The 72,089-nt window shown below is 42.6% G+C and overlaps 8 non-coding genes and 2 pseudogenes across 8 annotated transcripts; 2 read left to right on the top strand and 8 right to left on the bottom strand.

The window, feature by feature from the left end:
* Nucleotides 1-11,007: 11,007 nt before the first annotated feature.
* LOC140280789 (U5 spliceosomal RNA) lies at nucleotides 11,008-11,096 on the bottom strand (annotated as a pseudogene).
* Nucleotides 11,097-13,227: 2,131 nt separating this feature from the next.
* Nucleotides 13,228-13,411, bottom strand: LOC140280518 (U2 spliceosomal RNA). The gene has a single exon (XR_011909478.1). It is a non-coding gene; the product is annotated as a U2 spliceosomal RNA (small nuclear RNA).
* Nucleotides 13,412-13,719: 308 nt separating this feature from the next.
* On the bottom strand, nucleotides 13,720-13,833 carry LOC140280701 (U5 spliceosomal RNA). Its single transcript, XR_011909633.1, has one exon. It is a non-coding gene; the product is annotated as a U5 spliceosomal RNA (small nuclear RNA).
* Nucleotides 13,834-27,272: 13,439 nt separating this feature from the next.
* LOC140280626 (U5 spliceosomal RNA) lies at nucleotides 27,273-27,386 on the top strand. Its single transcript, XR_011909565.1, has one exon. It is a non-coding gene; the product is annotated as a U5 spliceosomal RNA (small nuclear RNA).
* A 308-nt stretch (nucleotides 27,387-27,694) lies between these two features.
* LOC140280517 (U2 spliceosomal RNA) lies at nucleotides 27,695-27,878 on the top strand. Its single transcript, XR_011909477.1, has one exon. It is a non-coding gene; the product is annotated as a U2 spliceosomal RNA (small nuclear RNA).
* A 3,243-nt stretch (nucleotides 27,879-31,121) lies between these two features.
* LOC140280657 (U5 spliceosomal RNA) lies at nucleotides 31,122-31,235 on the bottom strand. Its single transcript, XR_011909593.1, has one exon. It is a non-coding gene; the product is annotated as a U5 spliceosomal RNA (small nuclear RNA).
* An 8,014-nt stretch (nucleotides 31,236-39,249) lies between these two features.
* On the bottom strand, nucleotides 39,250-39,426 carry LOC140280566 (U2 spliceosomal RNA; annotated as a pseudogene).
* Nucleotides 39,427-53,004: 13,578 nt separating this feature from the next.
* Nucleotides 53,005-53,192, bottom strand: LOC140280814 (U2 spliceosomal RNA). The gene has a single exon (XR_011909732.1). It is a non-coding gene; the product is annotated as a U2 spliceosomal RNA (small nuclear RNA).
* A 275-nt stretch (nucleotides 53,193-53,467) lies between these two features.
* LOC140280764 (U5 spliceosomal RNA) lies at nucleotides 53,468-53,582 on the bottom strand. The gene has a single exon (XR_011909692.1). It is a non-coding gene; the product is annotated as a U5 spliceosomal RNA (small nuclear RNA).
* Nucleotides 53,583-53,970: 388 nt separating this feature from the next.
* On the bottom strand, nucleotides 53,971-54,161 carry LOC140280569 (U2 spliceosomal RNA). Its single transcript, XR_011909514.1, has one exon. It is a non-coding gene; the product is annotated as a U2 spliceosomal RNA (small nuclear RNA).
* Nucleotides 54,162-72,089: the final 17,928 nt, after the last annotated feature.

Genomic DNA, 72,089 nt, shown 5'->3' with positions numbered 1-72,089 from the left:
TCCATAAATAATTGCTTTAAAACATGAAAGAAAATTTTCGAATATCAAACCTTACATGATCATTAGCGGGAGAGGAGGTGTTCAGCTGCAAGAAGATGTGAATATCCACCCATAATTACTGAAAAATGGGTAGGAAAAGATGCGAATGTCCAACCATAAATCATCAAAAGCAGGAGTGGAGTTGTTCAGCTACAAGAAGGTATGAAAGTCCAACCATGGTTTGTAAAAAGCGGGTAAGAGAAGGTTCGAATACTCGAATATATACCATCAAAAGCGGAAGCGGGGGTGTTCGGCTGCAAGAAGGTGTGAACGTCCGACCAAAGTTTGTAAAAAGCAGTTAAGAAAAGGGTTGAATATCCAACCGAACATAATCAAAAGCGGGAGCAGAGCTGTTCGACTGCAAGTAGGTGTGAATGTCAGATCATAATTGCTGAAAAATGTGATAGAAAAGACTAGAATGCCGGACAATACATCATCAAAAGCGGGAGAGGTGGTTTTTCGGCTGCAAGTAGGTGTGAATGTCCAGCCATAATTACTCACAAACGGGGGAAGAAAAGGTAGTATTTCCAGACCACACATGATCAAAACAGGGAATGGAGGTGGTTCAGCTGCAAGGTGTGAATGTCTGACTAAAGTTAGTAAAAACCGTGTAAGACAAGGGGAAAATGCCCGACAATGTATGATCAAAAGAGGGAGCGGAGGTTTTCGGCTGCAAGGTCTGAATGTCCAACCATAATTTGTAAAAATCGGGGAAGAAAAGGCTCGAAAGCCCGACTATACACCATCAAAAGCGGGAGAAGATGTGTTCAGGTGCAAGAAGGTCTGAATGTCCGACCAAAGTTTGTAAAAAGCATTAAGAAAATGTTCGAATATCCAACCAAACATAATCAAAAGCGGGAGCAGAGCTGTTCGACTGCAAGTAGGTGTGAATATCAGATCATAATTTGCAAAAAGCTGATGAGAAAGGGTGAGAATGCCCGACTATACACTATCAAATGTGGGAGCGGAGTTGTTCGTCTGTGAGTAGGTGTGAATGTCCGACCATAATTGCTGAAAAATGTGTTAGAAAAGACTAGAATGCCGGACAATACATCATCAAAAGCGGGAGAGGTGGTTTTTCGGCTGCAAGTAGGTGTGAATGTCCAGCCATAATTACTCACAAACGGGGGAAGAAAAGGTAGTATTTCCAGACCACACATGATCAAAACAGGGAATGGAGGTGGTTCAGCTGCAAGGTGTGAATGTCTGACTAAAGTTTGTAAAAACCGTGTAAGACAAGGGGCGAATGCCCGACAATGTATGATCAAAAGAGGGAGCGGAGGTTTTCGGCTGCAAGGTCTGAATGTCCAACCATAATTTGTAAAAATCGGGGAAGAAAAGGCTCGAAAGCCCGACTATACACCATCAAAAGCGGGAGCAGAGGTGTTCAGGTGCAAGAAGGTCTGAATGTCCGACCAAAGTTTGTAAAAAGCATTAAGAAAATGTTCGAATATCCAACCAAACATAATCAAAAGCGGGAGCAGAGCTGTTCGACTGCAAGTAGGTGTGAATATCAGATCATAATTTGCAAAAAGCTGATGAGAAAGGGTGAGAATGCCCGACTATACACTATCAAATGTGGGAGCGGAGTTGTTCGTCTGTGAGTAGGTGTGAATGTCCGACCATAATTGCTGAAAAATGTGTTAGAAAAGGTAAGAATGCCGGACCATATATCATCAAAAGCGGGAGAGGTTGTGTTCGGCTGCAAGAAGGTGTGAATGTCCAGCCATAATTACTCACAAACGGGTAAGAAAAGGTACTATTGCCAGACCATATATGATCAAAACAGGGAGCGGAGGTGGTTCAGCTGCAAGAAGGTTTGAATGTCCGACTAAAGTTTGTAAAAAGCGGGTAAGACAAGGTGTGAATGCCCGACAATGTATGATCAAAAGAGGAGCGGAGGTTTTCGGCTGCAAGAAGGTCTGAATGTCCACCCATAATTACTGAAGATGGTGTACTGAAGTAAGAAAAGGTGCGAAAGCCCAACCGCACATGATCATAAGTTGATGAGAAGGTGTTCGACTGCAAGTAGGTGTGAATGTAAGATCATAATTTGTAAAAAGTTGGTAAGAAAAGTTAAGAATGCCCAACCATAAATTATCAAAAGCGGCAGCAGAGTTTCGGCTGGTATTTATCAATGTCTAGATAGATTTCAACAAAAAACAACGTTGTACTTTGCAGTAAAAGAAAGTGCAAATCAAAAGTTTTAGGAATCCGAGAATAAGCTTATTTTCATGAGTTCTGCACGATTTCGGATTTTATGTATAAAATGAATTTCTTCACGCAAACTAAGTTAACACTGCTTTGTCCTTCATATGTACCCATTTCTACATATATTTCAAGCATAAACTTCCTCATATTACCCTGAATGAGAAAGAGCCACACTTGTGATTAAGCCATACCTCCCTATTGAGGAGTTCTGCATGATTTGGGATTTTATCTATAAAATCAATTCCTTCACTCAAACTATGTTAAAACGGCTTTTACCTTCATATTTATCAATGTCTAGATCGACTTAAACAAAGAACAACATTGTATTTTGCAGTAGAAGAAAGAGCAAAACTGAAGGATCAGGAATCCGAGAATAAGCTTCTTTTCATACGTTCTGCATGATTTGGGATTTTATGTATAAAATAAATTCCTTCACTCAAACTAAGTTAACACTGCTTTGTCCTTCATATGTACCCATTTCTACATATATTTCAAGCATAAACTTCCTCATGCTACCCTGAATGAGAAAGAACCACACTTGTGATTAAGCCATACGCCCCTTTTGAGGAGTTCTGCATGTTTTGGGATTTTATCTATAAAATCAATTCCTTCACTCAAACTATGTTAAAATGGCTTTTACCTTCATATTTATCAATGTCTCGATAGATTTAAAGAAAAAAACAACGTTGTACTTTGCAGTAAAAGAAAGAGCCAATCAAAAGTTTTAGGAATCCGAGAATAAGCTTATTTTCATGAGTTCTGCACGATTTCGGATTTTATGTATAAAATGAATTCATTCACTCAAACCAAGTTAAAACTGCTTTTTCCTTCATATTTATCAATGTCTAGATCGACTTCAACAAAGAACAACATTGTATTTTGCAGTAGAAGAAAGAGCAACACTGAAGGATCAGGAATCCGAGAATAAGCTTATTTTCTTATGGGCAAGTGGGAACTGCTTTGTCCTTCATATTTATCAATGGATGGATTTCAACTTCTTCTACTGCAAAGTCCAATGTTTTTCTTTGTTGAAGTCGATCTAGACATTGATGAATATGGAAGGACAAAGCAGTTTTAACTTGGTTTGAGCAAAGCAATTAATTTTATAGCAAAATCCGAAATCGTGCAGAACTCATGAAAGCAGGCTTATACTCGGATTCCTGAAACTTTAGATTTGCTCTTTCTTTTACTGCAAAGTACAACGTTGTTTTTTTGTTTAAATATTTCTAGACATGGTAAATATGAAGGACAAATCAGTTTTAACATAGTTTGAGTGAAGTAATGCATTTTATAAGCAAAATCCCAAATCATGCAGAACTCACGAAATGCTTTTTCTCGCTTTTCACTGCTTTTTACAAACTTTGGTCGGACGTTCACACCTTCTTGCATCCGAACACCTCCGCTTCCGCTTTTGATGATGTATATTCGGGCATTCGAACCTTTTTTTACCCGCTTTTTACAAACCATTGTCGGACTTTCACACCTTCTTGCAGCCGAACACCACCTCTCCCGCTTTTGATGATGTATGGTCCAGTATTCTTACCTTTTCTAACACATTTTTCAGCAATTATGGTCGGACATTCACACCTACTCACAGCTGGACACCTCCGCTCCCGCTTTTGATCATACAATGTCGGGACATCGCTCCTTGTCTTACCAGCTTTTTACAAACTTTAGTCGAACATTCACACCTTCTTGCAGCTGAACACCTCCGCTCCCGCTTTTGATGATGTATAGTCGGGCTTTCGAGCCTTTTCTTACCCGGTTTTTACAAATTATGGTTGGACATTCAGACCTTGCAGCTTAACACCTCCGCTCTCTCTTTTGATCATGTATGGTCTGGCAATACTACCTTTTCTTCCCCCATTTGTGAGTAATTATGGCTGGACATTCACACCTACTTGCAGTCAAACAGCTCTGCTCCCGCTTTTGATTATGTTTGGTTGGATATTCGAACCTTTTCTTAACTGCTTTTTACAAACCATGGTCGGACTTTCACACCTTCTTGTAGCCGAACAACTCCGCTCCCGCTATTGATTGTGTACAGTCGGGTATTTTAACCTTTTCTTACCCGCTTTTTACCATCTATGGTCGGACATTCACACCGTCTTACAGCGGAACACCTCCGCTCCCGCTTTTTATGGTGTATAGTCGGGCATTTGAACCTTTTCTTACCCGCTATTTACAAACTATGGTAGGACATTCAAACCTTCGTTTATCCGAAAACCTCCGCTCTCTCTTTTGATCATACATTGTCGGACATTCGCACCTTTTCTTACCCGCTTTTTACAAACCATGGTCGGACTGTCACACCTTCTTGTAGCCGAACACACCCGCTCCCGCAATTGATTGTGTACAGTCGGGTATTTTAACCTTTTCTTACCCGCTTTTTACCAAGTATGGTCGGACATTCACACCTTCGTACAGCGGAACACCTCCGCTCCCTCTTTTGATGGTGTATGTTCGGGCATTCAAACCTTTTCTTACCCGCTTTTTCCAAACTATGGTCGGCTATTCACAGCTTCCTCTCCACCATACTTGTATGGTGGGATATTCACACCCACTTGCATTCGAAAACCTCCGCCCCCACTTTTGTTGATATTTAGTCGGACATTCGCACCATACCCGCTTTTGGCAAACTATGGCCTTCTTGCAGCCTAACAACTCTGATCTTGCTTTTGATGATGTAAGGTTGGGCATTCAGACCTTGCTTCACCTGCTTTTCACCAAATATAGTCGGACATTCACACCTTCTTGCAGCCGAACACTTCCGCTTCACCTTTTAGTGTTCTATCACACCTTTTTTTTCACCGCATTTTATACATTATGGTTGGAAATTTTCAACCACTTTCATCCGAAGACCTCTCCTCCCGCTTTTGTTAATATATTTGAACTTTAGTTTGACATTCAAACCTTCTTGCAGCTGAACCACCTCCGCTCCCTGTTTTGATCATATATGGTCTGGCAATACTACCTTTTCTTACCCGTTTGTAATTATGGCTGGACATTCACACCTACTTGCAGCCGAACACAACCTCTCTCGCTTTTGATGATGTATGGACCGGCATTTTTACCTTTTCTAACACATTTTTCAGCAATTATGGTCGGAGATTCACACCTACTCACAGCCGAACAACTCCGCTCCCGCATTTGATGATGTATAGTCGGGCATTCTCACCCTTTCTCATCAGCTTTTTGCAAATTATGATCTGACATTCACACCTACTTGCAGTCGAACAGCTCTGCTCCCGCTTTTGATTATGTTTGGTTGGATATTCGAACCTTTTCTTCACTTCTTTTTACATATTTTTGTTGGACGTTCACACCTTCTTGTAGCCGAACACTTCCACTCCTGCTTTTGATGATGTATGGTTGGGCATTCACACCTTTTTTTTGCCCATTTTTCAGTAATTATGGGTGGACATTCACACCTTGCAGCTGAACACCTCCTATCCCACTTATGATCATATGCGGTTTGATTTTCGAAAAGTTTCTTTCATGTTTTCTAGCAATTATTGATGGACATGTAGACCTTCTTGCAGCTGAACACCTCCGCTCCCGCTTTTGATCATACATTGTCAGGCATTCGCACCTTGTCTTACCCACTTTTTACAAACTTTAGTCGAACAGTCACACCTTTTTGCAGCCGAACACCACCTCTACCGCTTTTGATGATGTATTGTCCAGCATTCTTACCTTTTCTAACACATTCTTCAGCAATTATGGTCGGACATTCACACCTACTCAGAGCCGAACACCTCCGCTCCCGCATTTAATGGTCTATAGTCGGGCATTCTACAGCGGAAAAGACTCATTCTTATGTTTGGTTAGATATTCGAACCTTTTCTTAACTGCTTTTTACAAACTTTGGTCAGACGTTCACAATATCTTGCAGCCGAACACCTCCGCTTCCGCTTTTGATGGTGTATATTCGGGCATACGAACCTTTTCTTACCCGCTTTTTACAAACCAAGGTCGGACTTTCACACCTTCTCTTAGCTGAACAACTCCGCTCCCTCTTTTGATTGTGTACAGTCGGGTAATTTAACCTTTTCTTACCCGCTTTTTACCATTATTGGTCGGACATTCACACCGTCTTACAGCGGAACACCTCCGCTCCCTCTTTTGAAGATGTATGGTTAGGCATTCGCACCTTTTCTTACCCATTTTTCAGTAATTATGGGTAGACATTCACACCTTCTTGCAGCTGAACACCTCCTCTCCTGCTTATGATCATGTGCAGTTTGATATTCAAAAATTTTCTTTCATGTTTTCTAGCAATTATTGATGGACATTCAGACCGTCTTGAAGCTGAACACCTCCGCTCCCACTTTTGATGTTGTATAGTCGGGCTTTCGAGCCTTTTCTTCCCCGGTTTTTACAAATTATGGTTGGACATTCAGACCTTCTTGCAGCCGAAAACCTCCACTCCCTCTTTTGATCATACATTGTCGGGCATTCGCACCTTTTCTTACCCGCTTTTTACAAACCATGGTCGGACTTTCACACCTTCTTGTAGCCGAACAACTCCGCTCCCGCTATTGATTGTGTACAGTCGGGTATTTTAACCTTTTCTTACCCGCTTTTTACCAACTATTGTTGGACATTCACACCGTCTTACAGCGGAACACCTCTGCTCCCTCTTTTGATGGTGTATGTTCGGGCACTCGAACCTTTTCTTACCCGCTTTTTACAAACTATGGTCAGACATTCAAACCTTCTTGTAGCCGAACACATCCACTCCTGCTTTTGATGATGGGTATTCAAACCTACTTGTTGCCCGCTTTTCATGAATTATGGATGGACATACACACCTTGTCGCAGCCAAACACCTCCGCTCCCTGTTTTGATCATGTATGATTGGACATTTGCACCTTTTCTCACCCGCTTTTTACTATGGTCGGCCATTCACAGCTTCCTCTCCACCATACTTGTATGGTGGGATATTCACACCCACTTGCATCCGAAGACCTCCGCCCCCACTTTTGTTGATATTTAGTCGGTCATTCGCAGCTTACCCGCTTTTGGCAAACTATGGCCTTCTTGCAGCCAAACACCTCTGATCTCGTTTTTGATGATGTAAGGTTGGGCATTCAGACCTTGCTTCACCTGCTTTTCACCAAATATAGTCGAACAGTCACACCTTCTTGCAGCCGAACACTTCTGCTCCACCTTTTAGTGTTCTATGGGGTATTCACACCTTTTTTTTCACCGCATTTTATTGATTATGGTTGGAAATTCTCACCCACTCTTATCCGAAGACCTCTCCTCCTGCTTTTGTTAATATATAGTCGGGCATTCAAACCTTTTCTTACCCGCTTTTTACAAATTATGGTCGAACATTCACACCTACTTGCAGCCGAACACCTCCGCTCCCGCTTTTGATAGTGTATAGTCGGGCTTTCGAGCCTTTTCTTCCCCGGTTTTTACAAATTATGGTTGTACATTCAGACCTTGCAGCCGAAAACCTCCCCTCCCTCATTTGATCATACATTGTCAGGCATTCGCACCTTGTCTTACCCGCTTTTTATAAACTTTAGTCAGACATTCACACCTTGCAGCTGAACCACCTCCGCTCCCTGTTTTGATAATGTATGGTCTGGCAATACTACCTTTTCTTACCGGTTTGATAGTAATTATGGCTGGACATTCACACCTACTTGCAGCCGAACACCACTTTTCCCGCTTTTGATGATGTATGGTCCGGCATTCTAGTCTTTTCTAACACATTTTTCAGCAATTATGGTTTGACATTCACACCTACTCACAGCCGAACACTTCCGCTCCCGCATTTGATGGTGTATAGTCGGGCATTCTCACCCTTTCTCATCAGCTTTTTGCAAATTATGATCTGACATTCACACCTACTTGCAGTCGAACAGCTCTGCTCCCGCTTTTGATTATGTTTGGTTGGATATTCGAAACTTTTCTTCACTGCTTTTTACAAACTTTGGTCGGACGTTCTCACCTTCTTGCAGCCGAACACCTCCGCTTCCGCTTTTGATGGTATATATTCGGGCATTCGAACCTTTTCTTACCCGCTTTTTACAAACCATGGTCGGACTTTCACACCTTCTTGTAGCCGAACAACTCCGCTCCCGCTATTGATTGTGTACAGTCGGGTATTTTAACATTTTCTTACCCGCTTTTTACCAACTATTGTTGGACATTCACACCGTCTTACAGCGGAACACCTCCGCTCCCTCTTTTGATGGTGTATGTTCGGGCATTCGAACCTTTTCTTACCCACATTTTACGAACTATGGTCGGATATTCAAACCTTCTTTTAGCCGAACACATCCACTCCTGCTTTTGATGATGTATGGTTGAGCATTCGCACCTTTTCTTAACCATTTTTTACAAACTATGGTCGGACATTCACACCTTCTTGCAGCTGAACACCTCCTCTCCCGCTTATGATGATTTGTGGTTTGATATTCGAAAATTTTCTTTCATGTTTTCTAGCAATTATTGATGGACATTCAGACCTTCTTGCAGCTGAACACCTCCGCTCCCGCTTTTGATGATGTATAGTCGGGCTTTCGAGCCTTTTCTTCCCCGGTTTTTACAAAATTATTGATGGACATTCAGACCTTCTTGCAGCAGAAAACCTCCGCTCCCTCTTTTGATCATACATTGTCGGGCATTCGCACCTTCTCTTACCCGCTTTTTACAAACCAGGGTCGGACTTTCACACCTTTTAGTAGCCGAACAACTCCGCTCCCGCTATTGATTGTGTACAGTCGGGTATTTTCACCTTTTCTTACCCGCTTTTTACCAACTATGGTCAGACAATCACACCTTCTTACAGTGGAACACCTCCGCTCCCTCTTTTGATGGTGTATGTTCGGGCATTCGAACCTTTTCTTACCCGCTTTTTACAAACTATGGTCGGACATTAAAACCTTCTTGTAGCCGAACACATCCACTCCTGCTTTTGATGATGTATGGTTGGGCATTCGTACCTTTTCTTATCCATTTTGCAGTAATAATTGGTGGACATTCACACCTTTTTGCATTTTAACACCTCCTCTCCCGCTTATGATCATGTGCGGTTTGATATTCGAAAATTCTCTTCCATGTTTTCTAGCAATTATTGATGGACATTCAGACCTTGCAGCTGAACACCTCCGCTCCAGCTGTTGATGGTGTATAGTCGGGCTTTCGAGCCTTTTCTTCCCCGATTTTTAGAAATTATGGATGGACATTCAGACCTTCTTTCAGCCGAAAACCTCCGCTCCCTCTTTTGATCATACATTGTCGGGCATTCGCACCTTTTCTTACCCGCTTTTTACAATTCATGGTCGGACTTTCACACCTTTTAGTAGCGGAACAACTCTGCTCCCGCTATTGATTGTGTACAATAGGGTATTTTAACCTTTTCTTACCTGCTTTTTGCCAATTATGGTTGGACATTCACACCTTCTTACAGCGGAACACCTCCGCTCCCTCCTTTGATGGTGTATGTTCGGGCATTCGAACCTTTTCTTACCCGCTTTTTACAAACTATGGTCAGACATTCAAACCTTCTTGTAGCCGAACACATCCACTCCTGCTTTTGATGATGGGTATTCAAACCTACTTGTTGCCCGCTTTTCATTAATTATGGGTGGACATACACACCTTGTCGCAGCCAAACACCTCCGCTCCCTGTTAGGATCATGTATGGTTGGGCATTCGTACCTTTTCTTACCCATTTTGCAGTAATTATGGGTGGACATTCACACCTTCTTGCATTTGAACACCTCCTCTCCCGCTTATGATCATGTGCGGTTTGATATTCGAAAATTCTCTTCCATGTTTTCTAGCAATTATTGATGGACATTCAGACCTTCTTGCAGCTGAACACCTCCGCTCCAGCTGTTGATGGTGTATAGTCGGGCTTTCGAGCCTTTTCTTCCCAGATTTTTACAAAATATGGATGGACATTCAGACCTTGTTTCAGCCGAAAACCTCCGCTCCCTCTTTTGATCATACATTGTCGGGCATTCGCACCTTTTCTTACCCGCTTTTTACAAACCATGGTCGGACTTTCACACCTTTTAGTAGCGGAACAACTCTGCTCCCGCTATTGATTGTGTACAATAGGGTATTTTAACCTTTTCTTACCTGCTTTTTGCCAACTATGGTCGGACATTCACACCTTCTTACAGCGGAACACCTCCGCTCCCTCCTTTGATGGTGTATGTTCGGGCATTCGAACCTTTTCTTACCCGCTTTTTACAAACTATGGTCAGACATTCACACCTTCTTGCAGCCGAACACTTCCGCTCTACCTTTTAGTGTTCTATGGGGTATTCACACTTTTTTTTTCACCGCATTTTATAGATTATGGTTGTAAATTCTCACCCACTCTTATCCGAAGACCTCTCCTCCTGCTTTGGTTAATATATAGTCGGGCATTCGAACCTTTTCTTACCCGCTTTTTACAAATTATGGTCGAACATTCACACCTACTTGCAGCCGAACACCTCCGCTCCCGCTTTTGATGGTGTATAGTCGGGCTTTCGAGCCTTTTCTTCCCCGGTTTTTACAAATTATGGTTGGACATTCAGACCTTGCAGCCGAAAACCTCCGCTCCCTCTTTTGATCATACATTGTCAGGCATTCGCACCTACTTGCAGCCGAATACTTCCGCTCCACCTTTTAGTGATGTATGGTTGGCATTTGCACCTTTTCTTACCCTTTCTTACCCTACTGATTGCTTAAGATTAAGTTGTTTTTTCTCAAACTATAACATTTCCGCTTTTAGTGTTCTATGAGGCATTCACATATTTTTTTTCACCGTAATGAAGTCTTTAGTAAAAGGCGAAAGACTTGTACGTTATGAAGAGAAACCAGAGTACGATTATCCGTCACTGCGGGAGCAGGGCATCAGGCTAGTTGGCATAGCCACCTTCCCAATGGTGAGCTTTGCTTGGTTGAGACAATTGCTACCCCCCCCCCCCCCCCCCCCTTGGTCCTCGGCTGACCAAGTAGGAACAATCGGGCCCTATTCGATGGCTGCCTTGTCTTTTATTCTTTGCAAAAGACAAGGCAGCAACAAAAACACCACGGGAAAACCGTATTGAGGCTTTGTTCTGACCGCTCATTCGGTGTCCCGTTTCTTTCAAGCAATTCTCCCGGTTAGCCCACACTCGGCTCGCTCCCAGAGCTGTGTTGAAGTCTACTTCGCATTCACTCTCTTTTCTTCAGTTTCAGGAATCCGAGAATAAGCTTACTTTCATGAGTTCTTCACGATTTCAGATTTTGCTATAAAATGAATTCCTTCACTCAAACTAAATTAAAACTGCTAAACCGCTAATCTGTTACATGTAAGGCAGATGTCAAATTCACCGAATTAGGATTATTCGGTATTCGGCCAATCGAGCTGTAGCAGCTTCGGTAAAAGAGTATAAGTTGAAGAGTTTGTGAATAAAGGTGTGCGCACACATAGTGAGCTGTAGGAAAATAGGCAGGGAGCAATGCCGGCTGGGGTATATGTTCTTGTATGTTGTCTGACTGTTTGATTTGAATGTGTTGTGTAAGTGTCCTGTTGAATGTTACATGTTTGGGCTTTGACACTTCACTGTGGTTGTTAACTGTGTGGTGTGTCCTGAAATGTTATATGTTTGGGCTGTGTGACATGCTTAATGCTTGTCAGTAGCTACCCACTTATTCATATATAGCAACTGACAACATAAGAAGTCTGGACATACTTTGATAGTAGTTGTAGAAGTATCCTTATTGATAATAGATAAACTAATTCATAGTGATAGAACAGTAGATGAACAGGTGCCTGCACATATCTCACAAAAATAAAATGGGTGTATGATTGCTGACGGCAGAGCAATACTGCCAAACTTATGAGTTCTTGTGGCAAACTTGATTCTGTGTCTTGACGTGTATACGCTGTTTCGCTGACTTGATTGTCACAAGAAACAAAGTGTGTTTGATAAGATCTGACCATTTTATTACGGGAGGATCAGTATGTATGGATTTTGATGTGACTGATAAACCCATTCGTATCTTAAGCACAATCTAATACGTGAGACAACGCCCTGGCACACGATAAAAAAAAAAAGAGAGAGCGGTTTTGTGTCCCCACAGTCCATAATGTAGAAAAGAGAGAAAAAAGCCTTTCTGATTTGGTGTGTGTGCTCATAGTGCAGAGTGTAGAGAAAAGAAAGCCGTTTTGGTGTCACGGGTGTTGTGACTTACACACACACATTTCTAAATTGAGAAAGGAAATTATTTTAGAGGAAGCACTAGAGTTTAGATCCCACATTTGTTGATAGGCATTCATTTATTTCTTCACTTCTGATAAAAATGATAAGACTGACCTAAAGAATTGGAGGCCCATCACACTTTTAAACTTTGACTGTAAACTTTTTAGCAAGGTTTTAACGACACGGATGTCCTCTGTTTTAGAGGAGGTAATTCACCCAGACCAGGCTTGTGCCATCTCAGAGAGACAACTCACCGACAGCCTCGTACTGATTCGAGACATCATTGATTACGCTAGAGACAGAAACACCCGGCTTGTCATCTTAAATTTAGACTTTGAAAAAGCTTTTGATCGGGTCTCGCATCAATATCTCTTTCAGGTGTTGCAGCCATCGAATAGGGCCCGATTGTTCCTACTTGGTGAGATTTGCTTGGTTGAGACGCTTGCTCCCCCCCCTTGCTCCTCGGCTGACCAAGTAGGAACAATCGGGCCCTATTCGATGGCTGCCTTGTCTTTTACTCTGTGCAAAAGACAAGGCAGCCACAAACACCACGGGAACACCGTATTGAGGCTTTGTTCTGACCACTCATTCGGTGTCGCGTTTCTTTCAAGCAATTCTCCCGGTTAGCCCACACTCGGCTCGCTCCCAGAGCTGTGTTAAAGTCTACTTCGCATTCACTCTCTTTTCTCAGCAGATTAAAAGAAAGTTTCATCTTGGGCTCCCTGAAACTTCCATCCTGCACCGCTGTTTGCTTTTTCACAAGAGCAGAGAAGAGCGCACCGTTCCCAGCGGCACTGCAGTACTGGGTCGATGTTTGGAGTGAACGGAGCAAGCTTCTTTTTCAACTCCTATTCTTAAAAATCCATTTAATATGTAGTCCTCGTATAGAGGACATATTAAACTGATAAGAACAGATACTACACTTGATCTTAGCCAAAAGGCCGAGAATCGATAACTGTCCACTGTTTCAGGTCCGAGGGCCCTTGCTGGCACAATGCGCACTTGTAGCAGTGTTCTTTTTATGGCCATAGGTGGCCAGAGTGTCACGTTGCACCTCCGCCCACCCGCTGCACTGAGCACTCTTCAGCCCTTTTAAATGGTATAACTTTGCACTCCCGCGTGCTCCAGCAAGCACCATTCAAGCAACAACTTTGCACTCCAGCTTCGAATATCGGCACAATCGCAACAAGTAAGGCGACTCTACTCAGAGAAGTCACTCTGCACAGTAACAAGATTTCTTTTGCACAGACAGAAAGGGCTTCACCCGCAAAGGTAAAGCCTGCCAAAAATAGAAACAACTCATTAGTGCTGCTCTCCACGAAAGTCTTTAGTAAAAGGCGAAAGACTTGTATGTTATGAAGAGAAACCAGAGTACGATTATCCGTCACTGCGGGAGCAGGGCATCAGGCTAGTTGCCATAGCCACCTTCCCCATGGTGAGCGCTGCTTGGTTGAAACGCTTGCCCCTGTGCAATCGACAAGGCAGCAACAAAAACACCACGGGAACACCGTATTGAGGCTTTGTTCTGACCGCTCATTCGGTGTCGCGTTTCTTTCAAGCAATTCTCCCGGTTAGCCCACACTCGGCTCGCTCCCAGAGCCGTGTTAAAGTCTACTTCGCATTCACTCTCTTTTCTCAGCAGACTCTTGGGATTTTATCTATAAAATGAATTCCTTCACTCAAACTATGTTAAAACTGCTTTGTCCTTCATATTTACCATGTCTAGAAAGATTTAAACAAAAAAAAACAACAACGTTGTACTTTGCAGTAAAAGAAAGAGCAAATCTAAAGTTTCAGGAATCCGAGAATAAGCTTACTTTCATGAGTTCTTCACGATTTCGGATTTTGCTATAAAATGAATTCCTTCACTCAAACTAAATTAAAACTGCTAAACCGCTAATCTGTTACATGTAAGGCAGATGTCAAATTCACCGAAATAGGATCTAAGGGTATTCGGCCAATCGAGCTGCAGCAGCTTTGGTAAAAGAGTATAAGTTGAAGAGTTTGTGAATAAAGGTGTGCGCACACATAGTGAGCTGTAGGAAAATAGGCAGGGAGCAATGCCGGCTGGGGTATATGTTCTTGTATGTTGTCTGACTGTTTGATTTGAATGTGTTGTGTAAGTGTCCTGTTGAATGTTACATGTTTGGGCTTTGACACTTCACTGTGGTTGTTAACTGTGTGGTGTGTCCTGAAATGTTATAGGTTTGGGCTGTGTGACATGCTTAATGCTTGTCAGTAGCTACCCACTTATTCATATATAGCAACTGACAACATAAGAAGTCTGGACATACTTTGATAGTAGTTGTAGAAGTATCCTTATTGATAATAGATAAACTAATTCATAGTGATAGAACAGTAGATGAACAGGTGCCTGCACATGTCTCACGAAAATAAAATGGGTGTATGATTGCTGACGGCAGAGCAATACTGCCAAACTTATGAGTTCTTGTGGCAAACTTGATTCAGTGTCTTGACGTGCTGTCAGCGCTGTTTCGCTGACTTGATTGTCACAAGAAAAAAAGTGTGTTTGATAAGATCCAACCATTTTATTACGGGAGGATCAGTATGTATGGATTCTGATGTGACTGATAAACCCATTCGTATCTTAAGCATAATCTAATACGTGAGACAACGCCCTGGCACACAATCAAAAAAAAAAAGAGAGAGCGGTTTTGTGTCCCCACAGTCCATAATGTAGAAAAGAGAGAAAAAAGCCTTTCTGATTTGGTGTGTGCTCACAGTGCAGAGTGTAGAGAAAAGAGAGAAAAGAAAGCCGTTTTGGTGTCACGGGTGTTGTGACTTACACACACACATTGCTGAATTGAGAAAGGAAATTATTTTAGAGGAAGCACTAGAGTTTAGATCCCACATTTGTTGATAGGCATTCATTTATTTCTTCACTTCTGATGAAGTTTCAACAATAAACAACAAACTTTGTATTATGAGAAAGAACCAGACTCATTCTTCAGGAATCCGAAAATAAGCTCTTTTTTACGAGTTATGCACGAATTCGGATTCTCCTATAAAACGAATTCCTTAACTCTAACCAAGTTAAGACTGCTTTGTCCTTCATATTTATTCATGTCTAATCAAGTTTCAACGATAAAGAACGTTGTACTTTGTAGAATGAGAAAGAACTTCTTCAGCAATAAGCATCTCTCGACATATGACGAAATACAGATTTTGCTATAAAATTAATTCCTTCTATCAGCCTGACTTAAAACTGTTTGTCCTCCTTATTTATCCACTTCAAATCAAGTTTCAACAATTAAAAAAATGTTGTAGTTTGAGAAAGAACAACTTAATCTTAAGCAATCAGTAGGGTAAGAAAGGGTAAGAAAAGGTGCAAATGCCAACCATACATCACTAAAAGGTGGAGCGGAAGTATTCGGCTGCAAGTAGGTGCGAATGCCTGACAATGTATGATCAAAAGAGGGAGCGGAGGTTTTCGGCTGCAAGGTCTGAATGTCCAACCATAATTTGTAAAAACCGGGGAAAAAAAGGCTCGAAAGCCCGACTATACACCATCAAAAGCGGGAGCGGAGGTGTTCGGCTGCAAGTAGGTGTGAATGTTCGACCATAATTTGTAAAAAGCGGGTAAGAAAAGGTTCGAATGCCCGACTATATATTAACCAAAGTAGGAGGAGAGGTCTTCGGATAAGAGTGGGTGAGAATTTACAACCATAATCTATATAATGCGGTGAAAAAAAAGGTGTGAATACCCCATAGAACACTAAAAGGTAGAGCGGAAGTGTTCGGCTGCAAGAAGGTGTGAATGTCTGACCATAGTTTGTAAAAAGCAGGTAAGAAAAGGTTAAAATACCCGATTGTAAACAATCAATAGCGGGAGCAGAGTTGTTCCGCTACTAAAAGGTGTGAAAGTCCGACCATGGTTTGTAAAAAGCCGGTAAGAAAAGGTGCGAATGCCCGACAATGTATGATCAAAAGAGGGAGCGGAGGTTTTCGGCTGCAAGAAGGTCTGAATGTCCAACCATAATTTGTAAAAATCGGGGAAGAAAAGGCTCGAAAGCCCGACTATACACCATCAAAAGTGGGAGCGGAGGTGTTCAGCTTCAAGACGGTCTGAATGTCCATCAATAATTGCTAGAAAACATGTAAGAAAATTTTCGAATATCAAACTGCACATGATCATAAGCAGGAGAGGTGTTCAGCTGCAAGAAGGTGTGAATGTCTACCCATAATTACTGAAAAATGGGTAAGAAAAGGTGCGAATGCCTAACCATACATCATCAAAAGAGGGAGCGGAGGTGTTCCGCTGTAAGACGGTGTGAATGTCCGACCATAGATGGTAAAAAGCGGGTAAGAAAAGGTTAAATTACCCGACTGTACACAATCAAAAGAGGGAGCGGAGTTGTTCAGCTAAGAGAAGGTGTGAAAGTCCGACCTTGGTTTGTAAAAAGCGGGTAAGAAAAGGTTCGTATGCCCGAATATACACCATCAAAAGCGGAAGCGGAGGTGTTCGGCTGCAAGATATTGTGAACGTCCGACCAAAGTTTGTAAAAAGCAGTTAAGAAAAGGTTCGAATATCTAACCAAACATAAGAATGAGTCTTTTCCACTGTAGAATGCCCGACTATAGACCATCAAATGCGGGAGCGGAGGTGTTCGGCTCTGAGTAGGTGTGAATGTCCGACCATAATTGCTGAAGAATGTGTTAGAAAAGGTAAGAATGCTGGACCATACATCATCAAAAGCGGTAGAGGTGGTGTTCGGCTGCAAAAAGGTGTGACTGTTCGACTAAAGTTTGTAAAAAGTGGGTAAGACAAGGTGCGAATGCCTGACAATGTATGATCAAAAGCGGGAGCGGAGGTGTTCAGCTGCAAGGTGTGAATGTCCACCCATAATTCCTGAAAAATGGGCAAAAAAAAGGTGTGAATGCCCAACCATACATCATCAAAAGCAGGAGTGGAAGTGTTCGGCTACAAGAAGGTGTGAACGTCCAACCAAAATATGTAAAAAGAAGTTAAGAAAAGGTTCGAATATCCAACCAAACATAATCAAAAGCGGGAGCAGAGCTGTTCGACTGCAAGTAGGTGTGAATGTCAGATCATAATTTGCAAAAAGCTGATGAGAAAGGGTGAGAATGCCCGACTATACATCATCAAATGCGGGAGCGGAGTTGTTCGGCTGTGAGTAGGTGTGAATCTCCGACCATAATTGCTGAAAAATGTGTTAGAAAAGGTAAGAATGCCGGTCCATACATCATCAAAAGCGAGAGAGGTTGTGTTCGGCTGCAAGTAGGTGTGAATGTCCAGCCATAATTACTCACAAACGGGTAAGAAAAGGTAGTATTGCCAGACCATATATGATCAAAACAGGGAGCGGAGGTGGTTCAGCTGCAAGAAGGTTTGAATGTCCGACTAAAGTTCAAATATATTAAAGAAAGTGGGAGGAGAGGTCTTCGGATGAGAGTGGTTGAAAATTTCCGACCATAATGTATAAAATTCGGTGAAAAAAAGTTGTGATAGAACACTAAAAGGTGGAGCGGAAGTGTTCGGCTGCAAGAAGGTGTGAATGTCCGACTATATTTGGTGAAAAGCAGGTGAAGCAAGGTCTGAATGCCAAACCTTACATCATCAAAAGCGAGATCAGAGGTGTTTGGCTGCAAGAAGGCCATAGTTTGCCAAAAGCGGGTAAGGTGCGAATGTCCGACTAAATATCAAAAAAATTTGGGGCAGAGGTCTTCGGATGCAAGTGGGTGTGAATATCCAACCATACAAGTATGGTGGAGAGGAAGCTGTGAATAGCCGACCATAGTTTGGAAAAAGCGGGTAAGAAAAGGTTTGAATACCCGAACATACACCATCAAAAGAGGGAGCGGAGTTGTTCCGCTGTACGAAGGTGTGAATGTCCGACCATAGTTGGTAAAAAGCGGGTAAGAAAAGGTTAAAATACCCGACTGTACACAATCAATAGCGGGAGCGGATGTGTTCGGCTACATGAAGGTGTGAAAGTCCGACCATGGTTTGTAAAAAGCGGGTAAGAAAAGGTGCGAATGTTCGACAATGTATGATCAAAAGAGAGAGCGGAGGTTTTCGTATACAAAAAGGTTTGAATGTCCCACCATAGTTTGTAAAAAGCGGGTAAGAAAAGGTTCGAATGCCCGACTATACACCATCAAAAGCGGGAGCAGAGGTGTTCCGCTGTAAGACGGTGTGAATGTCCGACCATAGTTGGTAAAAAGCGGGTAAGAAAAGGTTAAAATACCCGACTGTACACAATCAATAGCGGGAGCGGAGTTGTTCGGCTACTAAAAGGTGTGAAAGTCCGACCCTGGTTTGTAAAAAGCGGGTAAGAAAAGGTTCGAATGCCCGAACATACACCATCAAAAGAGGGAGCGGAGGTGTTCCGCTGTAAGACAGTGTGAATGTCCGATCATAGTTGGTAAAAAGCGGGTAAGAAAAGGTTAAAATACCCGACTGTACACAATCAAAAGAGGGAGCGGAGTTGTTCAGCTAAGAGAAGGTGTGAAAGTCCGACCATGGTTTGTAAAAAGCGGGTAAGAAAAGGTTCGTATGCCCGAATATACACTATCAAAACCGGAAGTGTAGGTTTTCGGCTGCAAGAAGGTGTGAACGTCCGACCAAAGTTTGTAAAAAAGCAGTTAAGAAAAGGTTCGAATATCTAACCAAACATAATCAAAAGCGGGAGCAGAGCTGTTCGACTGCAAGTAGGTGTTAATGTCAGAGAATAATTTGCAAAAAGCTGATGAGAAAGGGTGAGAAATCCCGACTATACACCATCAAATGCGGTAGCGGAGTTGTACGGCTGTGAGTAGGTGTGATTCTCCAACCATAATTGCTGAAAAATGTGTTAGAAAAGGTAAGAATGCCGGTCCATACATCATGAAAAGCGGGAGAGGTGGTGTTCGGCTGTAAGTAGGTGTGAATGTCCATTAATAATTGCTTTAAAACATGAAAGAAAATTTTCGAATATCAAACCTTACATGATCATTAGCGGGAGAGGAGGTGTTCAGCTGCAAGAAGATGTGAATATCCACCCATAATTACTGAAAAATGGGTAGGAAAAGATGCGAATGTCCAACCATAAATCATCAAAAGCAGGAGTGGAGTTGTTCAGCTACAAGAAGGTATGAAAGTCCAACCATGGTTTGTAAAAAGCGGGTAAGAGAAGGTTCGAATACCCGAATATATACCATCAAAAGCGGAAGCGGGGGTGTTCGGCTGCAAGAAGGTGTGAACGTCCGACCAAAGTTTGTAAAAAGCAGTTAAGAAAAGGTTTGAATATCCAACCGAACATAATCAAAAGCGGGAGCAGAGCTGTTCGACTGCAAGTAGGTGTGAATGTCAGATCATAATTGCTGAAAAATGTGATAGAAAAGACTAGAATGCCGGACAATACATCATCAAAAGCGGGAGAGGTGGTTTTTCGGCTCCAAGTAGGTGTGAATGTCCAGCCATAATTACTCACAAACGGGGGAAGAAAAGGTAGTATTTCCAGACCACACATGATCAAAACAGGGAATGGAGGTGGTTCAGCTGCAAGGTGTGAATGTCTGACTAAAATTTGTAAAAACCGTGTAAGACAAGGGGCGAATGCCCGACAATGTATGATCAAAAGAGGGAGCGGAGGTTTTCGGCTGCAAGGTCTGAATGTCCAACCACAATTTGTAAAAATCGGGGAAGAAAAGGCTCGAAAGTCCGACTATACACCATCAAAAGCTGGAGCAGAGGTGTTCAGCTGCAAGAAGGTCTGAATGTCAAACCAAAAATTACTGAAAAATGGGTAAGAAAAGGTGCGAATGCCAAATCATACATCATCAAAAGCAGGAGCGGATGTGTTCAGCTACAAGAAGGTTTGAATGTCCAACCATAGTAAGTAATAGGCGGGTAAGAAAAGGCTCGAATGCCCAACTATATACCATCAAAAGCGGAAGCGGAGGTGTTCGGCTGCAAGACGGTGTGAACGTCCGACCAAAGTTTGTAAAAAGCATTAAGAAAATGTTCGAATATCCAACCAAACATAATCAAAAGCGGGAGCAGAGCTGTTCGACTGCAAGTAGGTGTGAATATCAGATCATAATTTGCAAAAAGCTGTTGAGAAAGGGTGAGAATGCCCGACTATACACTATCAAATGTGGGAGCGGAGGTGTTCGTCTGTGAGTAGGTGTGAATGTCCGACCATAATTGCTGAAAAATGTGTTAGAAAAGGTAAGAATGCCAGACCATATATCATCAAAAGCGGGAGAGGTTGTGTTCGGCTGCAAGTAGGTGTGAATGTCCAGCCATAATTACTCACAAACGGGTAAGAAAAGGTACTATTGCCAGACCATATATGATCAAAACAGGGAGCGGAGGTGGTTCAGCTGCAAGAAGGTTTGAATGTCCGACTAAAGTTTGTAAAAAGCGGGTATGACAAGGTGTGAATGCCCGACAATGTATGATCAAAAGAGGAGCGGAGGTTTTCGGCTGCAAGAAGGTCTGAATGTCCACCCATAATTACTGAAAAATGGGTAAGAAAAGGTGCGAAAGCCCAACCGCACATGATCATAAGTGGATGAGAAGGTGTTCGACTGCAAGTAGGTGTGAATGTAAGATCATAATTTGTAAAAAGCGGGTAAGAAAAGGTAAGAATGCCCAACCATAAATTATCAAAAGCGGCAGCAGAGTTTCGGCTGGTATTTATCAATGTCTAGATAGATTTCAACAAAAAACAACGTTGTACTTTGCAGTAAAAGAAAGTGCAAATCAAAAGTTTTAGGAATCCGAGAATAAGCTTATTTTCACGAGTTCTGCACGATTTCGGATTTTATGTATAAAATGAATTCCTTCACGCAAACTAAGTTAACACTGCTTTGTCCTTCATATGTACCCATTTCTACATATATTTCAAGCATAAACTTCCTCATACTACCCTGAATGAGAAAGAGCCACACTTGTGATTAAGCCATACGCCCCTTTTGAGGAGTTCTATATGGTTTGGGATTTTATCTATAAAATTAATTCCTTCACTCAAACTATGTTAAAACGGCTTTTACCTTCATATTTATCAATGTCTCGATAGATTTAAACAAAAAACAACGTTGTACTTTGCAGTAAAAGAAAGTGCAAATCAAAAGTTTTAGGAATCCGAGAATAAGCTTATTTTCATGAGTTCTGCACGATTTCGGATTTTATGTATAAAATGAATTCCTTCACGCAAACTAAGTTAACACTGCTTTGTCCTTCATATGTACCCATTTCTACATATATTTCAAGCATAAACTTCCTCATACTACCCTGAATGAGAAAGAGCCACACTTGTGATTAAGCCATACGCCCCTTTTGAGGAGTTCTGCATGATTTGGGATTTTATCTATAAAATCAATTCCTTCACTCAAACTATGTTAAAACGGCTTTTACCTTCATATTTATCAATGTCTCGATAGATTTAAACAAAAAAACAACGTTGTACTTTGCAGTAAAAGAAAGAGCCAATCAAAAGTTTTAGGAATCCGAGAATAAGCTTATTTTCATGAGTTCTGCACGATTTCGGATTTTATGTATAAAATGAATTCATTCACTCAAACCAAGTTAAAACTGCTTTTTCATTCATATTTATCAATGTCTAGATCGACTTCAACAAAGAACAACATTGTATTTTGCAGTAGAAGAAAGAACAAAACTGAAGGATCAGGAATCCGAGAATAAGCTTATTTTCTTATGGGCAAGTGGGAACTGCTTTGTCCTTCATATTTATCAATGTGTAGATGGATTTCAACTTCTTCTACTGCAAAGTCCAATGTTTTTCTTTGTTGAAGTCGATCTAGACATTGATGAATATGGAAGGACAAAGCAGTTTTAACTTGGTTTGAGCAAAGCAATTCATTTTATAGCAAAATCCGAAATCGTGCAGAACTCATGAAAGCAGGCTTATACTCGGATTCCTGAAACTTTAGATTTGCTCTTTCTTTTACTGCAAAGTACAACGTTGTTTTTTTGTTTAAATCTTTCTAGACATGGTAAATATGAAGGACAAATCAGTTTTAACATAGTTTGAGTGAAGTAATGCATTTTATAAGCAAAATCCCAAATCATGCAGAACTCACGAAAAGCTTTTTCTCGCTTTTCACTGCTTTTTACAAACTTTGGTCGGACGTTCACACCTTCTTGCATCCGAACACCTCCGCTTCCGCTTTTGATGATGTATATTCGGGCATTCGAACCTTTTATTACCCGCTTTTTATAAACCATTGTCGGACTTTCACACCTTCTTGCAGCCGAACACCACCTCTCCCGCTTTTGATGATGTATGGTCCAGTATTCTTACCTTTTCTAACACATTTTTCAGCAATTATGGTCGGACATTCACACCTACTCAAAGCTGGACACCTCCGCTCCCGCTTTTGATCATACAATGTCGGGACATCGCTCCTTGTCTTACCAGCTTTTTACAAACTTTAGTCGAACATTCACACCTTCTTGAAGCTGAACACCTCCGCTCCCGCTTTTGATGATGTATAGTCGGGCTTTCGAGCCTTTTCTTCCCGGTTTTTACAAACCATGGTCGGACTTTCACACCTTCTTGTAGCCGAACAACTCCGCTCCCGCTATTGATTGTGTACAGTCGGGTATTTTAACCTTTTCTTACCCGCTTTTTACCAACTATGGTCGGACATTCACACCGTCTTACAGCGGAACACCTCTGCTCCCGCTTTTGATGGTGTATAGTCGGGCATTCGAACCTTTTCTTACCCGCTTTTTACAAACTATGGTGGGACATTCAAACATTCTTGCAGCCGAAAACCTCCGCTCTCTCTTTTGATCATACATTGTCGGACATTCGCACCTTTTCTTACCCGCTTTTTACAAACCATGGTCGGACTTTCACATCTTCTTGTAGCCGAACACATCCGCTCCCGCTATTGATTGTGTACAGTCGGGTATTTTAACCTTTTCTTACCCGCTTTTTACCAAGTATGGTCGGACATTCACACCTTCGTACAGCAGAACACCTCCGCTCCCTCTTTTGATGGTGTATGTTCGGGCATTCAAACCTTTTCTTACCCGCTTTTTCCAAACTATGGTTGGCTATTCACAGCTTCCTCTCCACCATACTTGTATGGTGGGATATTCACACCCACTTGCATCCGAAGACCTCCGCCCCAAATTTTGTTGATATTTAGTCGGACATTCGCACCTTACCCGCTTTTGGCAAACTATGGCCTTCTTGCAGCCAAACACCTCTGATCTCGCTTTTGATGATGTAAGGTTGGGCATTCAGACCTTGCTTCACCTGCTTTTCACCAAATATAGTCGGACATTCACACCTTCTTGCAGCCGAACACTTCCGCTCCACCTTTTAGTGTTCTATCACACCTTTTTTTCACCGCATTTTATACATTATGGTCGGAAATTTTCAACCACTCTCATCCGAACACCTCTCCTCCCGCTTTTGTTAATATATTTGAACTTTAGTCGGACATTCAAACCTTCTTGCAGCTGAACCACCTCCACTCCCTGTTTTGATCATATATGGTCTGGCAATACTACCTTTTCTTACCCGTTTGTGAGTAATTATGGCTGGACATTCACACCTACTTGCAGCCGAACACAACCTCTCTCGCTTTTGATGATGTATGGACCGGCATTCTTACCTTTTCTAACACATTTTTCAGCAATTATGGTTGGAGAATCACACCTACTCACAGCAGAACAACTCCGCTACCGCATTTGATGGTGTATAGTCGGGATTTCTCACCCTTTCTCATCAGCTTTTTGCAAATTATGATCTGACATTCACACCTACTTGCAGTCGAACAGCTCTGCTCCCGCTTTTGATTATGTTTGGTTAGATATTCGAACCTTTTCTTAACTGCTTTTTCACAAACTTTGGTCGGACGTTCACACCTTCTTGCAGCCGAACACCTACGCTTCCGCTTTTGATGGTGTATATTCGGGCATACGAACCTTTTCTTACCCGCTTTTTACAAACCATGGTCGGACTTTCACACCTTCTCTTAGCTGAACAACTCCGCTCCCTCTTTTGATTGTGTACAGTCGGGTATTTTAACCTTTTCTTACCCGCTTTTTACCAACTATGATCGGACATTCACACCGTCTTACAGCGGAACACCTCCGCTACCTCTTTTGATGGTGTATGTTCGGGCATTCGAACCTTTTCTTACCCGCTTTTTACAAACTATGGTCGGACATTCAAACCTTCTTGTAGCCGAACACATCCACTCGTGCATTTGATGATGTATGGTTGGGAATTCGCACCTTTTCTTACCCATTTTTCAGTAATTATGGGTGGACATTCACACCTTGCAGCTGAACACCTTCTCTCCCGCTTATTATCATGTGCGGTTTGATATTCGAAAATTCTCTTTCATGTTTTCTAGCAATTATTGATGGACATTCAGACCTTCTTGCAGCTGAACACCTCCACTCCAGCTTTTGATGGTGTATGGTTGGGCATTCGAACCTACTTGTTGCCCGTTTTTCATTAATTATGGGTGGACATTCACACCTTGTCGCAGCCAAACACCTCCGCTCCCTGTTTTGATCATGTATATTTTGACATTCGCACCTTTTCTCACCTGCTTTTTACTATTGTCGGCCAATCACAGCTTCCTCTCCACCATACTTGTATGGTAGGAAATTCTCACCCACTCTCATCCGAAGACCTCTCCTCCCGCTTTTGTTAATATTTAGTCGGGCATTCGAACCTTTTCTTACCCACTTTTTACAAATTATGGTCGAACATTCACACCTACTTGCAGCTGAATACTTCCGCTCCACCTTTTAGTGATGTATGGTTGGCATTTGCACCTTTTGTTACCCTCTTTTTATACTGATTGCTGAAGATTAAGTTGTTCTTTCTCAAACTACAATTTTTTTTTAATTGTTGAAACTTGATTTGAAGTGGATAAATAAGGAGGACAAACAGTTTTAAGTCACGCTGATAGAAGAAATTAATTTTATAGCAAAATCTGTATTTCGTCATATGTCGAGAGATGCTTATTGCTGAAGAATTTCTTTCTCATTCTACAAAGTACAACGTTGTTTATCGTTGAAACTTGATTAGACATGAATAAATATGAAGGACAAAGCAGTCTTAACTTGGTTTGAGTTAATTAATTCGTTTTATAGGAGAATCCGAATTCGTGCTTATTTTCGGATTCCTGAAGAATGAGTCTGGTTCTTTCTCATAATACAAAGTTTGTTGTTTATTGTTGAAACTTCATCAGAAGTGAAGAAATAAATGAATGCCTATCAACAAATGTGGGATCTAAACTCTACTGCTTCCTCTAAAATAATTTCTTTTCTCAATTCAGAAATGTGTGTGTGTAAGTCACAACACCCGTGACACCAAAACGGCTTTCTTTTCTCTCTTTTCTCTACACTCTGCACTATGAGCACACACACCAAATCAGAAAGGCTTTTTTCTCTCTTTTCTACATTATGGACTGTGGGGACACAAAACCGCTCTCTCTTTTTTTTTTTGATTGTGTGCCAGGGCGTTGTCTCACGTATTAGATTATGCTTAAGATACGAATGGGTTTATCAGTCACATCAGAATCCATACATACTGATCCTCCCGTAATAAAATGGTCGGATCTTATCAAACACACTTTGTTTCTTGTGACAATCAAGTCAGCGAAACAGGATAATCGTACTCTTGCTAAAGTCAAGACACTGAATCAAGTTTGCCACAAGAACTCATAAGTTTGGCAGTATTGCTCTGCCGTCAGCAATCATACACCCATTTTATTTTCGTGAGACGTGCAGGCACCTGTTCATCTACTGTTCTATCACTATGAATTAGTTTATCTATTATCAATAAGGATACTTCTACAACTACTATCAAAGTATGTCCAGACTTCTTATGTTGTCAGTTGCTATATATGAATAAGTGGGTAGCTACTGACAAGCATTAAGCATGTCACACAGCCCAAACATATAACATTTCAGGACACACCACACAGTTAACAACCACAGTGAAGTGTCAAAGCCCAAACATTCAACAGGACACTTACACAACACATTCAAATCAAACAGTCAGACAACATACAAGAACATATACCCCAGCCGGCATTGCTCCCTGCCTATTTTCCTACAGCTCACTATGTGTGCGCACACCTTTATTCACAAACTCTTCAACTTATACTCTTTTACCGAAGCTGCTACAGCTCAATTGGCCGAATACCCTTAGATCCTATTTCGGTGAATTTGACATCTGCCTTACATGTAACAGATTAGCGGTTTAGCAGTTTTAATTTAGTTTGAGTGAAGGAATTCATTTTATAGCAAAATCCGAAATCGTGAAGCACTCATGAAAGTAAGCTTATTCTCGGATTCCTGAAACTTTAGATTTGCTCTTTCTTTTACTGCAAAGTACAACGTTGTTTTTTTTGTTTAAATCTTTCTAGACATGGTAAATATGAACGACAAAGCAGTTAACATAGTTTGAGTGAAGGAATTCATTTTATAGATAAAATCCCAAGAGTCTGCAGAGAAAAGAGAGTGAATGCGAAGTAGACTTTAACACGGCTATGGGAGCGAGCCGAGTGTCGGCTAACCGGGAGAATTGCTTGAAAGAAACGCGACACCGAATGAGCGATCAGAACAAAGCCTCAATACGGGATTCTCGTGGTGTTTTTGTTGCTGCCTTGTCTTTTGCATAGAGTAAAAGAGAAGGCAGCCATCGAATAGGGCCCGATTGTTCCTAGTTGGTCAGCCGAGGAGCAAGGGGGAGGGAGCAAGCGTCTCAACCAAGCAAAGCTCACCATGGGGAAGGTGGCTATACCAACTAGCCTGATGCCCTGCTCCCGCAGTGACGGATAATCGTACTCTGGTTTCTCTTCATAACATACAAGTCTTTCGCCTTTTACTAAAGACTTCCGTGGAGAGCAGCACTAATGAGTTGTTTCTATTATTGGCAGGCTTTACCTTTGCGGGTGAAGCCCTTTCTGTCTGTGCAAAAGAAATCTTGCTACTTTGCAGAGTGACTTCTCTGAGTAGAGTCGCCTTACTTGTTGCGACTGTGCCGATGTTCGAAGCTGGAGTGCAAAGTTGTTGCTTGAATGGTGCTTGCTGGAGCATGCGGGAGTGCAAAGTTATACCATTTAAAAGGGCTGAAGAGTGCTCAGTGCAGCGGGTGGGCGGAGGTGCAACGTGACACTCTGGCCACCTATGGCCATAAAAAGAACACTGCTACAAGTGCGCATTGTGCCAGCAAGGGCCCTCGGACCTGAAACAGTGGACAGTTATCGCTTCTCGGCCTTTTGGCTAAGATCAAGTGTAGTATCTGTTCTTATCAGTTTAATATGTCCTCTATACGAGGACAACATATTAAATGGATTTTTAAGAATAGGAGTTGAAAAAGAAGCTTGCTCCGTTCACTCCAAGCCTCGACCCGGTACTGCAGTGCCGCTGGGAACGGTGCGCTCTCCTCTGCTCTTGTGAAAAAGCAAACAGCGGTGCAGGATGGAAGTTTCAGGGAGCCCAAGATGAAACTTTCTTTTAATCTGCTGAGAAAAGAGAGTGAATGTGAAGTGGACTTTAACACGGCTCTGGGAGCGAGCCGAGTGCGGGTTAACCGGGAGAATTGCTTGAAAGAAACGCGACACCGAATGAGTGGTCAGAACAAAGCCTCAATACGGTGTTCCCGTGGTGTTTGTGGTTGACTTGTCTTTTGCACAGAGTAAAAGACAAGGCAGCCATCGAATAGATTGTTTCTACTTGGTCAGCCGAGGAGCAAGGGGGGGGAGCAAGCGTCTCAACCAAGCAAAGCTCACCAAGTAGGAACAATCGGGCCCTTTTCGATGGCTGCAACACCTGAAAGAGATATTGATGCGAGACCCGATCAAATGCTTTTTCAAAGTCTAAATTTAAGATGACAAGCCAGGTGTTTCTGTCTCTAGCGTAATCAATGATGTCTCGAATCAGTACGAGGCTGTCGGTGAGTTGTCTCCCTGAGATGGCACAAGCTTGGTCTGGGTGAATTACCTCCTCTAAAACAGAGGACATCCGTGTCGCTAAAACCTTGCAAAAAAGTTTACAGTCAAAGTTTAAAAGTGTGATGGGCCTCCAATTCTGTAGGTCAGTCTTATCATTTTTTTTATAAAGTAGAGTCACTATTCCCACTCTAAAACTGTCAGGCAGTCGGTCGAGTTTTTCAAAATCTTTAAAAACATCTAAAATGTCTGATGATAAAAGGTCCCAATAGGTCAGATAGAATTCTGCAGGAAGCCCGTCTAAACCCGGAGCTCGACTTCTCTTAAAACCTGTTAGGCATTTTTTTAACTCTAAAGCAGTAAAATTCTGTGTCAAGTGTGCATTCTCTTTTACGGTTTTGTCAACGAATTTTAAGATTTCTGCCGATGTTTCCAAGTGCACTGGTTTCTCTTTGTACATGTTACTATAAAAGGTATGTACAGTTTCAATCATCTCTTGTGTGGATTTTGTTAAAAACCCATCTTCTCTTTTTAGATTTTGAATACACTCCTTTTTATTTTCTTAACTTTCTTTCTTTTTCACCTTCCTCAATTTCCTGCTCCCTGCTTCTTACAAAAATTCCTTTACTCTTTATTTCTGCTAAAACTGACATTTCCTTTTTGACATCTTTGATTTCTTCTTTAAAGTCTATGCCACACTGATTTAGTTTAAAGTAGCGCTGTAAGCGTTTATGTAGTCCCATCATACATCTATTCTCTTTCCTTTTTTTACGTTTACCTTGCTGTTTAAAAAAAGTCTGGGTCGTTTCCTTCACCATTTCCCACCATTGTGCATGTGTTTCGTAGAGGTCTTGAAGGGTCTGCCACTCTTTATAACATTCCCTGTACTGACTGACTATGATTTCATCCTCCAACAGGGAACAGTTGAGTTTCCACAGACCACTTCCTACCGTCACACCAGAAGGGGGTGAAAGGGTGCAGGAGAGCATAAGGTGGTCTGAAAAGAAAACAGGGGTTAATCTAACATCAGTGGGTGGGCAATCTCTAGTAAAGAAATAATCAATGCGAGAGGCTCTGGTGCCATCATGACTAAACCAGGTGAAGCCCTCCTCTCTGGGATGCATGGTTTTAAAACAGTCAGTAAGCTTAAAATCCCTGCATATGCCCTGAAGTAAAATCGAAGTCTTATCCACTTTAAAATCTACCCCTGCTCTTTTTCTATCTTTCCTGCTCAAGATACAGTTAAAATCCCCTCCTAGGAAAGGTACTTGCCCTAGCATGTAAAGCTGTATATCTTCTAAAAGGTCATACCTTTCATTTTTTCCATTGAAACCATAAATATTTAAGAGGTTAAAGTCTCTCCCCATAAAATTCAAGTGTGCTAAAAGTGCCCGTCCGTCTCTCACCACTGTGCTACCTTTCACCAGAACATGCGGATTTTTAATTAGAATGGCCACACCATCATTTTTATTTTGATTTGAGCCACTCCATATCGATAAATGGGGCCACATTTCCTCCCATTGTCTATGTTTTTTTTAAAAAGGTAGTCCACATTCTTGTATTAAAAACACATCTGATTTTATGGAGTCTAAGAAGGATAAAATACTCTGGGCTCTTGTCTTTGATTTCACACTTCTCACATTTAGTGTTGAGAAGGTGAGAACCATTAAAAGCATAAAGGAAAGTAGGTATGTCATTTTCGTTTTTCTAAGTTATCAAAACAAATTACACACAGGTTATTTCTTGGGAAACTAGCTCTTCCTTCATTTCTTTAGGTGAAAAGTGAGTAGGGTGATCTATATTTCCTTTTCGGACTCTCGGTGTTGGCCTCTGACGCAATGTTGCATTTAACTTTGAGTCCCTGGGGGTTGATTGCAGAGCTGAAGTTAAAAAGGAGACCTCATTTGGTGAGTCGGAGGGGAAGACTCTAGGTTCTTCCACTGAAGAACTGTCTGAAAGGGACCTAACCCTTCCCCTCTTCTCTGATACCACTGGGGAATCAGAGGCTCAGATGCCGTCCTCTTCGGCTGTTGACCTTCGGGGAGGTGAGTATCTTCACTAGACTCACCTGTCTGCTCTTCCTCCTCATTTAGCGTAGCTCCACCCTCTGCCTGTGAATTCTCACAGACTTCAACACTGAGTGGTGAGCCCTCTACAGGCCCCTCCCCTTTTTGCTCCTCACTTCCAATCCAAGCTTTTGGCGGGAAGTTTGAATTTATTGGGTCAACCTCTTCACTTTGTTCACCAACTGCCACCTTTGGTCCTTCTCTTTGTTGGCTTGACTGTGGCTTTACCGTCTTTAATTTGTTGGCAAAAGATTTAGGGCAATCTCTGAAGAGGTGATTTAATTCTCCACAGAGATTACATTTCCTGCCATTTGGACACTCTCCAAAAGTTTGCCCAATTTCTCTGCTCTTCCCACATAACACCTTGGTACAAGCCTCAACCAGGTGCCCATGCTCACCACACTTGCGGCAGAACTTGGGCTGCCCCTGGTAGTGGATGTAACCTCGGTTTTCAAGGTGGCCAGAGTGTCGCCCACCCGCTGCACTGAGCACTCTTCAGCCCTTTTAAATGGTATAACTTTGCACTCCCGCACGCTCCAGCAAGCACCATTCAAGCAACAACTTTGCACTCCAGCTTCGAACATCGGCACAGTCGCAACAAGTAAGGCGACTCTACTCAGAGAAGTCACTCTGCACAGTAAGAAGATTTCTTTTGCACAGACAGAAAGGGCTTCACCCGCAAAGGTAAAGCCTGCCAAAAATAGAAACAACTCATTAGTGCTGCTCTCCACAGAAATCTTTAGTAAAAGGCGAAAGACTTGTACGTTATGAAGAGAAACCAGAGTACGATTATCCGTCACTGCGGGAGCAGGGCATCAGGCTAGTTGGTATAGCCACCTTCCCCATGGTGAGCTTTGCTTGGTTGAGACGCTTGCTCCCCCCCCCCCCCCCCCCCCTTGCTCCTCGGCTGACCAACTAGGAACAATCGGGCCCTATTCGATGGCTGCCTTGTCTTTTACTCTGTGCAAAAGACAAGGCAGCAACAAAAACACCACGAGAATCCCGTATTGAGGCTTTGTTCTGATCGCTCATTCGGTGTCGCGTTTCTTTCAAGCAATTCTCCCGGTTAGCCCACACTCGGCTCGCTCCCATAGCCGTGTTAAAGTCTACTTCGCATTCACTCTCTTTTCTCAGCAGACTCTTGGGATTTTATCTATAAAATGAATTCCTTCACTCAAACTATGTTAAAACTGCTTCGTCCTTAATATTTACCATGTCTAGAAAGATTTAAACAAAAAAAACAACGTTGTACTTTGCAGTAAAAGAAAGAGCAAATCTAAAGTTTCAGGAATCCGAGAATAAGCTTACTTTCATGAGTTCTTCACGATTTCGGATTTTGCTATAAAATGAATTCCTTCACTCAAACTAAATTAAAACTGCTAAACCGCTAATCTGTTACATACAAGGCAGATGTCAAATTCACCGAAATAGGATCTAAGGGTATTTGGCCAATCGAGCTGTAGCAGCTTCGGTAAAAGAGTATAAGTTGAAGAGTTTGTGAATAAAGGTGTGCGCACACATAGTGTGCTGTACGAAAATAGGCAGGGAGCAATGCCGGCTGGGGTATATGTTCTTGTATGTTGTCTGACTGTTTGATTTGAATGTGTTGTGTAAGTGTCCTGTTGAATGTTACATGTTTGGGCTTTGACACGCTTCACTGTGGTTGTTAACTGTGTGGTGTGTCCTGAAATGTTATATGTTTGGGCTGTGTGACATGCTTAATGCTTGTCAGTAGCTACCCACTTATTCATATATAGCAACTGACAACATAAGAAGTCCGGACATACTTTGATAGTAGTTGTAGAAGTATCCTTATTGATAATAGATCACTAATTCATAGTGATAGAACAGTAGATGAACAGGTGCTTGCACATGTCTCACGAAAATAAAATGGGTGTATGATTGCTGACGGCAGAGCAATACTGCCAAACTTATGAGTTCTTGTGGCAAACTTGATTCAGTGTCTTGACGTGTATACGCTGTTTCGCTGACTTGATTGTCACAAGAAACAAAGTGTGTTTGATAAGATCCGACCATTTTATTACGGGAGGATCAGTATGTATGGATTCTGATGTGACTGATAAACCCATTCGTATCTTAAGCATAATCTAATACGTGAGACAACGCCCTGGCACACGATAAAAAAAAAAAAAGAGAGAGAGCGGTTTTGTGTCCCCACAGTCCATAATGTAGAAAAGAGAGAAAAAAGCCTTTCTGATTTGGTGTGTGTGCTCATAGTGCAGAGTGTAGAGAAAAGAAAGCCGTTTTGGTGTCACGGGTGTTGTGACTTACACACACACATTTCTAAATTGAGAAAGGAAATTATTTTAGAGGAAGCACTAGAGTTTAGATCCCACATTTGTTGATAGGCATTCATTTATTTCTTCACTTCTGATGAAGTTTCAACAATAAACAACAAACTTTGTATTATGAGAAAGAACTTCTTCAGCAATAAGCATCTCTCGACATATGACGAAATACAGATTTTGCTATAAAATTAATTCCTTCTATCAGCCTGACTTAAAACTGTTTGTCCTCCTTATTTATCCACTTCAAATCAAGTTTCAACAATTAAAAAAAAATTGTAGTTTGAGAAAGAACAACTTAATCTTCAGCAATCAGTATAAAAAGAGGTGCAAATGCCAACCATACATACCTAAAAGGTGGAGCGGAAGTATTCAGCTGCAAGTAGGTGTGAATGTTCAACCATAATTTGTAAAAAGCGGGTAAGAAAAGGTTCGAATGCCCGACTATATATTAACAAAAGCGGGAGGAGAGGTCTTCGGATGAGAGTGGGTGAGAATTTCCAACCATAATCTATAAAATACGGTGAAAAAAAATATGTGAATGCCTCATAGAACACTAAAAGCGGAAGTGTTCGGCTGCAAGAAGGTGTGAATGTCCGACTATATTTGGTGAAAAGCAGGTGAAGCAAGGTCTGAATGCCCAACCTTACATCATCAAAAGCGAGATCAGAGGTGTTTGGCTGCAAGAAGGCCATAGTTTGCCAAAAGCGGGTAAGGTGCGAATGACCGACTAAATATCAACAAAAGTGGGGGCGGAGGTCTTCGGATGCAAGTGGGTGTGAATATCCCACCATACAAGTATGGTGGAGAGGAAGCTGTGAATGGCCGACCATAGTAAAAGGCGGGTGAGAGAAGGTGCGAATGTCAAACCATACATAATCAAAACAGGGAGCGGAGGTGTTCTGCTGTAAGAAGGTGTGAATGTCCAACCATAGTTGGTAAAAAGCGGGTAAGAAAAGGTTAAAATACCCGACTGTACACAATCAATAGCGGGAGCGGAGTTGTTCGGCTACTAAAAGGTCTGAATGTCCAACCATAATTTGTAAAAACCGGGGAAGAAAAGGCTCGAAAGCCCGACTATACACCATCAAAAGTGGGAGCGGAGGTGTTCAGCTGCAAGACGGTCTGAATGTCCATCAATAATTGCTAGAAAACATGAAAGAAAATTTTCGAATATCAAACTGCACATGATCATAAGCGGGAGAGGAGGTGTTCAGCTGCAAGAAGGTGTGAATGTCTACCCATAATTACTGAACAATGGGTAAGAAAAGGTGCGAATGCCTAACCATACATCATCAAAAGAGGGAGCGGAGGTGTTCCGCTGTAAGACGGTGTGAATGTCCGACCATAGATGGTAAAAAGCGGGTAAGAAAAGGTTAAATTACCCAACTGTACACAATCAAAAGAGGGAGCGGAGTTGTTCAGCTAAGAGAAGGTGTGAAAGTCCGACCTTGGTTTGTAAAAAGCGGGTAAGAAAAGGTTCGTATGCCCGAATATACACCATCAAAAGCGGAAGCGGAGGTGTTCGGCTGCAAGATATTGTGAACGTCCGACCAAAGTTTGTAAAAAGCAGTTAAGAAAAGGTTCGAATATCTAACCAAACATAAGAATGAGTCTTTTCCGCTGTAGAATGCCCGACTATAGACCATCAAATGCGGGAGCGGAGGTGTTCGGCTCTGAGTAGGTGTGAACGTCCGACCATAATTGCTGAAGAATGTGTTAGAAAAGGTAAGAATGCTGGACCATACATCATCAAAAGCGGTAGAGGTGGTGTTCGGCTGCAAAAAGGTGTGACTGTTCGACTAAAGTTTGTAAAAAGTGGGTAAGACAAGGTGCGAATGCCTGACAATGTATGATCAAAAGCGGGAGCGGAGGTGTTCAGCTGCAAGAAGGTCTACATGTCCATCAATAATTGCTAGAAAACATGAAAGAAACTTTTCGAAAATCAAACCGCACATGATCATAAGTGGGATAGGAGGTGTTCAGTTGCGAGGTGTGAATGTCCACCCATAACTCCTGAAAAATGGGCAAAAAAAAGGTGTGAATGCCCAACCATACATCATCAAAAGCAGGAGTGGAAGTGTTCGGCTACAAGAAGGTGTGAACGTCCAACCAAAATATGTAAAAAGAAGTGAAGAAAAGGTTCGAATATCCAACCAAACATAATCAAAAGCGGGAGCAGAGCTGTTCGACTGCAAGTAGGAGTGAATGTCAGATCATAATTTGCAAAAAGCTGATGAGAAAGGGTGAGAATGCCCGACTATACATCATCAAATGCGGGAGCGGAGTTGTTCGGCTGTGAGTAGGTGTGAATCTCCGACCATAATTGCTGAAAAATGTGTTAGAAAAGGTAAAAATGCCGGTCCATACATCATCAAAAGCGAGAGAGGTTGTGTTCGGCTGCAAGTAGGTGTGAATGTCCAGCCATAATTACTCACAAACGGGTAAGAAAAGGTAGTATTGCCAGACCATATATCATCAAAACAGGGAGCGGAGGTGGTTCAGCTGCAAGAAGGTTTGAATGTCAAACTAAAGTTCAAATATATTAACAAAAGCGGGAGGAGAGGTCTTCGGATGAAAGTGGTTGAAAATTTCCAACCATAATGTATAAAATGCGGTGAAAAAAAAGGTGTGATAGAACACTAAAAGGTGGAGCGGAAGTGTTCGGCTGCAAGAAGGTGTGAATGTCCGACTATATTTGGTGAAAAGCAGGTGAAGCAAGGTCTGAATGCCCAACCTTACATCATCAAAAGCAAGATCAGAGTTGTTTGGCTGCAAGAAGGCCATAGTTTGCCAAAAGCGGGTAAGGTGCGAATGTCCGACTAAATATCAACAAAATTTGGGGCGGAGGTTTTCGGATGCAAGTGGGTGTGAATATCCCACCATACAAGTATGGTGGAGAGGAAGCTGTGAATTGCCGACCATAGTTTGGAAAAAGCGGGTAAGAAAAGGTTTGAATGCCTGAACATACACCATCAAAAGAGGGAGCGGAGGTGTTCCGCTGTACGAAGGTGTGAATGTCCGACCATACTTGGTAAAAAGCGGGTAAGAAAAGGTTAAAATACCCGACTGTACACAATCAATAGCGGGAGCGGATGTGTTCGGCTACAAGAAGGTGTGACAGTCCGACCATGGTTTGTAAAAAGCGGGTATGAAAAAGGTGCGAATGTCCGACAATGTATGATCAAAAGAGAGAGCGGAGGTTTTCGGATACACGAAGGTTTGAATGTCCTACCATAGTTTGTAAATAGCGGGTAAGAAAAGGTTCGAATGCCCGACTATACACCATAAAAAGCGGGAGCGGAGGTGTTCCGCTGTAAGACGGTGTGAATGTCCGACCATAGTTGGTAAAAAGCGGGTAAGAAAAGGTTAAAATAGCCGACTGTACACAATCAATAGCGGGAGCGGAGTTGTTCGGCTACAAGAAGGTGTGAAAGTCCGACCATGGTTTGTAAAAAGCAGTTAAGAAAAGGTTCGAATATCAAACAAAACGCCATTCATCTGGCTGGCCAGCATCTTTAATCTTTTTAACAGGAATCAATGGAGTAAGCACAGGTGAATTTTCAAAAGGAACAATAACGCCTGTTTTCTGAAAAGATTGAAAAACAGGTTTAATCCCTTTAATTGCTTCAGGCTTAAAAGGGTATTGTTTTTTACATGGACAAAAGTCTGATTTAGGGGTGACAATTACTGGTTCACAGCCTTTTATCAACCCCACATCATATTTGCTCTTAGCCCAAAGATCATTGGGCACTTCAGCCAACATGGGTATCGAAGACAAATCTGTTTCAGATAAAAAACATGCTTCAAAATGTGATTCTGTGGTAGGAATTAAGTCCACAGTTCTTTGACAATGCATTGTACTCAAAAATGTTTTTTTGTATGCTGACAATCGTTCAGAAAACATCAAATTTGGATCAGCAGGTGAAACGGTCCACTCCATTTCTTTCTGACATGTAGCAACAAACTCTCCCACACCTTGTCACTGCCTGTGTGTACGTTTGGCCAAGGAAATGTGAGGGCGAGTACCACAAACATTAAAAAAATCGAAGTGCTCTGGAGTGAGCGACACAGCCAATAAAGTAGGCGCACATATTTTTTCACTTCTTCTCATAGTCATTGTCAGGCCCCAAAGAAATGTGTGATGTGCAGTGCAAATCAGTAGATTGCATGAAATCAGAAAGGGGTGAAACTAACGCTTTTGCTTCTTCCACTAGTTGTTGTGAAAAAGGAGAGCTGGGAAGTTTCCACTCATAAGCATATGTAAGTGCCGATGAATCAAACTGCACTGCTGTGAAAACTTTGTCAGGCTGTAACATAACCTTAACACCCTCTGGTGTAGAAGTTAAAATAATGCCTAATTTACACATGAGATCACAGCCCATCAGGTTAATGGGACACAACTCTGATAACAAAAATGAGTGTTTGAAGGAGAGCTCATCAGGAGTGACAACACGCAATGGGCATTGTCATTTTCTCCTTCACAACCTGGCCTGATGCAGACATACAGTAAACGTGGTTTCCACTTAACTTTGGAGGACAATCAAACTCCCCTGACGTCACTACTGATGAACATAAGTTCCTATATTCTGAGAGAAATATCTTTGCTCTAGGACGGAAATAGCATGCAAAACTTTACTACGTGAATCACAGTCGGCAAGCGTTTCTTCACTACACAGAGCAGGAAAAATGTGTGAGTGTGTTTGTGCTATCACCCATTAGTGGAGGCTCCGCTGCCGCGTGACGTCCAGAACCTGCCTCCCACCCTCAGTCAGTCTTTTGCCCAATTTCATCACTTTTCAGCTGTGGACAGTCCTTCTTCCAGTGTCCAGTCTGGCCACAGTAAAAACAAATATTCGGATCATAGCTCTGGCGTGGCCCATTTCGACCTCCTCTCCCACACGTCCACGTCTTCGACTTCGGCCTCGTCCTCTGTTTACACCAACTGCGTAATACATGGTCATGGCTGCCAAATGCAGCTCCTTTTCACACTTGTCCCTTTTGGTTGTCTTACGCGTCTCAACTTGGTTCTGAGCATGGCGAGCATATCGGCGAACGTCAGCCAAACGAGGACCCTCACACCATCCCACGTAAATGTTTTTTACTTCAGTGGCGACATCTGGCATGAGGCCTTTAATTATTGCATCGCAAACTGTGGCCTTCTCTCAGCCAAACACCTCTGATCTCGCTTTTCATGATGTAAGGTTGGGCATTCAGACCTTGCTTCACCTGCTTTTCACCAAATATAGTCAGACATTCACACCTACTTGCAGCCGAACACCACCTCTCTAGCTTTTGATGAGGTATGGTCCGGCATTCTTACCGTTTCTAACACATTTTTCAGCAATTATGGTAGGACATTCACACCTTCTTGCAGCTGTACACCTCCTCTCCCACTTATGATCATGTGCGGATTGATTTTCGAAAATTTTCTTTCATGTTTTCTAGCAATTAATAATGGACATTTAGACCTTCTTGCAGCTGAACACCTCCGCTCCCGCTTTTGATCATACATTGTCAGGCATTCGCACCTTGTCTTACCCGCTTTTTACAAACTTTAGTCGAACATTCACACCTTTTTGCAGCCGAACACAGTTTTTTGCAGCCGAATTTGGTCATTCGAACCTTTTCATACCCACTTTTTACCAACTATGGTCGGACATTCACACCGTCTTACAACGGAACACCTCCGCTCCCTCTTTTGATGGTGTATGTTCGGGCATTCGAACCTTTTCTTACCCGCTTTTTACAAACTATGCTCGGACATTCAAACCTTCTTGTAGCCGAACACATCCACTCGTGCTTTTGATGATGTATGGTATGGCATTCGAACCTACTTGTTGCCCGCTTTTCATTAATTATGGGTGGACATTCACACCTTGTCGCAGCCAAACACCTCCGCTCCCTGGTTTGATCATGTATGGTTGGACATTCGCACCTTTTCTCACCCGCTTTTTGCAAACTATGGTCGGCCATTCACAGCTTCCTCTCCACCATACTTGTATGGTGGGATATTCACACCCACTTGCATCCGAAGACCTCCGCCCCCACTTTTGTTGATATTTAGTCGGTCATTCGCACCTTACCCGCTTTTGGCAAACTATGGCCTTCTTGCAGCCAAAAACCTCTGATCTCGCTTTTGATGATGTAAGGTTGGGCATTCAGACCTTGCTTCACCTGCTTTTCACCAAATATAGTCGGACATTCACACCTTCTTGCAGCCGAACACTTCCGCTCCACCTTTTAGTTTTCTATGGGGCATTCACACCTTTTTTTTCACCGCATTTTATAAAAACACCACGGGAACACCGTATTGAGGCTTTGTTCTGACCGCTCATTCGGTGTCGCGTTTCTTTCAAGCATTTCTCCTGGTTAGCCCGCACTCGGCTCGCTCCCAGAGCCGTGTTAAAGTCTGCTTCGCATTCACTCTCTTTTCTCAGCAGACTAAAAGAAACTTCCATCCTGCACCGCTGTTTGCTTTTTCACAACAGCAGAGGAGAGCGCACCGTTCCCAGCGGCACTGCAATACCGGGTCGATGCTTGGAGTGAACGGAGCAAGCTCCTTTTTCAACTCCTATTGATAAAAATCCATTTAATATGTAGTCCTTGCATAGACATATCACATATTAAACTGATAAGTACAGATGGATTATGTGCAATTATTAAAGAGAGTAGAGGACGATCTCTCTCGTTGGAAGTCCTTACCTATATCACTTATGGGGAGAGTTACAACCATTAAAATGATGATACTACCAAAAGTTAACTATTTGTTCTCAATGATCCCCATAAAACCACCTGCTACTTGGTTTAAGTCACTAGATTCATGCATCTCCAAATTTCTGTGGAAAAACAAACCACCACGTATTAGTTTAAAAACCCTACAGAAGACCAAGGACAGTGGTGGATTAGATTTACCTCATTTTCAGCACTATTCCTTAGCCAATAGGTTACAATATATATCAAAATGGTTTAAACCTTGTTGTTGTCACAGTTCCCAGAGACGTTGTAATCGTTGAGGATTCTATATTCACCCCCTCATTAGAGTCACGTGTTGCAGATTGATGACACTGAATCTTCTTCTCTGTTCATTGCTGGCATCATTCCCAGCATCGTAAGTGTTCGTGGCATTGTTAGCCTCTTCTTCTGGATCTTGATATCGAGCATCCTTTTGTATTTCTGGTTTGTAAGTCCTCTCTCTTCGTTCACCGGAGTCTTCGTCTCTTTGTCCTTTAGTTTGGTGATTTTTTCTTTTTTTGATGCCTTGACACAGTGTGACAGGTGATACCACGTGGGAGATCCTTTAACTTGGACTGCTGTCCCTGTGCTGCGAAATGGCTGTGCTGCTCAAATGGTCTCTCCTTCATCATATACACAGTTATTTATACATCACCTTCCACCATGAAGCGTTGTCCCTTTTTGTTTCTCTCTTTGTTCTTAAAATGCTGTTATGCATGTCTAAACCAATCCATTAAACTAGATCATTTTGGCAGTAAAGCGATCTACAATGTGCTTGGTCGCAAAGCTGCTCATCTGTGGTAAACAGCTCTTCAGAAAGGCATTCTTCAATTGATTTCACTAATTTTATGTAATAATTTTGTGATTTCCTACAAAACTACACTTCTTCTCCCATCTGTCTGAGTATTTAATATTGTCTGGGTCCCGTTAAAACATGTATTTTTCCCATCTAATTCCTTGTTTGCTTTAAAACAAGTATTCCCCATTTTCTATCCCTTCAGTAGCCAACCAGTTTGTATGGAGTACACTGGAGCAACTTGACTGATCAGTAAAACACTGCTTTTGTTGTCACCGCAAGGCTTCCCCCGTCGGTTGTTTCACTGAGACACTACTGAGTAACTACAACTCAACACAGTTTATACACATAACATTCATATACATACTAACAAACAAACAAACAATAATTTATCGCAATTTTCTCATCTCTGTTTGAACGTACACCCAGGTAAATATTCCTGTAGTCTTCTCATACCGACTATGGACCCATTCATTGTTTAACTTCACTGTTTTGCAAATCCTAATTGAATATTACACATTGACATTGAACTTTACTGGATAAGCAGGTCTTCATTGCATTCAGCAGCCTATATGTGAGCATTTATGTGTAAGCTGTTCTTCTTTGCATTTATACGCAGCAAGCAATTCTTCACTGCACATGCATATGTAAATAGTAAAACAATTCCAATGTGTTAGCGAAACCTTCTATATCACAGTGGTTTCTAAGGTCTATTTTAAGTTCTTTGCCATCAGTGAGATGACATTGTTTACAAAGTGTGTAAAATTATCACTGAAGATCTTTTCAGGAATTTCAAATCTAGAAATGAGTTATTTTACGCGTGATTTTGCTACTGAGAGTGCATCTGCTTGTGCACATGGAAATATTTCAGACCATTTGGTAAAAACCTCTGTTGTCACTGAGCAGAATCGTTTCCCTTAACATTAATTTAGTTCAATGAAATCTACACAATAATGAAATAATGAAATCCAAACAAATATGTTGAAAAAGATACACTGGCTTAGGGAATTATCTTCGTTTTGGTCTTAGATTGCCCTGTGGAATGTATTTTGCACATATTTGACCTGCTAGACAAAACTTTATTCATTTATTTATTCTAAAAAATATTTTTTTAATAATTAGTAAAACCATATGCTGTAAAAACCTGGTTCATTATTGCTTCCATCCCTCCTGTTGAGACATGACATGGTCCGTGGCTCAATACTGCAGCATATTTAAACAAATTCTTTGGCAGTATGGTTTTCCTTCCGGTCATTCATACGAGTCTATTGTAGATGGCAATTGAATAACATCTAATAATGCTAAAATATTTGTAGTTTATACATTTAGCTGTGGATGTCAACATACCTGTTTTTCCAATGCTGTCTTAACACATGTACAGTTGAGAAGGCATACTGACTGTCAGTGTAAACGTTAACAACCTTTTTGTTATTTAATTTACAAGCTTCAGTTAAAGCTACCAATTCGACTGCTTGAACAGAGTAATTTTTTGGTAGTGGTTGTTTTAAGAAAACTTCAGTTTCTGTTACTACTGCAAATCCTGTAGCATTTGTGCCATCAGGGTTTTTTTCCTTGATCTGTTGAATAAATATAGTTATTTCTGCATTTTCATAACGTATATCAGTTAAGTCTGGCCTGGGTAAAACACTGATGGTTATTTCTGACATGCAATCATGAGGCTTTCCATCTGTGGGGTAGGTAGCAGTGTGGATGGATTAAGTGTAGCACATCTCTCGACAACAAGGTGTGGCTGTGAAAGAAGAACTGTTATGTAGGAGAGATGTCTGGTAAAGATATTTTTGTTAAGTAACCATATCACAGCCACTGCATGAGGTACCTTAAGTGTTAATGGGTGAAATAACACCATTATTGTTGATGCCTGCACTGCCAATGGCTTCTGGCCATTGATTCAAAAGTACGATCTCGTCCCTTTTTCCCCCTTTCAGTGGACACTGGCCCCTAATTACCGCAATTCAGCAGGGGGTCTTTCATTAGGAGTACTGGACTCCCCCGTGCACGGTTTCAGCTCCGACCCTGGACAGCGGAAAAAACGTTGAGATCTGGTTTGAGGACCCAATTGTTGAGAAAAGTCTCTCAATGAGACTCAGAGTTGCTGGAGTCAGTTAATGCAAAGGTTTAATCTTGCAGCAAGTTCAAGAATGTGTGTGTGTATGGGTGTATGTGTGCGAACGTTTGTGTGTGTGAGAGTTTAAAGAACCTGTTATCCACAGGCAGGTCTTAACTAGTATGGCATGGGTCCAGCCTGTCTCATCTTTTTTGGAAGGTCCAGCGCTCGGCCGTAACCCTTCTGTCTGTTTGGACTCTCACATACATTCGGTTAATCATAGAAAAACGAGAACAAAACTTTTTAGCCCCTTAAATTCATAAAACAGACATGGTGCAGTTATTTCCATTCTAGAAAATAAGAGTAATCACCACCATTCCTATAAATTCTGGATATTCTAACAATCTGAATCTTTTTTAAATGTTCGATGAAGCCCTTTGCTGTTCTGTTTAGAGACTCAGCTGATCATAAACCAAGTTTTGCTCTTGAACCAAGCTTCTAAACTCTTCACCTTTTTCATTTCTCAGTTAGTATTCACTTTAAAACTGATTAAAAGAAAAATTAAATGAATGCCTATCAACAAATGTGGGATCTAAACTCTAGTGCTTCCTCTAAAATAATTTCCTTTCTCAATTCAGAAATGTGTGTGTGTAAGTCACAACACCCGTGACACCAAAACGGCTTTCTTTTCTCTCTTTTCTCTACACTCTGCACTGTGAGCACACACAACAAATCAGAAAGGCTTTTTTCTCTCTTTTCTACATTATGGACTGTGGGGACACAAAACCGCTCTCTCTTTTTTTTTTTTGATTGTGTGCCAGGGCGTTGTCTCACGTATTAGATTATGCTTAAGATACGAATGGGTTTATCAGTCACATCAGAATCCATACATACTGATCCTCCCGTAATAAAATGGTCGGATCTTATCAAACACACTTTGTTTCTTGTGACAAGTCAGCCAAACAGCGTATACACGTCAAGACACTGAATCAAGTTTGCCACAAGAACTCATAAGTTTGGCAGTATTGCTCTGCCGTCAGCAATCATACACCCATTTTATTTTCATGAGACATGTGCAGGCACCTGTTCATCTACTGTTCTATCACTATGAATTAGTTTATCTATTATCAATAAGGATACTTCTACAACTACTATCAAAGTATGTCCGGACTTCTTATGTTGTCAGTTGCTATATATGAATAAGCGGGTTGCTACTGAAAAGCATTAAGCATGTCACACAGCCCAAACATATAACATTTCAGGACACACCACACAGTTAACAACCACAGTGAAGCATGTCAAAGCCCAAACATGTAACATTCAACAGGACACTTACACAACACATTCAAATCAAACAGTCAGACAACATACAAGAACCTATACCCCAGCCGGCATTGCTCCCTGCCTATTTTCCTACAACTCACTATGTACACCTTTATTCACAAACTCTTCAACTTATACTCTTTTACCGAAGCTGCTACAGCTCGATTGGCCAAATACCCTTAGATCCTATTTCGGTGAATTTGACATCTGCCTTGTATGTAACAGATTAGCGGTTTAGCAGTTTTAATTTAGTTTGAGTGAAGGAATTCATTTTATAGCAAAATCCGAAATCGTGAAGAACTCATGGAAGTAAGCTTATTCTCGGATTCCTGAATCTTTAGATTTGCTCTTTCTTTTACTGCAAAGTACAATGTTGAGCAGCACTAATGAGTTGTTTCTATTTTTGGCAGGCTTTACCTTTGCGGATGAAGCCCTTTCTGTCTGTGCAAAAGAAATCTTGTTACTGTGCAGAGTGACTTCTCTGAGTAGAGTCGCATTACTTGTTGCGACTGTGCCGATGTTCGAAGCTGGAGTGCAAAGTTGTTGCTTGAATGATGCTCGCTGGAGCGTGCGGTAGTGTAAAGTTATACCATTTAAAAGGGCTGAAGAGTGCTCAGTGTAGCGGGTGGGCGGAGGTGCGGAATGCGAAGTAGACTTTCACACCTTCTTTTAGCCGAACAACTCCGCTCCCGCTATTGATTGTGTAGAGTCGGGTATTTTAACCTTTTCTTACCCGCGTTTTACCAACTATGGTCGGACATTCACACCTTCTTACAGCGGAACACCTCCGCTCCCTCTTTTGATGGTGTATGTTCTGGCATTCGAACCTTTTCTTACCCACTTTTTACAAACTATGCTCGGACATTCACACCTTGCAGCGAAACACCTCCGCTCCCTCTTTTGATTGTGTATGTTCGGGCATTCGAACCTTTTCTTACCCGCCTTTTACAAACTATGGTCGGACATTCAAACCTTCTTGTGGCCGAACACATCCACTTCTGCTTTTTATGATGTATAGTTGGGCATTCACACCTTTTCTTACCCATTTTTCAGTAATTATTGGTGGACATTCAGACCTTCTTGCAGCTGAACACCTCTGCTCCCGCTTTTGATGGTGTATAGTCGGGCTTTCGAGGCTTTTCTTCAACGGTGTTTACAAATTATGGTTGGAAATTCAGACCTTGCAGCCGAACACCTCCGCTCCCTCTTTTGATCATACATTGTCGGGCATTCGCACCTTGTCTTACCCGCGTTTTACAAACCATGGTCGGACTTTCAAACCTTCTTGTAGCCGAACAACTCCGCTCCCGCTATTGATTGTGTACAGTCGGGTATTTTAACCTTTTCTTACCCGCTTTTCACCAATTATGGTCGGACATTCACACCGTCTTACAGCGGAACACCTCCGCTCCCTCTTTTGATGGTGTATGTTCGGGCATTCGAACTTTTTCTTACCCACTTTTTACAAACTATGGTCGGACATTCAAACCTTCTTGTAGCATAACACATCCACTTCTTCTTTTGATGATGTATGGTTGGGTATTCGCACCTTTTCTTACCCATTTTTCAGGAATTATGGGTGGACATTCACACCTACTTGCAGTCGAACAGCTCTGCTCCCACTTTTGATTATGTTTGGTTGGATATTCGAAACTTTTCTTAACTGCTTTTTACAAACTTTGGTCGGACGTTCACACCTTCTTGCAGCCGCACACCTCCGCTTCCTCTTTTGATGGTATATATTCGGGCATTCGAACCTTTTCTTACCCGCTTTTTACCAACTATGGTCGGACATTCACACCGTCTTTCAGCGGAACACCTCCGCTCCCTCTTTTGATGGTGTATGTTCGGGCATTCGCACCTTTTCTTACCTGCTTTTTACAAACTTTGGTCGGACGTTCACACCTTCTTGCAGCCGAACACCTCTTCTCCCGCTTTTGATGATGAATGGTCCGGCATTCTTACCTTTTCTAACACATTTTTCAGCAATTATTGTTGATCATTCACACCTTTCTCATCAGCTTTTTGCAAATTATGATCTGACATTCACACCTACTTGCAGCCGAACACCTCGGCTTCCGCTTTTGATGGTGTATATTTTGGCATTCGAACCTTTTCTTACCCGCTTTTTACAAACCATGGTAGGACATTCACACCTTCTTTTAGCCGAACAACTCCGCTCCCGCTATTGATTGTGTAGAGTCGGGTATTTTAAACTTTTCTTACCCGCTTTTTACCAACTATGGTCGGACATTCACACCTTCAACATGCCCTTCTATGTCCACAATTTTGGCGTCACGAACAGGATCCCTCGACTGGTGTCTCTGGACCGGACCGCAGTGCATGGCCAGCCTGGACTGAAGTAGCTGTTCCAGCCTCATACCTCCAAGGCCTTTTCTGAGAGAGAGGACTGGCAGGTCCTTTTCCTGAATACCAGCGCTGGGATCATTTTTTAAATATGATAGTCTGAGATGATAGGACTGCTTTTTAGTTTTTATTTGAATAAAAGAGGGTTTCCCAGTTGTGTCATTAGTGAGACAGAGATTTCATGGGTAAGGGAAACTTTTGAAGCAGTCCGAAGAAGTGTGAGTACAGATTAAGGTCCTCATTGGAGACGTCCTTTGAGTGAAGGAATATATTTCACCATTCCAAGTCTGAGAATGGGAAACAGTAGGTCTCAGACTTTTGACCCTACCGGGGGACCTAAGCATGTTGAAATGAAAAAGAAATATGGTCCAGAGGTTTTCCACCTGAAGGTTCTTTTAGTATGTTAGAAATAAGAAAATTAGAAGAAAAGTTTTGCAAATATGAGAAAGAGATCAAGCAAAAAAAAAGAAAATTAAGTTTAAATAAGAAGTAAGAAAGGTATAGAATGTTGGAAAAAAAAAAGTTTATTAAGAGAAAGAAAGGAAAATGTTAAACAAATGCCATGACGGAATGATGATAATAATTTAGTATGTGGACGAAAAGATAATTCAGCTCTGATTAAGACTGAATCTTCTTTTAAACCACCACCATATTCCACTGATAACACTTTTTCTCCTTCTGCACCTCTTTACCCCACCCTGAGCGCTCTCGCTGTGCCGGATCCAGACCTGGACTCCTGCCCTCCACGACGCCTGCAACAACAACAGCCAGCCCTGCCACAAGCCTCTGGCTCTCGGGAAGAAGGGACTTCTTCCATCCTCCCTCGGGAAGAAATTCCATCATTCTCACAACATCAGTTACATAGGTCTGATGATGAGGAAAAGGAAGACGTTTGGTTCTCCAGCGTACCTGCCCAAGAACTTTTAACGCAAGTGACAAAAATCCTTTACCCACAATCTGGACTTCAGAGATCTAAACGTGAGAAAAAACAAAACCAGATTCAAACCATGCCTATGGTTAAAGTTGCAGTTCCCACTGGACCATTACTGGTTTATCGACCCTGGACTGAGACTGACATCATGGAAGCATAACAATGCTTACCAGATCCAGAGATTTCTGGACCCCATTTTGCTGACGAGTTGCGAGATTTCTGCGCACAATTCTGCCCGACCGGGGTTGAATTGCGTCGCATATTGGCAAAAAAGTTCAAACTGACCGACCTCTGCAAAATAGAGGCCAGTATGCTACAACTGGATTTGCGACCTACCAACAGTGAACGAGGACATAATGATAACGCTCAATATGAAGCAGCCATCCAAAGACTGTGTCAAGCCATCACCACTCAATTTCCAACCAAAATCAATATGTCCCACATTTACACCTGCAAACAGAAACCCGGTGAAGGGACTGATGATTTTGTACACCGCATCCTTGAGGAAGTCAGCAAGCACAGCGGTCATCAGAGACCAAGGGATTTGGGTAATGAATCAGGACCATGGGAGAGTATTGCATGCAATGCAATAATTAAAGTTCTCATGCCAGATGTCGCCACTGAAGTAAAGAACATTTACGTGGGATGGTGTGAGGGTCCTCGTTTGGCTGACGTTCGCCGATATGCTCGCCATGCGGAGAACCAAGTTGAGACGCGTAAGATATAGGACAAGTGTGAAAAGGAGCTGCATTTGGCAGCCATGACCATGTATTACGCAGTTGGTGTAAACAGAGGACGAGGCCGAAGTCGAAGACGTGGACGTGTGGGAGAGGAGGTCGAAATGGGCCACGCCAGAGCTATGATCCGAATATTTGTTTTTACTGTGGCTGTGTCCACAGCTGAAAAGTGATGAAATTGGGCAAAAGGCTGACTGAGGGTGGGAGGCAGGTTCTGGACGTCACGCGGCAGCGGAGCCTCCACTAATGGGTGATAGCACAAACACACTCACACATTTTTCCTGCTCTGTGTAGTGAAGAAACGCTTGCCGACTGTGATTCACGTAGTAAAGTTTTGCATGCTATTTCCGTCCTAGAGCAAAGATATTTCTCTCAGAATATAGGAACTTATGTTCATCAGTAGTGACGTCAGGGGAGTTTGATTGTCCTCCAAAGTTAAGTGGAAACCACGTTTACTCTATGTCTGCATCAGGCCAGGTTGTGAAGGAGAAAATGACATCGCCCATTGCGTGTGTCACTCCAGATGGGCTCTCCTTCAAACACTCATTTTTGTTATCAGAGTTGTGTCCCATTAACCTGATGGGCTGTGATCTCATGTGTAAATTAGGCATTATTTTAACTTCTACACCAGAGGGTGTTAACGTTATGTTACAGCCTGACAAAGTTTTCACAGCAGTGCAGTTTGATTCATCTGCACTTACATATGCTTATGAGTGGAAACTTCCAAGCTCTCCTTTTTCACAACAACTAGTGGAAGAAGCAAAAGCGTTAGTTTCACCCCTTTCTGATTTCATGCAACCTGCTGATTTGCACTGCACATCACACATTTCTTTGGAGCCTGACAATGACTATGAGAAGAAGTGAAAAAATATGTGCGCCTACTTTATTGACTCCAGAGCACTTAGATTTTTTTAATGTTTGTGGTACTCGCCCTCACATTTCCTTGGCCAAACGTACACACTGGCAGTGACAAGGTGTGGGAGAGTTTGTTGCTACATGTCAGAAAGAAATGGAGTGGACTGTTTCACCTGCTGATCCAAATTTGATGTGTTCATCAGGTTTTTGCAAATTATGATCTGACATTCACACATGCTTTTGATGATGTATGGTTGGGCATTCGCACCTTTTTTTACCCATTTTTCAGGAATTATGGGTGGACATTCACACCTTCTTGCAGCTGAACACCTCCTCTCCCGCATATGATCATGTGCGGTTTGATATTCGAAAATTTTCTTTCATGTTTTCTAGCAATTATTGATGGACATTCAGACCTTCTTGCAGCTGAACCCCTCTGCTCCCGCTTTTGATGGTGTATAGTCGGGCTTTCGAGCCTTTTCTTCCCCGGTTTTTACAAATTATGGTTGGACATTCAGACCTTCTTTTAGCCGAAAACCTCCGCTCCCTCTTTTGATCATACATTGTCGGGCATTCGCACCTTTTCATACCCGCTATTTACAAAAAATGGTCGGCCATTCACACCTTCTTGTAGCCGAACACATTCGCTCCCGCTATTGATTGTGTACAGTCGGGTATTTTAACCAACTACGGTCGGACATTCACACCTTCTTATGGCGGAACACCTCCGCTCCCTCTTTTGATGGTGTATGTTCGGGCATTCGAACCTTTTCTTACCCGCTTTTTACAAACTATGCTCGGACATTCAAACCTTCTTGTAGCCTAACACATCCAGTCCTGCTTTTGATGATGTATGATTGGGCATTCGCACCTTTTTTTTTACCCATTTTTGAGGAATTATGGGTGGACATTCACACCTTCTTGCAGCTGAACACCTCCTCTCCCACTTATGATCATGTGCGGTTGGATATTCGAAATTTTTTTTTCATGTTTTCTAGCAATTATTGATGGACAATCAGACCTTCTTGCAGCTGAACACCTCCGCTCCCGCTTTTGATGGTGTATAGTTGGGCTTCCGAGCCTTTTCTTCCCCGGTTTTTACAAATTATGGTTGGACATTTAGACCTTCTTGCAGCCGAAAACCTCTGTTCCCTCTTTTGATCATACATTGTCGGGCATTCGCACCTTTTCTTACCCGCTTTTTACCAATTATGGTCGGACATTCACACCTTCTTACAGCGGAAAACCTCCGCTCCCTTTTTTGATCATTTATGGTCTGGCAATACTACCTTTTCGTACCCGTTTTTGAGTAATTATGGCTGGACATTCACAGCTTCTTGCAGCCGAACACCTCTTCTCCCGCTTTTGATGATGAATGGTCCGGCATTCTTACCTTTTCTAACACATTTTTCAGCAATTATTGTCGGTCATTCACACCTTTCTCATCAGCTTTTTGCAAATTATGATCTGACATTCACACCTACTTGCAGCCGAACACATCAGCTTCCGCTTTTGATGGTGTATATTTTGGCATTCGAACCTTTTCTTACCCGCTTTTTACCAACTATGGTCGGACATTCACACCTTCTTACAGCGGAACACCTCCGCTCCCTCTTTTGATGGTGTATGTTCTGGCATTCGAACCTTTTCTTACCCACTTTTTACAAACTATGCTCGGACATTCACACCTTCTTGCAGCGAAACACGTCCGCTCCCTCTTTTGATTGTGTATGTACGGGCATTCGAACCTTTTCTTACCCACCTTTTACAAACTATGGTCGGACATTCAAACCTTCTTGTGGCCGAACACATCCACTTCTGCTTTTGATGATGTATAGTTGGGCATTCACACCTTTTCTTACCCATTTTTCAGCAATTATTGGTGGACTTTCACACCTTCTTGTAGCCAAACAACTCCGCTTCCGCTATTGATTGTGTACAGTCGGGTTTTTTAACCTTTTCTTACCTGCTTTTTACCAACTATGGTCGGACATTCGCAGCATCTTACAGCGGAACACCTCCGCTCCCTCTTTTGATGGTGTATGTTCGGGCATTCGAACTTTTTCTTACCCACTTTTTACAAACTATGGTCGGACATTCAAACCTTCTTGTAGCAGAACACATCCACTTCTTCTTTTGATGATGTATGGTTGGGCATTCGCACCTTTTCTTACCCATTTTTCAGGAATTATGGGTGGACATTCACACCTACTTGCAGTCGAACAGCTCTGCTCCCACTTTTGATTATGTTTGGTTGGATATTCGAACCTTTTCTTAACTGCTTTTTACAAACTTTGGTCGGACGTTCACAACTTCTTACAGCCGAACACCTCCGCTTCCGCTTTTGATGGTATATATTCGGGCATTCGAACCTTTTCTTACCCGCTTTTTACCAACTATGGTCGGACATTCACACCGTCTTTCAGCGGAACACCTCCGCTCCCTCTTTTTATGGTGTATGTTCGGGCATTCGCACCTTTTCTTACCCCTTTTTTACAAACTATGGTCGTACATTCAAACCTTCTTGTAGCCGAAAACCTCCACTCCCTCTTTTGATCATACTTTGTCGGGCATTCGCACCTTTTCTTACCCGCTTTTTACAAACTATGCTCGGACATTCAAACCTTCGTGTAGCCAAACACATCCACTCCTGCTTTTGTTGATGTATGGTTGGGCATTCGAACCTACTTGTTGCCCGCTTTTCATTAATTATGGGTGGACATTCACACCTTGTCGCAGCCAAACCCCTCCGCTCCCTGTTTTGATCATGTATGATTGGACATTCGCACCTTTTCTCACCCGTTTTTTGCAAACTATGGTCGGCCATTCACAGCTTCCTCTCCACCATACTTGTATGGTGGGATATTCACACCCACTTGCATCCGAAGACCTCCGCCCCCACTTTTGTTGATATTTAGTCGGTCATTCACAACTTACCCATTTTCTTGCCGCCAAACACCTCCAATCTCGCTTTTGATGATGTAAGATTGGGCATTCAGACCTTTCTTTTCCTGCTTTTCACCAACTATATATATAACATTCACACCTTCTTGCAGCCGAACACTTCCGCTCCACCTTTTAGGTATCTATCACACCTTTTTTTTCACCGCATTTTATAGATTATGGTTGGAAATTCTCAACCACTCTCATCCAAAGACCTCTCCTCCCGCTTTTGTTAATATATTTGAACTTTAGTCAGACATTCACACCTACTTGCAGACGAACACCACCTCTCTAGCTTTTGATGATGTATGGTCCGGCATTCTTACCGTTTCTAACACATTTTTCAGCAATTATGGTAGGACATTCACACCTTCTTGCAGCTGAACACCTCCTCTCCCACTTATGATCATGTGCGGATTGATTTTCGAAAATTTTCTTTCATGTTTTCTAGCAATTAAAAATGGACATTTAGACCTTCTTGCAGCTGAACACCTCCGCTCCCGCTTTTGATCATACATTGTCAGGCATTCAAACCTTGTCTTACCAGCTTTTTACAAAATTTAGTCGAACATTCACACCTTTTTGCAGCCGAACACAGTTTTTTGCAGCCGAATTTGGGCATTCGAACCTTTTCATACCCACTTTTTACCAACTATGGTCGGACATTCACACCGTCTTACAGCGGAACACCTCCGCTCCCTCTTTTGATGGTGTATGTTCGGGCATTCGAACCTTTTCTTACCCGCTTTTTACAAACTATGCTCGGACATTCAAACCTTCTTGTAGCCGAACACATCCACTCCTGCTTTTGATGATGTATGGTTGGGCATTCGAACCTACTTGTTGCCCGCTTTTCATTAATTATGGGTGGACATTCACACCTTGTCGCAGCCAAACACCTCCGCTCCCTGTTTTGATCATGTATGGTTGGACATTCGCACCTTTTCTCACCCGCTTTTTGCAAACTATGGTCGGCCATTCACAGCTTCCTCTCCACCATACTTGTATGGTGGGATATTCACACCCACTTGCATCCGAAGACCTCCGCCCCCACTTTTGTTGATATTTAGCCGATCATTCGCACCTTACCCGCTTTTGGCAAACTATGGCCTTCTTGCAGCCAAAAACCTCTGATCTCGCTTTTGATGATGTAAGGTTGGGCATTCAGACCTTGCTTCACCTGCTTTTCACCAAATATAGTCGGACATTCACACCTTCTTGCAGCCGAACACTTCCGCTCCACCTTTTAGTTTTCTATGGGGCATTCACACCTTTTTTTACACCGCATTTTATAAAAACACCACAGGAACACCGTATTGAGGCTTTGTTCTGACCGCTCATTCGGTGTCGCGTTTCTTTCAAGCAATTCTCCTGGTTAGCCCACACTCGGCTCGCTCCCAGAGCCGTGTTAAAGTCTGCTTCGCATTCACTCTCTTTTCTCAGCAGATTAAAAGAAACTTCCATCCTGCACCGCTGTTTGCTTTTTCACAAGAGCAGAGGAGAGCGCACCGTTCCCAGCGGCACTGCAGTACCGGGTCGATGCTTGGAGTGAACGGAGCAAGCTCCTTTTTCAACTCCTATTGATAAAAATCCATTTAATATGTAGTCCTCGCATAGACATATCACATATTAAACTGATAAGTACAGATACTACACTTGATCTTAGCCAAAAGGCCGAGAAGCGATATCTGTCCACTGGTTCACGTCCGAGGGCCCTTCCTGGCACAATGCGCACTTGTAGCGGTGTTCTTTTTATGGCCATAGTGTCACTTTGCACCTCCACCCACCCGCTGCACTGAGCACTCTTCAACCCTTTTAAATGGTATAACTTTACACTACCGCACGCTCCAGCGAGCACCATTCAAGCAACATCGGCACAGTCGCAACAAGTAAGGCGACTCTACTCAGAGAAGTCACTCTGCACAGTAACAAGATTTCTTTGGCACAGACAGAAAGGGCTTCACCCGCAAAGGTAAAGCCTGCCAAAAATAGAAACAATTCATTAGTGCTGCTCTCCACGGAAGTCTTTAGTAAAAAGGCGAAAGACTTGTACATTATGAAGAGAAACCAGTGTACGATTATCCATCACTGCGGGAGCAGGGCATCAGGCTAGTTGGCATAGCCACCTTCCCCATGGTGAGCTTTGCTTGGTTGAGACGCTTGCTCCCCCCCCTTGCTCCTCGGCTGACCAAGTAGGAACAATCGGGCCCTATTCGATGGCTGCCTTGTCTTTTACTCTCTGCAAAAGACAAGGCAGCCACAAACAACACGGGAACACCGTATTGAGGCTTTGTTCTGACTGCTCATTCGGTGTCGCGTTTCTTTCAAGCAATTCTCCCGGTTAGCCCGCACTCGGCTCGCTCCCAGAGCCGTGTTAAAGTCTGCTTCGCATTCACTCTTTTTTCTCAGCAGATTAAAAGAAACTTCCATCCTGCACCGCTGTTTGCTTTTTCACAAGAGCAGAGGAGAGCGCACCATTCCCAGCGGCACTGCAGTACCGGGTCGATGCTTGGGGTGAACGGAGCAAGCTCCTTTTTCAACTCCTATTGATAAAAATCCATTTAATATGTAGTCCTCGCAATGAGGACATATCAGACATTAAACTGATAAGAACAGATACTACACTTGATCTTAGCCAAAAGGCCGAGAAGCGATAACTGTCCACTGGTTCACGTCCGAGGGCCCTTCCTGGCACAATGCGCACTTGTAGCCGTGTTCTTTTTATGGCCATAGTGTCACTTTGCACCTCCGCCCACCCGCTGCACTGAGCACTCTTCAGCCCTTTTAAATGGTATAACTTTACACTACCACACGCTCCAGCGAGCACCATTCAAGCAACAACTTTGCACTCCAGCTTCGAACATCGGCACAGTCGCAACAAGTAAGGCGACTCTACTCAGAGAAGTCACTCTGCACAGTAACAAGATTTCTTTTGCACAGACAGAAAGGGCTTCATCCGCAAAGGTAAAGCCTGCCAAAAATAGAAACAACTCATTAGTGCTGCTCAACGTTGTACTTTGCAGTAAAAGAAAGAGCAAATCTAAAGTTTCAGGAATCCGAGAATAAGCTTACTTTCATGAGTTCTTCACGATTTCGGATTTTGCTATAAAATGAATTCCTTCACTCAAACTAAATTAAAACTGCTAAACCGCTAATCTGTTACATGTAAGGCAGATGTCAAATTCACCGAAATAGGATCTAAGGGTATTTGGCCAATCGAGCTGTAGCAGCTTCGGTAAAAGAGTATAAGTTGAAGAGTTTGTGAATAAAGGTGTGCGCACACATAGTGAGTTGTAGGAAAATAGGCAGGGAGCAATGCCGGCTGGGGTATATGTTCTTGTATGTTGTCTGACTGTTTGATTTGAATGTGTTGTGTAAGTGTCCTGTTGAATGTTACATGTTTGGGCTTTGACACGCTTCACTGTGGTTGTTAACTGTGTGGTGTGTCCTGAAATGTTATATGTTTGGGCTGTGTGACATGCTTAATGCTTTTCAGTAGCAACCCACTTATTCATATATAGCAACTGACAACATAAGAAGTCCGGACATACTTTGATAGTAGTTGTAGAAGTATCCTTATTGATAATAGATAAACTAATTCATAGTGATAGAACAGTAGATGAACAGGTGCCTGCACATGTCTCATGAAAATAAAATGGGTGTATGATTGCTGACGGCAGAGCAATACTGCCAAACTTATGAGTTCTTGTGGCAAACTTGATTCAGTGTCTTGACGTGTATACGCTGTTTCGCTGACTTGTCACAAGAAACAAAGTGTGTTTGATAAGATCCGACCATTTTATTACGGGAGGATCAGTATGTATGGATTCTGATGTGACTGATAAACCCATTCGTATCTTAAGCATAATCTAATACGTGAGACAACGCCCTGGCACACAATCAAAAAAAAAAAGAGAGAGAGCGGTTTTGTGTCCCCACAGTCCATAATGTAGAAAAGAGAGAAAAAAGCCTTTCTGATTTGGTGTGTGTGCTCACAGTGCAGAGTGTAGAGAAAAGAGAGAAAAGAAAGCCGTTTTGGTGTCACGGGTGTTGTGACTTACACACACACATTCCTGAATTGAGAAAGGAAATTATTTTAGAGAAAGCACTAGAGTTTAGATCCCACATTTGTTGATAGGCATTCATTTAATTTTTCTTTTAATCAGTTTTAAAGTGAATACTAACTGAGAAATGAAAAAGGTGAAGAGTTTAGAAGCTTGGTTCAAGAGCAAAACTTGGTTTATGATCAGCTGAGTCTCTAAACAGAACAGCAAAGGGCTTCATCGAACATTTAAAAAAGATTCAGATTGTTAGAATATCCAGAATTTATAGGAATGGTGGTGATTACTCTTATTTTCTAGAATGGAAATAACTGCACCATGTCTGTTTTATGAATTTAAGGCGCTAAAAAGTTTTGTTCTCGTTTTTCTATGATTAACCGAATGTATGTGAGAGTCCAAACAGACAGAAGGGTTACGGCCGAGCGCTGGACCTTTCAAAAAAGATGAGACAGGCTGGACCTGTGCCATACTAGTTAAGACCTGCCTGTAGATAACAGGTTCTTTAAACTCTCACACACACAAACTCACACACGTTCGCACACGTACACCCATACACACACATTCTTGAACTTGCTGCAAGATTAAACATTTGCATTAACTGACTCCAGCAACTCTGAGTCTCATTGAGAGACTTTTCTCAACAATTGGGTCCTCAAACCAGATCTCAACGTTTTTTCCGCTTTCCAGGGTCGGAGCTGAAACCGTGCACGGGGGAGTCCAGTACTCCTAATGAAAGACCCCCTGCTGAATTGCGGTAATTAGGGGCCAGTGTCCACTGAAAGGGGGAAAAAGGGACGAGATCGTACTTTTGAATCAATGGCCAGAAGCCATTGGCAGTGCAGGCATCAACAATAATGGTGTTATTTCACCCATTAACACTTAAGGTACCTCATGCAGTGGCTGTGATATGGTTACTTAACAAAATATCTTTACCAGACATCTCTCCTACATAACAGTTCTTCTTTCACAGCCACACCTTGTTGTCGAGAGATGTGCTACACTTAATCCATCCACACTGCTACCTACCCCACAGATGGAAAGCCTCATGATTGCATGTCAGAAATAACCATCAGTGTTTTACCCAGGCCAGACTTAACTGATATACGTTATGAAAATGCAGAAATAACTATATTTATTCAACAGGTCAAGCAAAAACCCTGATGGCACAAATGCTACAGGATTTGCAGTAGTAACAGAAACTGAAGTTTTCTTAAAACAACCACTACCAAAAAATTACTCTGTTCAAGCAGTCGAATTGGTAGCTTTAACTGAAGCTTGTAAATTAAATAACAAAAAGGTTGTTAACGTTTACACTGACAGTCAGTATGCCTTCTCAACTGTACATGTGTTAACACAGCATTGGAAAAATAGGTATGTTGACATCCACAGCTAAATGTATAAACTACAAATATTTTAGCATTATTAGATGTTATTCAATTGCCATCTACAATAGACTCGTATGAATGACCGGAAGGAAAACCATACTGCCAAAGAATTTGTTTAAATATGCTGCAGTATTGAGCCACGGACCATGTCATGTCTCAACAGGAGGGATGGAAGCAATAATGAACAAGGTTTTTACAGCATATGGTTTTACTAATTATTGAAATTTTTTTTTTAGAATAAATAAATGAATAAAGTTTTGTCTAGCAGGTCAAATATGTGCAAAATACATTCCACAGGGCAATCTAAGACCAAAACGAAGATAATTCCCTAAGCCAGTGTATCTTTTTCAACATATTTGTTTGGATTTCATTATTTCATTATTGTGTAGATTTCATTGAACTAAATTAATGTTAAGGGAAACGATTCTGCTCAGTGAAAACAGAGGTTTTTACCAAATGGTCTGAAATATTTCCATGTGCACAAGCAGATGCACTCTCAGTAGCAAAATCACGCGTAAAATAACTCATTTCTAGATTTGAAATACCTGAAAAGATCTTCAGTGATAATTTGACACACTTTGTAAACTATGTCATCTCACTGATGGCAAAGAACTTAAAATAGATCTTAGAAACCACTGTGATATAGAAGGTTTCGCTAACACATTGGAATTGTTTTACTATTTACATATGCATGTGCAGTGAAGAATTGCTTGCTGCTGATAAATGCAAAGAAGAACAGCTTACACATAGATGCTCACATATAGGCTGCTGAATGCAATGAAGACCTGCTTAACCACTAAATTTCAATGTCAATGTGTAATATTCAATTAGGATTTGCAAAACAGTGAAGTTAAACAATGAATGGGTCCATAGTCGGTATGAGAAGACTACAGGAATATTTACCTGGGTGTACGTTCAAACAGAGATGAGAAAATTGCGATAAATTATTGTTTGTTTGTTTGTTAGTATGTATATGAATGTTATGTGTATAAACTGTGTTGAGTTGTAGTTACTCAGTAGTGTCTCAGTGAAACAACCGACGGGGGAAGCCTTGCGGTGACAACAAAAGCAGCGTTTTACTGATCAGTCAAGTTGCTCCAGTGTACTCCATACAAACTGGTTGGCTACTGAAGGGATAGAAAATGGGGAATACTTGTTTTAAAGCAAAAAAGGAATTAGATGGGAAAAATACATGTTTCAACGGGACCCAGACAATATTATATAGATGTCGCCACTGAAGTAAAGAACATTTACGTGGGATGGTGTGAGGGTCCTCGTTTGGCTGACGTTCGCCGATATGCTCGCCATGCTCAGAACCAAGTTGAGACGCGTAAGACAACAAAAAGGGACAAGTGTGAAAAGGAGCTGCATTTGGCAACCATGACCATGTATTACGCAGTGGGTGTAAACAGAGGACGAGGCCGAAGTCGAAGACGTGGACGTGTGGGAGAGGAGGTCGAAATGGGCCACGCCAGAGCTATGATCCGAATATTTGTTTTTACTGTGGCCAGACTGGACACTGGAAGAAGGACTGTCCACAGCTAAAAAGTGATGAAATTGGGCAAAAGGCTGACTGAGGGTGGGAGGCAGGTTCTGGACGTCACGCGGCAGCGGAGCCTCCACTTATGGGTGATAGCACAAACACACTCACACATTTTTCCTGCTCTGTGTAGTGAAGCAACGCTTGCCGACTGTGATTCACGTAGTAAAGTTTTGCATGCTATTTCAGTCCTGGAGCAAAGATATTTCTCTCAGAATATAGGAACTTATGTTCATCAGTAGTGACGTCAGGGGAGTTTGATTGTCCTCCAAAGTTAAGTGGAAACCACGTTTACTGTATGTCTGCATCAGGCCAGGTTGTGAAGGAGAAAATGACAATGCCCATTGCGTGTTGTCACTCCCGATGAGCTCTCCTTCAAACACTCATTTTTGTTATCAGAGTTGTGTCCCATTAACCTGATGGGCTGTGATCTCATGTGTAAATTAGGCATTATTTTAACTTCTACACCAGAGGGTGTTAAGGTTATGTTACAGCCTGACAAAGTTTTCACAGCAGTGCAGTTTGATTCATCGGCACACTTATGAGTGGAAACTTCCCAGCTCTCCTTTTTCACAACAACTAGTGGAAGAAGCAAAAGCGTTAGTTTCACCCCTTTCTGATTTCATGCAACCTACTGATTTGCACTGCACATCACACATTTCTTTGGGGCCTGACAATGACTATGAGAAGAAGTGAAAAAATATGTGCGCCTACTTTATTGGCTGTGTCGCTCACTCCAGAGCACTTCAATTTTTTTAATGTTTGTGGTACTCGCCCTCACATTTCCTTGGCCAAACGTACACACTGGCAGTGACAAGGTGTGGGAGAGTTTGTTGCTACATGTCAGAAAGAAATGGAGTGGACTGTTTCACCTGCTTATCCAAATTTGATGTTTTCTGAACGATTGTCAGCATACAAAAAAACATTTTTGAGTACAATGCATTGTCAAAGAACTGTGGACTTAATTCCTACCACAGAATCACATTTTGAAGCATGTTTTTTATCTGAAACAGATTTGTCTTCGATACCCATGTTGGCTGAAGTGCCCAATGATCTTTGGGCTAAGAGCAAATATGATGTGGGGTTGATAAAAGGCTGTGAAATCAGACTTTTGTCCATGTAAAAAACAATACCCTTTTAAGCTGTTGAGGTTAACCTGTACCTCTTTCCGAGTCCGTTGATGCAGTGAAGGAGGAAGACAGAGGAGACGATATAAGAATCATCACAGTTTTATTTGCGCAGTTTGCAAAGTGCGGAGAGCAGTTCAGTACAATGCATGCGAACAGCACAAAGTACGGAAAAGCTCTGTCGTTGTCTAGGGGTGTGATGTTATATAGACTTGAGTTCAGTCTCCGCCTTATGAGATGTGTGTGCTTCAATATCTTATCTCTTCCTCTATGTGTGTGCGTGTGTGTACTGGTATAAGGCGTTACTTTCAGAAGACCGTTGTGGGTGCGGTCCTAGTTTTACAACATGTTGTTCTCAGAGATATTTCCTTATCAGGCTGCTGTGCAAGCACAGAAATGAGCAAGTCGGTTATACAGGATATCACCTTATACAGCTATCCTCACTCACAATACCCCCTTTTGATCTCTATTAAGAGATCACACAAATAGTTGAGTAACAATACATGACTAAAAAGAAATTGAAAAACCTCACGCCCCCTTTTGATCACTACAAGGTGATCACACAATCTCTGACATTCTGATGATATCGTCTTCATCTATATCAGGATCGGGAGGGTTCAGCAGTGGCATTACCAAAGGGGAGGGAGCCTTCCCCTCTATAGTGGTAGTTATAAGTCTAATGGCAAGTGAACGAATACATGGGATACAGCAGCAACCACAAGTCACCAAAATAGCGACGAATATAGCAAGAGATACAAAAAGTGACATTATCAGAGTCTTCCATTTCCCAAACACCTTGGTCAGCCATTCATCCAGCGGATTGTCAACCCCAGAAGATCAGGGGGACAATCACGCACGTGATGGCTGCACAACATGTGAGAATTTTCCAACTCCCAAACAATAACATTCTAATATGTTTCACTGTGTCTCAAGTATGATAAAAATAGCAAGCAAAACTTTCTTGGTAATTCAGACCTTATCTATCAGGGTGCTCTAGGCGGGGTTACCCCTAGAGGAGCTTTAAACCTTATAGTTTGTCAACATTACCCAACTCCTTAGCAAATAGCACACATTATTAAAAAGATAACATAAGGGTGATACTGCAATGATTATAACTTGGTATGACCTGTAAGAGCAAGTTTAAGCAAAGCCCCAGCAAACACGATTATGATTATAACAAATCCAAAAATAACACAATTCAACTGAGATGCCGTCATCTGGAGTCGTTCTTCGGAGGAGATTTCACTTTCTCCCGATGAGGGTTGAGTTGGAGCCCGGGTCTAACACCCTTCCTGCTCGTAAATGATGTCGTTGCAAGGAGGCAGAAGTGTACTACTTCTGCCTGCAAAATGCCACCAGGGGATTATTCTGCCCCTTGTTGGTTGGTGGTCTTTTCCTCTGTACCAGCTGGTACAGTGTGCAAATCTTTCAGCGCCTGGTGAGTCGCTGCTAGGGAGCGTTGAGGTTCCTCGGCTGCCGCACACTGGCTCCAATGGAACCACGTATCACCTTTCCCTTTGACTCGGACTGCGTGGGAGGTCCTCTCGGTCACCTGATAGGGCCCTGTCCACCTTGGCTCCGACCACTTTCTTTTGATGACCCTCAGCAATACCCACTCAGCCTCTGGAGCCGGCGCTGGTTGGCCCTCTCCTCTGCTACTCGCCACCTGCTTTGAGAACTCTGCAACGAGACTTTGGAGTTCATGGAAATACATTTGATAACAGCTACTTTGCTCGGGAGTAGTAGGGCCTCCGCTAGCTCTTTCATTTCTGCCTCATGTCTGATGGGTTTATTTGTTGCGGTTAGAAATCCAGCCCTCAACCACTGTTTCAGTTCCACATGTACTGCTCCTGCTGCATAGGCTGAATCTGTGTAAATGTTTACTTCCTGCCCTTCCCCTAGCCTCAGTGCTGCTATTACTGCCAGTACTTCTGCTCTTTGTGCTGACTGCTGTCCTTCCAGTCTCTCTGTTTGTCGTGTGATCAGTTCCCCTTGCACGTCTTCTACAACTGCATATGCTGCTTTCAGTCCTTCTCGTTCATCCCTGAAGCAACAGCCGTCTGTGTACAGTTCTCTGGCCCCTGGTATCGGTTCTGTTTGTAGGTCCAGTCGTACTTTCTCCTCTTTCTGCACTCTGTCCGTACACTCATGTGGCTCACCTGTTCCTAGCTGATCTGCCATGTTTATGCCTTCATGAGTGAAAGTCAGGTTTGGTGCCTCGAGAATTTTGCTCAGTCGTCTTTGTCTCAGAGCAGTCAGCGTAAAAGTCTGTGAGTTCACATAGGCCACAACGCTATGTGTGGTCAGAATGTGCAGTTGATGTCCCATGACAATGTGTGCAGTTTTTTGAATGAGCTTTGCTATCCCTGCTGCCTGTTGTGTACACATAGGATGGCGCTTTTCCATATTGTCTAGCATCACACTGATATACATTAGTACTACTCTCTCACCCCCTTTTCTCTGGAACAGGACGCCATTAGTGCAAAGTTCTGTTCCAGAGACATCCAAGTAGAATGGTAAGCTATAATCGGGTATAGCTAGGTCTGCTGCTGTGGAGAGGGCTTGTTTTAGTGCAATAAAGGCTTCCTCCGCCTCCTGAGTCCAATTCAGGGTCGCTGACAGGTTGCGCATGCCTTGTTCTTTCACTAGGGCCCGCAGAGGTCTAGTTAAGCCGGTGTAATTGGCTATGTAAGTCCTACTATAGCCCGTCAACCCTAAGAAAGACAACATGTCCTTTACCTTCACTGGCTTAGAGTGATGGAGAATAGTAGACCTGTGCTGAGGGGAGAGCCCTGCTCCTTTTTGGGAAATTTGCCTGCCCAAAAACGCTACCTGCCGCCGTGCAACCTGAAGTTTGGCTTTGCTGACCTTGAACCCTGTTCTTGCAAGATGTAAAAGGACATTTTTAGTTGCTTCCAAACACAGAGCCGCAGTGGGCGCTGCCAACAACAAATCATCTACATACTGAACGAGAGTCACCTGCTCTGGTAGTGGGCAATCACTCAGGATATCTTTTAAAACCTGGTTAAAAATCCCTGGGGACAAAGCGAACCCTTGTGGCAGCCTGGTGTACTGTAGCTGCTTGTGCTGATACGAAAACGAGAAAATGTGCCTGCAGTCTTCCGCCAAGGGAAGACAAAAGAATGCATTAGCCAAGTCAATGCAGGTAAACCACTAAATTTTCCTGATACCAATCTGTCTGTAACCCATCATAAAATAGAGTAACATGGGGGGAATCGGGAGGTGAGACATAGGGTTCGAGTTGGGAAATCCAGGGTTTCCACTGGAGGTAAGCCGAGAGGATACCACGCCGCTCAGATGTTTCCGGCTGTAATAGACCCCAGTATATGTCCGCGTATTGTTCATTCACTGGCTGCACAAGATATTGACCAGTGATGTTCTCCATCGGTCCAGAGCACGGCAAATGAGATCCATCAGGCATGACAACAACCAGGCCATCGGCGCTGCAGAGTATCGTGGCCCCCAGTTTTATCAGGAGATCTCTTCCCAGCAAGTTCATCGGTACAGAAGGTGAATGTACAAATGGATGTGTCACAGTCTGTTTTCCCACCTGGGTGAGTAGCGGCTTAGTGAACGGCAGTGTCTTTTTCTCCCCAGAGAAGCCCATAAGCGTGATGGTATGCGATGACAGGGAACCAGCTGGTACAACTTTCAATGTGGAACATGTGGCTCCAGTGTCAACCAAGAAAGGCAGATCTTTTTTCTCAATCTGAACTGACAGCATCGGTTCTGCCGTAGTGATGCTGTCTGAGAGTCTCTGTGGGGTGTGTCAATACTGACCGGACTGGTCAGGGTTCTCCCCATTGTCCCACAATGGGAACTGACCAGCAGCAGCTGCTCCCCAAGGCTGTTGAGGATACATAGGTGCAGTAACAGGAGGTCCGGAGCCGCGACCCCTGCCTCTCCCAGGAGGACCACTATCCACACCTTTCTGTGCTCTTGGATTATGTGGGCAGCTTCTTATCCAATGATTAGGGTCTCCACAGAGATAACAACAACGAGTCTCCCCTGACTGTCCTCTTCCTGTACCGCCCCTTAGTCCCCGACCTCTCCCCCAAAGCCTCCACCCCGCATTGGTCCTCCCCCATGTCTTCTCCCGCCTGATGGGGGCTGCGGTACCCATGGTGGGACCGGAAATAAATCAGGAACCTGTGGTGGCTCGGCAGCCAACATGACCTTCGCAGCTTCCCCTTTTTGTTTTTTATTTTTATCATTACATTTCTGTCTAGCTTCCGTTAACTGTAATTTTAACAGCTGAACCTGCAATTCTTTTAAGTCATCCTGTTCCTTCTGCGTATTATCTTGAGCACGGGTGAGGTGGTGTATTAAGTGTTTCTCCCAGACATGGGATTCACTACCGAGCATGTCCGGGTTATTTACCATGGCTGTTTTGACATTCTCCGGCACTCCTTCCAGTATAGCCTGTCTAAACCACTCTCTCTGAGCTCCAGCTTTCCCTGGGTGGCATCCTGTGTGTTTCAACCATAAATCCTTGCTCTGATCTACATACTCCCTTGGATTCTGTTTGGGGTCCCATCTCATCTTTGGCATTACGGTGGCGTTAGGTAGTGGATATTTTTCTCTCATTGCTTTCCCTATTTCAGTGCTATGATGCGTGAAGGGGGTGTCATCTGTCACCCTGTCTGTATTAGCGATAGTCTCAATTTCTCTCATGTCCCCACCCGTCATGCATCGTCCTGCAATAGCTCTAAAGTCCCCTAATGCCAATTTCTGTCCTGCCGTCAGAGAATCCAATTTGCTGAGCCACAAATTTCCACCCTCGGCTACAGGTGGTAATTTCTCCACTATGGCCTGTATGTCCCCTATAGTAAATGGTCGGTACTGGTCACCTTGTCCTGGTACTGCTGTTAGTGGGTACATTGTGACCGGAAGGATTGTCCCACCACGTCGGCGCTGGCTAACTCTTCTGCCTATCGTATCTGTCAGTTCCTCTGCCACCTTCATTCCTTTCTCTACACTTCTCACCAGTCCGTCCCTTTTTTGACAGAGCTCTTCTATCTCTCTCCGACATAACTCATCTAGCTCTCTCTCTTTCCTGACGGCTGAATCTTCCTCATCCTCCCTCCATGATCCTGCCAAGCTAAAACTTACTGGTACTTCTTGTGTTTCACCTTCCCACTGTCCCTTTCCTTGAAAAGAAGCTGTCCCTGCTGCTTCTGCTTCCTCCTCACAATCTGAAATCTCACTTCCCCTCATGACCTGCCTCCGTGGCTGTGGTGTGACTTTTCGTTTTACCGTGTGCTGTGGAGCCTGTTCTCTTGCCTGTCTCTGCGAGAATGGGTCTGGGGGCGCCGAAAGGTTATCACCTGTGAAGGGGTTATAAGAGGATTTGGACGTCGTCCCTGTCCTTACTGAAGTCTCAGCGGTTGATGCTGTAGGTGTGGCTGCACCTGCTTCAGTCACCCTGTCACTTACAAGTGTCTCTTCTGAGGATCCAACCTGAAGTGTACCACTAGTCACATATAGTGTGGGATATAACCCTGGTGTCGGTGCAGCAGGCGATGCATATGGAGGTGGCCATGTAGGAGTGTCAGGTGCAGTTACCATTTGTTTGCCTCCTGGTTTTCCTGCGTTCTCATGGAGATGTCTCACACTTTGCCAGAAGACCGCCAGCTCAGACCAGCCCCGTCGTCGCTCCTCCTGCTCTTTCGCCTCCTTTTTTAATTTTGAACGTTGCAGCACACCTGCCTTTTGTCCCTGCTCTGCCAGCTCTTCTTTCCTCACCTTACATTCTTTCTCCTTTTCCCACAACCAGGCCCCTAACGGACCGGGGTCTGACATTTTCTTGCCCTTATATCTCACCAATTGTTCCACTTGTCCCTTTATGTCGGCTAATTTCCTGTCCCTACCCTTTTTAGGTAACACTGCCCCTGCTGCTTTTAACGTATTCTCTAACTGCAGCTCGAGGGGCCTCCAGGCACCCATACCTGGGCCCCATCCCCCATCATCTATTTCCCTGTCAAACTCTCCCTCCATTTTACTTCTCTTTTTCTAAATTCTGAGGCCAGCCGGTTTGTATGACGTACGTCCGAGCAACAGGCCTTGTAAGGTGATGATTTATTAACGGCCAGTCAGTTTGTATGGCATAACACCCGAGCAACTGACCCTTTTGACAAACCAAGCCACTTATGTTAGCACCGCTAGGTTTCGATGGCTCAGACAGATTACGTTATCACCGTTAGGTTTCCTCTGTCTGATTGTCGAGTTTGTCAAGACACCGTTTTATGTACCCATTCACCTTTAGACACCTCAGAATTTTATTTTTCCCACAGCCCGCTTCTCCTTATTTCTTCTCAAACAAATACAAAACACACAAAACACGTTAAAATCTTCACACACTCTTTCAAAATGCACTTATAGAAAAATACCTCAGGAACCCTGTTCCTGTACTCTAGTATGGGGGACTCTAGCCCCAAACAGACTTCAAGAATTTATGAGGAGTATAACCTCAAGGGACTCTAACCCAACTCCGTAGAGTATACTACTTTAGGGGACTCTAACCCCAAACAGACTTCAAGAATTTATGAGGAGTATAACCTCAAGGGACTCTAACCCAACTCCGTAGAGTATACTACTTTAGGGGACTCTAACCCCAGGGACTCAAACCCAGTAGAATTCGGGGTGTCTTCACCTCCCCGGGACTCTAACCCAGCAGCCTCTCAGGCTTCCGGTTCCTCGTCAGGCAACCGGTGGGGTCCGCCACGACCAAAGACAGTCTGTTTTATCCTCTTTTTATATTCACTTTTCTTTTATAGTTTTTTTTTTTTTTTTTTTTTTTTTTTTTTTTTTTTTTACGCAGTTCTCGACATTAATTCTTATCGTCTTTTGCTGATTCAACCACCAGTTTCAGGACAGGACACGTTGTTTTAAAATATTCAATGTGCAGAGTTTGATAAAACAGGTTCTGCTTACCTCTGTGTTAACGTGCCGGCTCGTGTCCCGTCTCTGTCACCGTGAAGGAATCTTTTATCCGAATGAACTCCGTCCTCTCCTCACCACATCCCGGACGAGCCCCCAAAATTGTTGAGTTAACCTGTACCTCTTTCCGAGTCCGTTGATGCAGTGAAGGAGGAAGACAGAGGAGACGATATAAGAATCATCACAGTTTTATTTGCGCAGTTTGCAAAGTGCGGAGAGCAGTTCAGTACAATGCATGCGAACAGCACAAAGTACGGAAAAGCTCTGTCGTTGTCTAGGGGTGTGATGTTATATAGACTTGAGTTCAGTCTCCGCCTTATGAGATGTGTGTGCTTCAATATCTTATCTCTTCCTCTATGTGTGTGCGTGTGTGTACTGGTATAAGGCGTTACTTTCAGAAGACCGTTGTGGGTGCGGTCCTAGTTTTACAACATGTTGTTCTCAGAGATATTTCCTTATCAGGCTGCTGTGCAAGCACAGAAATGAGCAAGTCGGTTATACAGGATATCACCTTATACAGCTATCCTCACTCACAAAGCCTGAAGCAATTAAAGGGATTAAACCTGTTTTTCAATCTTTTCAGAAAACAGGCGTTATTGTTCCTTTTGAAAATTCACCTGTGCTTACTCCATTGTTTCCTGTTAAAAAGATTAAAGATGCTGGCCAGCCAGATGAATGGCGTTTTGTACAGGACCTCCAAGCGGTGAATGCTGCAGTTCAGCCACATGCTCCTACTGTGCCCAACCCACACACTATTTTGTCTCAAATTACATCAGATGCACAGTTTTTCTCAGTGGTTGACTTGTCGCCAGTGCACCCTGATAGCCCATTTTGGTTTGCTTTTTAGTTTGAAGGGAGATCTTGGACTTTTACCCGGTTATGCCAGGGGTACTGTGAAAGTCCCACTATTTACAATGCTGCCCTCAAAGCTAGTCTGGATTAACTTCAATCAACCACAGGCTCTGCTCTTTTGCAGTATGTGGATGACATCCTTTTATGTAGTCCATCTAAACAACAGTGTGAAAAAGACCAAATGACTCAAATAACTTTCTTGCTTTCAAAATTTTTCCTCTAGTGACGCTGACTTAGAGAGGGATGAAGATAATCATGTTTAATTGTTCATGTTTTGATTGTTTATCATTGGACCCTTTATTACTATGATGCCTGCATTTTAAACTCACGTTGTGTGCAAATGCAGGCTGATGTTTTACAGATAAAGTTATTATTTTCCTTGTTTCTTTTGGGTTGATTAATATAATGGTATTATTATAATCAAAAGGGAGGAATGTAATGGAAAATAATTCTTATATGCATTGTATTGAGTGTTACTGTGTATAACCTGCAAATGACCGAGCTGCAAGGTACCACCCTGCCCTGTTTTCTTAAATTCCTCTTTACAATGGTGGGCTTGTTAATATGAGATAGCTGCACTTTAGGGGGGACAGGGTTAGGCTGGTATTTACGAGTGTGTCTGGGTAACCTCAACTAATGGTTGGGGAGGAAAGTTAGAAGAACAATCAACTATACCCAAAAATAGATGACGTGATGAGTGGGCAATATAACTGTGTGTTTTTGCTTCAGTGGTCAGAGCAACTCTGTATTCTGTACTGTGTTGTTCTCTCTTGCAAGATATTATTATTAAAGCCTCTTATCTCCTCAAAAGAAAATAACTGACTCCCCAAGTGCAAGTGTCAGGACAAATGATCAAACTTCTCCAAGCTTCAGTCTGCAGAGAGGTACAAGACAGGGTTGCCCACTTTCGCCCTCACTTTTTGCTATTTTCATCGAACCTTTAGCAGCTGCTATCAGACAAGATAGAAATATTAAAGGCATCCAACCCCAAAATATTGAGCATAAAATAAGTCTTTATGCTGATGATGTATTACTTTTCCTTCAGAACTCACAGACGTCTCTCACTCACACGATCACACTCATAAATAAATTCTCAGCACTTTCTGACTACTCTATCAATTGGTCTAAGACCACAGTTCTGCCCATTAACTATAGGGACCAGAATATACCTGCGATCACTTTACAGTCAGGAAATATTAGATATTTAGGCATAAACATTTCCTCCAGGCTCTCAGAGCTAACAAAGCTAAATTATGTGCAATTATTAAAGACAGTAGAGGACGAGCTCTCTCGTTTGAAGTCCTTACCTATATCACTTATGGGGAGAGTTACAACCATTAAAATGATGATACTACCAAAAGTTAACTATTTGTTCTCAATGATCCCCATAAAACCATCTGCTACTTGGTTTAAGTCACTAGGTTCATGCATCTCCAAATTTCTGTGGAAAAACAAACCACCACGTATTAGTTTAAAAACCCTACAGAAGACCAAGGACAGTGGTGGATTAGATTTACCTAATTTTCAGCACTATTCCTTAGCCAATAGGTTACAGTATATATCAAAATGGTTTAAACCTAGCCCAATAGATGAACCATGGATAAATATAGAACAAGCATTGTGTGATAATCTGGAAATCTCTGACCTGCCACTTATTAGTCAAAACGTAAAAAATCACAAATGTTTCAAAAGCATTAACATCAGCACCTCTCTGACAGCCTGGTGGGAATTTCTTAAAATAACAAAGTCTTCACTTGTCCCGTGTAAGCTTACACCCATCTGGAACAATCCTGACATCCTGCAAAACAAAAAAATGCTAAACTTTACTCTGTGGAAGATCAAAGGAATCAAACATCTGGAACATATAATCCAAAATGGACATTTTATTTCATTTGATGAGCTCATATCACAACATGAGATAGGCAGCAATAAATTCCTAGAAAATCAACAACTTAAGTCTATAATAACAAAGAAATATATCCTCCACCAACAAGACTTACAACTCCCGATTAGGGTAGTAGAATTTCTAAGCATCTGCACCCCAAAACTACTATCAAAAATATATAAATTATTGTCTAAGATAGATGACACAATGTCTCTACCGTCCTCAAAATGGGAGGCAGATTTATCCATCAGTTCTAGTCATAGCTTCTGGCCACATATATGTTTGAACACCTTCAGAATGACTCAAAATCCTAATTTAGAGCTCATACAATACAAAATTCTTCATAGAACACACTATACAGGACAAAGGATGTTCAGGATGGGTCTAACACACTCAAACATCTGCTCACATTGCACAGATAACACACCTGATGATTATGCACACGCTTTGTGGTTTCGTGCGCCTGTCCAGAGGTTCTGGCTTGAAGTCTGTGCGGACCTATCAACATGACTAAAGTGTAGCATTCCTGCATGCCCCACACTGTGCATACTGGGTGACTTAGACAACATCAATGTGGAATTTAGCTTAGCACACATGATCCTCACAGTGTTATGTATAGCAAAGAAAACTATTCTCATGAACTGGAAAGCGAAGAACAATCTGTGTATTAACCAGAAATTTTCTTTTAGATTATATTAGCATGGAAACAATGTCTGCTTCCTCAAAACATCAATTGGCTGAATTTAATTCTCTCTGGTCCCTTCTGATTAGCTTGATCACATAGTGGTGGTGGTGGGTTGCTGTCCCGTCGCTCTGGGCGGTTGGGTGTGTGCTGGGGGGGGCTGTGTGGCTTCGGGCGTCTGGTGGTCTCTCGGGTCGTGGGGAAATACAGCAGCCCTGTATTATTGCTTCCTGTGAAATCAAGATACAATGTGCACATGCTGGTTACAAATAAGAAAATACAAACAACAAACAGTTTCTTCCATGGTTCACAGCATGTGTATGATCATCTTCATCGCTGGTCCCAGTAAGGATGTTTCAATCTTCGGTGTCAGAGGTTACTAGCACTTAACACACCGTTGGAGTACAGCTTTTACTGCTGACTCTTATCTTTGTCCTTCCGGGCGTGTTGGTTAGGCTGATGTATTTCAGGGTGGAAGTCATCTACTGGTTCTGGTACCTTCTTACAGTGACTGGCATGAATCCAGGTTGCTCTCTCTGCAACTTTAACAGCTGTGTGAGTGACCAGTAGCACCTGGAACGGGCCTTGCCAACGTTTGGACTTCCAATGTTTCCTGCGAAGTTCCTTCACCACCTGTCATCTGGTTGGAGTGGTGTGTTTTCTGTGGCTGGAAGGGCTGCTTTTACTGTCTGTGAAACTTGAGATAGAACAGTGGAAAGGTTTCGACAGTAAGACAACATAGCATCATCACAAACAGTTGTGGAAGGGAGGGGTCTGGTTACAGGTCCCAATCCCAGGTTAGGAGGTCTACCAAATAAAATTTCAAATGGGCTGAGATTCACTTGAGCTCTGATTCTCATTCTCATGTAGGTAAGCACAATAGGTAATGCTTTTGTCCATGGCAGACCTGTTTCTTCACAACATTTGGCTAACTTGGACTTTAATGTACCATTTTCTCTTTCCACAGCACCTCCACTCTGTGGATGATAAGCACAATGTGTGCGCAAGGTTATTCCCAGGAATTTACCAACCTCAGTCAATGCAGTGTTTACAAAATGTGTGCCATTATCACTGCTGATCTTCTCTGGAATGCCCCATCTAGGAATGATTTCTGTTTAGCAGTGCTTTAGTCACTGCATTACTGTTTGCATGTTTTGCAGGGAAAACTTCAACCCATTTACTAAACACGTCCACTATTACTAGTGCATATTTCTTTCCTTCAGCTGGTGTGAGTTCAACAAAATCCATCATCAAATGTTCAAAAGGTTTCTCTGGTGGAGGGTGTGCAACTTGCGATGTGTGTAATGCCTTTCCTACATTATGTGTGGCACAAACCATACATGACTGACAGTATTTTTGCGCATATGAACTGAACCCTTTTGTGAACCACTGAGCAGTGAGTGCATTCAGCATCCCCCCTTTTGACACATGGTTCAACCCATGTATCAATTTTGAAAAATGAGGAAAAAAATGTTTAGGTAGACAGGGTTTACCATCAGGTCCCATCCAAACACCATCCGTATGAGTTGCACCCACAGAGGACCAAATGCGTCCAGAGGACCAAATTTCATCTGCAGAGGCAAAAGTTTGCAAAGCATGGAGATCTGTGAGGGAGTCTTCTGCCTGCAAAGAGAGGGAAGCGAAAACAGGAAAAAAATTAGCTGCTTGCTTAGCTGCAGCATCAGCTCTGGCATTGCCACAAGCAACAGGATCGTCTGAGTTAGTGTGAGCCGCACACTTACAGACCGAGATTGCTGTAGGCAAAAGGATCGCATCAAGAAGATCAGAAACCTGCTTGGAGTTCAGAATAGTTTTACCATCTGATTTAAGGAAATGCCTGTGTTTCCACAGCGCACCAAAGTCATGAACAACACCAAAAGCATATCTGGAATCTGTGTAAATAGTGACAGACTTACCAGCTGCCAACTTACAAGCTTCAGTAAGTGCAATAAGCTCAGTAGTTTGAGCAGAGAAATGTTTAGGAAGAGAACCAGACAACAAAGTGTCATGTGAAGAAAATACTGCAAACCAAACACAGTTAGTACCTGTGGCTGGATCACGCAAAGCTGATCCATCTACAAAAAGAATCAT

This window comes from Leuresthes tenuis, unplaced genomic scaffold (assembly GCF_036924035.1).
Source record: "Leuresthes tenuis unplaced genomic scaffold, fLeuTen1.0.hap1 SCAF_21, whole genome shotgun sequence".
Classification (NCBI taxonomy): domain Eukaryota; kingdom Metazoa; phylum Chordata; class Actinopteri; order Atheriniformes; family Atherinopsidae; genus Leuresthes; species Leuresthes tenuis.
Note: the sequence above shows the minus strand (reverse complement) of the source record. Positions and strands in the feature narration are given on the sequence as shown.